Here is a 63,852-nt window from a genome sequence, read left to right on the forward strand (position 1 = left end):
GACAGCATGACAGTATTGTTGTTTGGAGTGGGGGAGGGAGAGTAGTTAGGTGTAAGATGATTGGGGATATAGAAAAGGGCTAGGTTATGGAAGATTTTAAAAGTCAAAAAGAGTTTTATATTTGGTCTTGGAGGAAATAGGGAACCACTGAAATTGACTGTATAAGAGGAGTGACATGGTTTGAATTGAACCTTAGTTTGGCAGTTGAATATAGAATGAACTGGAGAGCAGAAACTTGAGGAAGGGAGATGAACCATCAGGCTTTTGTGATAATCCAGAAATGAGGTGATAAGAGCTTCTGCAAGGCTGACAGCAATGTCAGAGGAGAGAAGTGGACCAATATAAGAGATGTCACCCCAAAAAATAGAAAAGAAAAGCCTTTCCAACTGATTGAATGGGGGCTGGGACCATAAGGAGTGAGGAATGGAGAATGATGAGAGATCTTCAGAAATATTTTAATTTCAAATAGGAACCAGAGTAATTAAACCATAGATAACTCTCCCTGTGGAAGCATATTGACTTAGGAAACCATATATTTGCATTATCTATTTTATGTCATAAATTTTGTTAAGTATTTCCCAGTTAAAATTTAATCTCCCTCTGGCCATACTTAAGAATGCCTCAGGATGTGAAAAGCCATGTGTTTGAAACCTCTGATCTACAATGTAAAATTCTACAGAAATATTAAGAATGATAAGGATTCAGAAATTATCATCAGATTTAGTAATTAGGAGATCAGGGATAATTTTTTTCAAATTAAAATAATTTGTTTTAATCTACCAAGATCTATCTTCTGCCCTTCCCACCCAATCGTTCTCTTCTTCCTCCTCAAGTTAGAACATAAGAAAAACAAAACCCATTAAAACACATATAATCAATCAAAACAAATTTCCATCATGGCAATGTCCAAAAAAATTGTCTAATTCTGCATTCTGAATCCTTCACTTCTTGTTTTTTTTTTTAAAAATTATTTATTTAGAATATTTTTCTGTGGTTACATGATTCAGGATTTTTCCCACCCCTCTTCCCTACCTTCTCCCAGAGCTGACAAGCAATTCCACGGGGTTATGCATGTTACATTTACATATTATTCATATTTGCAATAGAGTGATCTTTTAACACCGATACCCCAATCATATCCCCACCAAACCATGTGATCGATCATACATTTTTCTTCTGCATGTCTATTCCCACAGTTCTTTCTCTGGATGTGGATAGCATTCTTTCCCATAAATTCCTCTGGATTGTCCTGGATCATCTTCTTGTTCTTCTCCTTTTATTCTGCATCTATTCTTGGAGGTCTTTCCAGTTCACATGGAATTGCTCCAGTTCATCATTCCTTTCAGCACAATAGTATTCAATCATCATGAGATATATCTTTCACTTCTTTATCAGGAGAGAGGTAGAATGTTTCAAATCTAGTTATCTGAAATCATAGTTGGTTGTTACACTGATGAGAATTCAATAGTATCCCAACATATTAAGATACCATTACTTGTCCATTCATTCTCCAAATTATGTGAACTCCCTCAAATTCTCATTCTTTGCCCCTTAAAAAAGAGCTATAAATAATTTTGCATATCCTTAGAGTTTGTTTACTTAGAACCAATTCCTTCTTTAATTTTCTCTCCTTCTTATACTCCCTCCCCAATTATCTCCATTCCCTTTTAAGTGAAATGAATCTTAATACTCATGTGTAAGTATTCTTTTATCTTTTTGACCAGTTTATATGAAAATATGATTCAACTATCAACCATTATCTCTGATCTTTTTTGTTTAGATTTCTCTTTATATACCTTGATTATGTGAGATAATTTTCCAATTATTCCTGACTTTCCTATCTCTTCTCCCTTGTATTTTTTATCCTCTTTTCATTTTTCTCTTCCAGACATTAGGACACAACAAAAGTATTGCTAGGTCTTGTCTAATAGGACTCTCTTTATGAACATTCATGAAGATTGATTTAAAAGAAACAAATATATCATTTCATATTTGAATATTAAGCAATTTATTTGTGTTTAATCCTTTAACATTGTTCATTCATTTCCATTTTTAAAAAATGTTCCTCAACTCCAGTGTTTGAACTTCAAAATGTATCCACAGCTCTGGTCTTTTATGAGGAATGGTTGGCAAACCTCTAATTCATTATGATCCATTTCCCCTCCTGTAAGTTTAATACTCAGTTTTCTAAGAGAGTTATTCATGAATATGAGCCAATATTCAATATGGAAAAAATATTTCTTTATAATTAGTTGTTTTCAGCATTTCTAATTATGCATGGTCCTTATTTTATTTCATTTGGGATTTTCTTGACAAAGATGTAGTAGTTTGCCACTTCCTTTTCTGGTTCATTTCACAGATGAGAAACTGAGGCAAAAAGTGTTAAGTGACTTTCCCAAGGTCACACATCTAGTAAGTGAATGAGACCAGACTTAAGCTGAGGTCTTCATTAATCTAGGGCTGGCACTGCACCTCCCAGTGGTTCCTAAATCATAGGTATAGTTCTTTGGTACTTGAATTATCTCTTTATGGATATTTGTGGCATTTGTTTTTTATTCTGGAAGCTTTGGATTTTGTCCTTTATGTTCTTGGTCAATTCGTTTTTATCAGGCAATGGGTGGTTGTCTATTTCAACTTTTCCCTCTTGTTCTAAGAATTCAGGGAAGGTTTATTTTGAGAATTCTTAAAAGAGGGTATTGAGGCTTTTTGTTTGGTTGTTTGTATATCATTCATATAGTCTAATGATTCCTACAGTTTTTTCTCCTCAATTTATATATCAGGTCACTTGTTTTTGGCATGAAAACATTTTCATTTTCTTTGATTTTTTTTCTTTGAATATTCCTCCAGTAGTCTTTGTTTAAGGAACATTTTGTAATTGAATATATTCAAGTTTTTTTTGTGAACTTTGAGAGATTGGCCCCCAGATATTTTACAAATCTGGAACAACAAAAGATCAAGAATATCAAGGGAAGTAATGAAAAGAAATGTGAAGGATGGTGGCCTAGCAGTACCATAATTTAAACTGTACTATAAAGCAGTGGTCATCAAAATAATATGGTACTGTATAAGAGACAGAAGGATGAATCAATGGAATAGACTAGTGGTAAATGATCTCAATCACTAGTGTTCAATAAACCCAAAGATTCCAGGTTTTGGGACAAGAAGTCAATATTTGATAAAATCTGCAGGGAACATTGGAAAACAGTATGGGAAAAATTAGGTTTAGATAAACACCTCATACTCTATTCCAAAATAAATTCAAAATGCGTAAATGACAAATATAAAGAGTGAAATCATAAATAAACTGGTGAACATAGAATCGTTTTCCTTTCAGAGCTATGGGAAAGGAAGTAATTTAAGACCAAGCTAGAGATAGAGAATGTTATAAGATATAAAATGAATAATTATGATTATATTAAATTAAAAGGCTTTTGTACAAACAAAACTGGTCACTTTCTAAGAACAAAAAAAAAAAAAAAAAGGTTCACATACCCAAAGGCCACAAGCACCTTGGGCAGTGCTAGGCAAATTGGGAGTCTGTGATTGGTTCCTGTGAAGTGGAAGAGAGACAGGAAGTGAGGGGGGAAAAGGACTATAAAAGAAAGGCAAGACCTAGGAGAAGACCTTTTTTGGGGGATTCCTTCCTTGGCTCTTTGGTGAGGACTCTCTGTTGGTGCTTTGGTGGGACGTTCTCTTCAGTGTGAGCTTTGGTGATATTCTTAGTGGTTTTAGCCTCATGTGTACTGAAGATTCTCAGTGGATTTTTCAGCATATCCTGGCTCTTTTGATTTTGGCTTCCTAATTAGGACTTTGGATTCTGATGAGATTCACTTTTGGATATGCATTTGTGGTCTTGAGGCATTAGGACTGGATTTACGGTATTTTAGATAGGCAATTTTTTCTACCTCTTTCCTATATTTCCTACTTCAATATCTCTACCTAGCTATAAATAAAAACTGCTTACAGTCATTTTGACTTGAGAAGTTAATTATTTTCATAAACCACAACCACAATAATTTTTCCAATTCTTATATTTGTCAAACCCATGTTTAATTATTATACCAATCATTTCCTGATTGATGTATAACCTTTCAGTTTCTAGATCTTCACCAGCATAAAAAGAGCCAGTATAAATATTTTTAAACAACTAGGTCTTTCCCCCTGATTTTGATCTCTTTGTTTTACAAAATTCTTAGTGGCATGCACAGTTTTATGGCCTTTTGTACATAATTTCAAATTGCTATCCTGAATTATTGTATCAGCTCAGACCTCCACTAACAAGGTATTAGAGTCCCAGTTTTTCCATATCCCTCCAATATTTGTCATTTTTCCTTTTTTTTTTTTGGCTTATTAGTCAATTTGATAGATGTGAGGTTATACATCAGAATTGTTTTAATTTACAGTTCTCTATTTAATATGCTGATTTGGAACATTTTTTAATATGACTAGAGTTAGCTTAAATTTCTTCATCTAAGAATGTGTGTTCATATCCTTTGATCATTTGTCTAATGGGGATTGATTTGTGTTCTTATAAGTTTGACTCTTTTATTTTTACATATGTGAGAAATGAGTCATTTGTCAGAGACATTTGCTATAAATTTACCCCGAGTCTGTTGTTTCTCTTCTAACCTCCCTTGTATTGCTTTTGTTTGTGCAAAACCTTTTTAATTTAATGTAGTGAAAACTATCTATTTTGCAGCTTGTAATGTTATTTATGTCTTGTTTGGAAATAAATTCTTCCCTTATCCATAGATCTGACAAATAAACTATTCCATGCTTCACTAATTTGTTTATCTCTATCACACTTTATCTCTAAATCATGTATCCATTTTGACTTTATTTTAGTATATTCTACATCTTTTAAAAGTGTTTTCTGGGGGCAACTAGATGGCTTAGTTGATTGATAGCCAGAGCTAGAGATAGGAGGTGCTGGGTTCAAATGTGGCTTCAGGCACTTCCATGATCCTGGGCAAGTCACTAAACCCCCATTGTGAGCTCTTACCATTCTTTTGCCTTGGAACCAATTTACAATATTGATTCTAAACTGGAAGATAAGTTTTTTTTTAAAGTGCTTTCCTTATATTACTTCATTTAATCCCTTTAAAAGCCTTAAAGGAGAGGAGTGTGAGCATCATTCATTAAGATTTAGCATTAATTTCCTTGCCTTTGCACAGTAATGTTCTAGCCAAGAATTCTATTTTTCTTTATTAAAATCCATTGTTTCAATTAAGGCTGAGCTCAAGTTGTTTCTATTAAAAGAAGTTTTGGTATTTATTAATTTGTGTACATATTTCATTACTTTTTATGAAATAAATTATTGCTTACTAAGTCTTGCTCCTTCTGATTATTATTTTTTCAAAAAATATTTTTAATATGACATAATGACATAAAACTTTTCTGTCTATATACTTTTTATTTCTCATTCCTTTGTATTAAGCCAAATTCCACCTTTCTTTTAGCATCCTTGCTTTTTCAGATTATTCATTTAAGTGACCATGGAGGAAAATGTGAATGACTAATTTAAAGGGTCTCATCAAAGTTTTACATCAATATTTCTGTAAAAAATTTTGGTGTATAAGCTGCAATTATTTTCATATTCTTATTTGTGATAATATTTATCACTACTTCATTATTTTGCAAGAATTGAATATTCTGGGTTTAAGCTATTTGAAGAAGGAAGAAAATACCAAAGCAATTGGACACATCTTAGACTTATTAAGACAAGTAAGAGAACTTTGACACCAACTTATATGCTTATTTCCCTATTTCCATGCAATTTTAATGAGAATAATTTCGACATGATATCGATAATATAAAGGAGCAGATTATTTTTGGAGTTATATTCCATGATAGTGCTATGATTTTGCACATCTTCACCATGTTCTGATTGAAAGATAAAGAGAATCAGTGTCCCACAGTACTGTTGATTTAGGAGAGCAAAGTATTGCTATACTGCTTTCTTTTAATAAGTTGCTTATTGTTCTCCTTTCAAAATTATATGATTTCTTGAAAGACATACAACAAGCAGCTGGTACTGGCAAGCAGGGCCAAACTGTCAATCACTCTATAGCATAAATCATCTGACAATATGTCTGGGAAACTCACTCCTCTTTAAACTTCTTCCCAACCTCACCCTCATACCATCAAAGATCTGCTTTCCTAGGAAGAAAGATCATTCACTTCTCATGCTATATTATTTAATGTTTTATTTCATCTATTTGTTATCTTTGAATATCGTGCTCTCAGAATCGATGCCAGACATGAGGAATCTAACACTGTCCTCCCCACTTTGCCCTAATTGTTTCAACCCTCAATTTAACATCTGGTAAACAAATTGCTTCCCATGTCAGAACTAGTAATCTACTACCCTGGGTTTCTAGATCTAAGTAATAAGTAAAATACAATAAATACCCATGCTTTATTTTGGCCAATAGATTTATCACTTTTAAAGGTGACACATATGCATATCAAACACCTCTAAAACTTCCCAATCCTGAAGACAAGCAAAGGCTAAAGTAAGTAGTTAACCCATAATAAATTTCATCTTTTTTCCCTTTAGTGAGGGAAGGAGAAAGGGTAAAGGGAAGACTTTGTCACTGGCTCTTTTCTAAGTTGGATCTTGATCTTAGATGTACTAAGTCGTTAAGTAAATTTATTTTTTTTTTATAGAACTGAGCAGTTCCTTTGTGGCAAGGCTACATTCTTTGGAACACAAGCTGTTATATGCATAACAATCCATCATAAAATAATGTCAATTCTTCTTTCCTAATACATTTGGCATCTACTTTTTCTTTCCAGTCCCACCTCTATTTTCTGAGGCCAGGTACTTGTCAGTGTGATATTGTGCACTGGAGTCAAAAATATGAGGTCCCAGGCATGCAATCTCAGTTAAGGTAAGTAAACATTCTGGAACTTTGTAAAATGAGGGGGTCGAACATGAAGAAACCAATGGAAATGCGCATCAGCTACTGGGGAGGGTTGGGGGGATGGAGGAGGGAGTAAGAACATGAATCATGTAACCATGGAAAATTTTTTCTAAACAATAAAATTAAAAAAATTAAAATATACCTACAAAAAATGAGGGAGTCAAACTAAAAAATCTCTAAGGTCCCTTACTCCCTCCAAATCTAAGCTTCCCTGATTATGTCATACTTGGATTATTACAATGGCCCTTATGAAGTCACCCTGCCTTCAGCCTTTTGTGGTTCCTATCTGGCTTAAATGCCATTTTGTTTATTCTAATAATTCAATGATTTATAGTTGCATTACACCTAGGTATAGATTCCACTACCAATGGAGATAAAAACCATTCTATACCTATCTAAATAGGCTTAATGAACTGCCAGCGTCCGGAAAAAACAAAAAAAACAACTAATCCATGATGTAACCTTCTGTTACATATGCCAGACATACAATGAAAAAGGAAGCACACAGAGAAAGAAATCTGTTCTCAGAGTCAAGCAGTTCTAAGATCAAGTTCTTTGTCTGACACATAATGGTTGCTTAACTCTGAGCTTGTCACAGAATTTCTCTCCGTGTTGTAGAGCTTTTGTTGGTCACCTTTGACAGAATTTTACTTTGGGTTCCCTATACCAATAAAATGATAAGTAGGGATTTATGCATGCATATCTTCATGGATCCATCTGTCTATCCATCCATATGTACATACTGTTTTTGGTTAGTCAACTTGCATTTATTAAATGCCTACTATACATTAGGCACTATACTAAACACTGAGAATATAAAGAAAGGCAATAAACAGAATCTGCTTTCAATTATCTCACAATCTAATGGGGATAACATGGAAAATCTCTTGATCCTTCCATCACTGCTAACTATCATCCTATATTGCTTCTTCCCTTTGTGGTTAAAATTCTTGAAAAGGTTATCTACAATAGGTGCCTCCACTTTCCCTCTTCTCACTCTCTTCTCAACCCCTTACAATGTGGACTTTAATCATATCATTCCACCAAATCTGCTCTCTCCAAAGCTACCAATGATTTCTTAGTTTCCAAATTCCATAGCCTTTTATGAATCATTATTCTCTGTAATATTTCACACTATTTATCAACCTCTCTTCCTTGATGTTCTTATTTGTCTAGGTTTTCAGAACATCACTTTCTCTAGTTTCTCCTATAATTCTAATGTTTGAATGTTTTTTCTCTCCTTCTTTGCCTCTCTGTCATTATCTCTCTGACTGTCTCTCTCTGTCTCTGTTTCTCTCTCTCTGTCTCTGCCTCTCTGTCGCTGACTCTGTGTCTGTCTCTGTCTTTCTCTCTGTCTCTCTGTCTCTGTCTCTGTCTCTGCCTCTGCCTCTCTCTCTGTCTCTGTCTCTGCCTCTCTCTCTCTCTGTCTCTGCCCCTCTGTCTCTGTCTCTACCCCACCTCTCTCCTTCCTTTTACAAGGTTTTCTTAATGAAAACCAAGAAGAGATTGTACTTCTCCCACCCTTTATATTTAAACCTTCCACTTGCTTGCTGCCTATGCTAATAAAGATGTGTATACACTTTCTCATTTTTCAAGAGTTGTGGTCATTTAAAGCTGAATAATTCCCTCCTCAGGTTTTCCAAGTATAAAAGGAAAATATCCACATAGAACTTCTTACATGTCACCACCCCCTCTTCTGCAGCTTTTGCCCTATTAGACTTAGCATGAGGCTATATATGTTTTTCTTAGAGCATCATCTGGATGTTCAGCACAGCTTCATATAGTTCTGCCTGGGCTGTAGAGAAACTTCTTTTGGCAAGCCAGGTTCCGGTAATGTTGTTCACATAACCAGATAACTAACTCCCTTCATCCAGCAATACCAATGCCCCATCATTGATATTTTGATTGTTTTTACATAGTGCAAAGTATCAGATTGCTGCCACCACCCATTGTAGGGAAAGCCAAGATGTCTGCATCTCAAACCCAGAACTCAAATTCAAACCGCACAAAGAAATACTTCATCCACTGGAGCTTTTGCTAACGTCCATGGTCTCTACAAAAGCCTGTGGCATAAGCTGCCCAGTGCCCTGTAGGAGCACATCTCCACAGAGGACTTGGTGAGTCTGAGGAGCTGCATCTCGTGTTGGATGCTCCTCCTCATCCTTTTCTTGCTCTTGGCTTTGGTCTCAGTCAGAGAGTACAAGTAGTCAGAATGCAATTGGAGATGAAGGTGGTTTTTCCAGTCACACCAAACTGTACTTGTCTCTGCTTTCAGTTTGAGGAGCAGATGTTTGAATTCCTCCAAAGGAGGAATTCTTCTACACTGGTGAGAATCACAGCTCCATCAGCCCCTAACCTGGCTCCTTCCCAGAGTTCCTGGCCAGCATTCTTCTGGGGGACAAAGAGCATGGCCTTGGGAAATGGTTAGCTCCTTGCCAGGGAAGCTCTGAAAGATCAGAATTCTGTTGGGCTCCTGGAGTCCCTAGAAGTACATGAAGTTGTCCTGGTGGAAGATGGAAGAGATATCATTGCTTTTGTAGAATGTGGGACTGAAAAACAGTATCATTGCTTGGTCTGTCCTACCCTTACCTTTTGGATTAAAGCTCTCAGTTTATACCTGTGGAAAGCATATTCCACTTAGGACACTTTGTGTCCGGTCTGAGAAGGTGTTGGTTATATAAAGGGGTTGGTTGGCCTAGAGACAGGGCAAGGAGGGAATCTTCTTCTCTGGTATGGGTTTTCCTCTTTAAACAGAATATACATTCTTCAAGGCCACAAGTACCAGTGGTGGTGGTGGGTCTGCATAGGACTGAGAGCAGCCAGGGCATCAGGGTATCACCGCCAGCCCCTCATGTGTCTGGGAGAGAAGTGACCACCACCTCTTTGTCTCTTTTTGATGAATTTTCCTCCAGATCATGATTTCTAACTGTAGGTATCCAACAGGGCTCTGCCTTGGCCCTCTTTTCTTCTCCATCTACACAAACTCAAGAATCCTCACTTTGTGATTTCATCAGCTCCCGTGAATTTAGTTATCATTTCTATGCTGATAATCTTTACATCTACCTATCCTTAATTTTTCTGCTGACTTTTAATCTCATATCTTCAACTACTTTTCAGACATTTCAAACTGGATTTTTTCCTTTAAAACTGTTACTATTCTGGTGCAAGCCATCATCAACTTACAGCTGGAACAATTCAATGGCCTGGTGGTGAGTCTGCCATCTTTAAGTCTCTATTCTAATCCATCCTTCATTAAGCTACCAAAGTGATTTTCCTAAGGTGGAAGAGGAGAGAGTGGGTCTTTATCACCTCTGGAATAAAATACAAAATTCTCTGTTCGATACTCAGTCTTTCAAATTCCCTTCCTAATTTTCTAAGCCTCTTAAATATTACTGCCTGCTACGTATTCTTCAAACCAATTTTTCTGGCCTTCTTGATATTGCATAAAAAATACATTCTATTTCCCAGCTTTGGGCACTTTCTCTTATGCTGTGACTAGAATGTATCCCTTCCCAATCTCTGTTTACTGTATACTTTTCATGACTTCAAGTTCCAACTAAAATTCCATACAGGAATCTTTCTTAGCACTTCTCATTCAGTGCCTTTGCCCTGTCAATTGTGCTCTATTTATTCTGTGTTTGTTTGTGTATATTTACTTGTTGTCTCTCTCATATTGTAAGTTTCTTTTTATCCCTCTTTTTTTCATTATTTCCTATATTTGTATTGTATTTTGCCCCAATTACTTACAAAACAATTTTAACATTTTGGATCAAAAGTTTCTCCTTCCCTTCCTCCCTTCCATCCACCCCAAGGCAGCAAGCAATATAGATTATACATGTGCTATCATGTAATATATATTTCTATATTTATCACGTTGTGGAAAAAGACAGTCTCACATTCAAGAATAAGTCATAAAGGAAAGAAAATTAAAATGGTGTGCTTCCATCAGTATTCAGACTCCATCATTTCTTTCTATGGCAGTGGATAGCATTTTTCATCGTGAATTTCTTGGTGTCATCTTGGATCCTTGCATTGTTGATAATAGTTAAGTCATTCACAGTTGACCTCATTCAGTCTTGATGATAATGAGTACAATGCTCTGCTTACTTCCCTTTACATCCATTCATATAAGTATTTCCAGGTTTTCCTGAAATTGTCCTATTTGTTATTTCTTATGGCAAAATAGTGTTCCATTACAATCATACCATAACTTAACTATTCCCCAATTGATAGACATCCCCTCAGTTCCCATCCTTTGCCACCAAAATAAGAACTGCAATAAATATTTTTGTGTATGTAGGTGTTTCCCCCCCATCTTTGATTGGGACATAGATCTAGTCATGAGTCAAAGGGTATGCACAGTTTTATGGCCCTTTGGGTATGATTGCAGATTGCTTTTCAGAATAGTTATATCAGTTCACAGCTCTGCCAATAGTTCACTATTATTCCAATTTTCCCTTAGCCCTTCCAACATTTATTGTTTCCCTTTTTTGTTATATCTGCCAATTTGCTAGATGTGAAGTGGTACCTAGGAGTTGTTTTGCTTAGTATTTCTCTTTTAAAAAATAGTGATTTGGAGCATTTTTTTCATATGGCTATAGATAGTTTTAATTTCTTCATCTGAGCATTGCCTGTTCATATTCTTCAACTATTTATTAATTGGGGAATGTGATTTATTCTTATAAATTGGACTCAGTTTGCTCTATTTCTGAAAAATGAGGCCTTTGTCAAAGAAAGGCTATAATTTCCCCCACCCCAGTTTGTGGTTTCTTTTCTTATCTGCGTTGCATTGGTTTTGTTTGTTCAAAAACCTTTTTACTTTAATGTAATCAAAATTATCTGTTTTACTTCTGGTAATGTTCTCTATTTCTTGTTTGATCTTAAATTCTCCCCATCCATAAATTAGACAGGTAAATTATTACCTTCTCCCCTAATTTGTCATGGTATCATACTTTATTTCTAAAGCATGTATCCATTTTGACTTTATCTTGGTATATGTTATGAGATATTGGTCTGTGATGTGGAAAATTACTATCAAATTGGGAAATATTTTCTTTGCCCTCTCTCCTCCCCCAAAACAGTTTGATTTTAAAGCACAAATAATTTCTCTCCCGGGCTATAGCTAAGTAGGTTACTCTGGTTATTTAATCCTGTGTGTTAAATGCCTAATCTATCTCATTGATACACTACTCTATTTCTTAACCAGTATCACATTATTCTGATGATTATTTCTTTAAAATACACTTTAAGATCCTGTATTGCCAGACCACATTATTTCATATTTTTGCATTAATTCCCTTAATATTATTGATCTTTTGTTCTTCCCAATGAATTTATTATTTTTTCTAGCTCCATGAAGATTTACTTAGAACTTTGATTGTTATGTCACTGAAAAACTAAATTAGTTTAGGTGGAATTGTCTTTTATTTTACTGGCTTGGCCTACACATGGGCAATTAATGTCTTTACAGTTGTTTGGAAATGACCTTATTTCTGTGAAAAAATATTTTGTAATTGTATTCATATTGTTTTTTGGTTTTTCTGTGACAGTAGACCTCTGTGTATTTTATATTGACCAGAATTATTTTTAATGGAATTTCTCTTTATATCTATTCATAGATAGAATTTATGACTGAGTTACAGATTAAGAGAAGAAAAAATGACTTTCCTAAGAAATCCCATTAGAATGTGATCTTTCTATTTTACCTTTTTTTTTTTTTTTTTTTTTTTTTTTTTTTTTTTTGGTATCCTCATTGCTTAGAACAGGGTCTGACACATAGTAGGTACTTAAATATTTGTTGACTTGGTTTGCTTAAATCAAGAGGGCAGTCAATTTCTGTTTTAATGTTATACTTTCAAGATTTTGTGCACTGGACATTGCTTTTGAGAGAGTCAAGGAAAAGCACTCATCTGTTTACTTTTTCTTATCTCTTAGTACTTTTCACATACTAGACATTTAAATGTCTAGTTAATTGCACTGAAAAAGAATGAGGCAGAAGAAACAGGCAAATTAATGGCATCTTTCCTTCCAGGCTCAACTCAGGTATAATCTCCTGTAGACTTTTCTCAATTCATTCAATTATCAGTCATCCCCTTCTTTCTGTATTTATATTGGATTTGCTTCATATCTAGTTATCTCTACAATACTTGTATTACCCTAGAGGACCTAAGTTCCTTTTCTAGAGGGACTATGTCAGTTGTTTTTTTTAAATTTTGTATCCCCAGAGAATAGGTCAGTACTTTTACTTACTAGATGCTTAATATTTGGTTGTTGAATTGAATAGAGATAATTTTGAATCAATGGAAAGTTAAATTCACTGCTAACATAAAACAATCCATAATTCACGTAATTTGCAAAGTTTCTTTGACTCCTTATTTTGAAGTACAATTATTCACTCCATATTCCTGATTTTTCCTGAAATTCAACTTTACTCCATGTAACCTGAAGTTGCTACAACTACCCAAAAGAGGAATGAACCTAGCTTAATTCAAGACCCAGATCTTTTGTCATTCGGCAAAGGGCGGTGGCCACAAATGGAAAAAAAAATCTATTAAACACAGAAAACATCTGTGCTTTTGGTTCTTCCAGGCTTATTTTTCCAATACCTCACATACCTCAAATATTTCAGCATAGCTCCCACTTTTGAGCAGAAGAGAGGAAAAATAACAACATGTAATAATTCATTAAATAGACTATTTACATTGACTTGACAAAGTTGATAAAAAATTGACTAGTCGATTTTTGGAAGCCACATATTCTGACTCCTTTGGACAGACTTCTCCATCTACTATATGCTCCTGCTATGCCGTTTAGCTGATCTTGGGGCCTCATCTGACTCCAGTTAGCTTAGGGGGACTTCTGTTGTGCTATTGAATGTCATGGGGCTAAGACTATGGGAGGGAAGACAGTTAAGCGAAGCAAAAATGTTATTGGATTCTTTAAAAGAAATCCTTTTACAGTGGATATAAATCACATGGCTGGCCATAAGGTTTGGATTTGTGACAGGTGTTTTTTCTTTTTTCTTTCTTCACCCGTTTTCCCTTATAAAAAGTCTCCCTAGTAGGTACATTTTTCATTTTCTTTTCTTCTCAATAATTTTGAGTCATTTTTACTTTGATCCTAGGCATCAAAATTCAACATGAGAAGATTAGCTGGCAAAGTCAGGCCGAACTTTCTGCTTAGTACATTTGTGATCCTTGGGTAGACGGCTTGCCATTGTTGATGTTCACATTAGAATGGGTTGTTCTGAAGAGAATGGTTGACTTTCACAAATCTTCTGAATTTAGTTTTTGAGGTTTGGGGCTTGGATCTCTGAAATGTTTATGAAATTCTCTTTTCTTCTCCCCTTCCATTAATTAAAATTAGTTTTTCAAAAGAGATTTCATTTGAAAACGTTGTCCCAGCTAAGTAGGAGTTTGTACTGTGCAAACAATAATGACCTTCCTTCCCAAGTAATCCTTGACCTTCTTCTAGGATTACCCAAGGAATTAAATAAAATAAACATTGCAACAGCCACACGGCACTTGTGTTTATCTGAAAACAAACAGAACACAGAGACCACAGGTTTCAAGTTTAATTCTACAATTTTAGAAAGCCTTGTCTTTGTAATGGTAGTTTATTTCTTCTCCCATCTTCAACTTCCTTTTAGCCATCACATCACACAAATTCTCACACTAATAAAAAAAGTATTCCCCACACAAAACCATAGAAAAAATGTACAGGAATATATCTTTGGAGTTGGATTCCTTCTTCTTTCTCAGAAATGAAAAATTCTAACCAGTATTGAATTGTCCTTTGCATTCAAAGAGGACATCACTGAGTGAGAGTGTAATGCATTTGGACAACAAGTACTAAAATACAATAAGTGGCAATCAATTATTATGCTTACCATTTGAAAACTCTCCTTTGGGTTGGAGATCTGGCACCTGACCCCCAAGATCTGTTGATTTTGCTTCTTTCTCTCTGCCAGCAAAAGGCAAAAATGAATTATTGTACAGGCTAGGTCGAGCTCATATAGTCTAGAATTTCACATTCTACTCCTACATGTGTCACAGTAAAATAGGTAAAGAGGCAGAAACCTTGAATTCTGAAGTCCGGGCTCTTCCCTTAATTATATATTTATATCTCCTTGAAAGAGTCATTCAGCTTCTCCCTGTGTTAATTTATTCATCTGTAAGGGTTTGGATCTCATCATTACCTTCCAGATCTAAGATTATATGCCACTCTTGGCTACTGGGGCTTCTAATAGTACTTTTAAAAAATCTTGCTTTGAATTTTTTTTAGCAATCTACTATTTAATTCACTCTACAGTAGCTTTTTTGTCATCATGATGCTAGAAGATATATAGATATAGATAGATATAGATATAAACATAGATAGACATATCTCATGGCATGTGACACTGAGAATGGCTTCTAAGTGCTAATTCAGGTGTCATGGTAGCAGAGTCAGACAACTGGAGTGTATCAGCATGAAACTGTGCTCCCAAATACATAGTGTTCTAGAATCCCAAATATCAGCATCTTTAGCCAACCTGAGCTACAGCTATGTGAATCCTATGTGTTCTTTATGCATTTGCCCGTCACGTTAAGCACCTGCCTTACAAAGGTAAACATTTGGACCAATGAGTATAGATGTTATATATTATTAATATTGTCTAAAGATCAGCCTCTTCTAAGGCTGAAGATGCTAATCTCCTGAGAGGAGATGAGGTGATGAAATTCTAATTATGGAAACTTACAACTCTGTAGATCCTTAGCTTATTAGACATTAAGGTGTTTTCACACTATATGAGGTGGGTTTTGACAATAGAAAGAACAACTGAATTTGGACCCAGAGGACCTAGGTTTGAATTTTGGCTCTGAAATTTACTTCTTGTTTGATCTTAGGCAAAGCACATCACCTGAATTTCTCAGCTTCAGCTTATTCATGGTTAAAAGGGAATCTGGACTAAATTATCAACAAAGTCTTTAAGCCTGTGATACTTGTCTACAAAATAGGATAGGAGGGTTTTGTTAAGTGAGAGAAAAGCCTCCTATTTACTCACCCTGAAATCAATAAATAACCTTTGACTATGGGAAGCTTTTCTGTTTGTTTTTTGCTTTCTTCTGCCAAATTTTCTTTACCCAACACTGTTTAACCACTAACACTGTCTTATTTAGAAGGTATGGGCTGCCGGCCTCAGACACTTCCCAGCTGTGTGACCCTGGGCAAGTCACTTGACCCCCATTGCCTACTCTTACCAATCTTCCACCTATAAGTCAATACACAGAAGTTAAAAAAAGAAGGTATGGGCTGAAGGATAAGCCTCTGGAAGTAGAGCATGGTGGCTTTTTGAATGCCAGGTTTTTTTTTAAAGACATGGGAATTTCCCAGCAAGAATTGATATAATTCCTTTGGGATCATTCTGATTCATATTTATCTTTCAATGGCATCACTATCCAATTAGCATGCAAAAGCTATCTCCTCCTTCTGTAAAAAGGGGGTTGCAATCTGTCACTAAGCACTTGGTAGGAGGTGGTGGCAACTGAGGGTTTATAAGGATGATGGTCATTTCTTGTGATGGGAGACTGCCTTTTGCCAAGTTTGGAGTCCCTTTAAACATATTGAGGTTCAAGTGCCATTAACTCTTGGCAAAATACTCTCTCTTAATTCTGAGAACAAAGAACTACTAAGGCCCATAAAAAGGGTCTTCTCAGGTTTCAAATAGCTTTTCAAAAAAAGCTCAAAACATTTTAATGAGTTAAGAGTAAATGAATCAGAAACAGATGGATTAAATTTTCCTTGAAATTCATGGGGTTTAGTATGAAGGAGATGGTCTTTCAACAGAATCCCAAAATATCGGGCTCACATCCCTACCCATTTTTATAGTTTATCAGCACCTTCAAACATCCCTCATCTTAACTCATTCTGGTGGTGGGTTATAACTCTCTTTGATGATGGTGTCTATAACATTGAAACAAATCAATATAACTGTTGTGTGTTATTTTACATCCTACCTGTCTAAATTCAGCTATCTCACAAACTCATATATCTAGAACACAGAGAACTAGAAAATATATTAAGAAAGAAAATTAAAGGCTTCTGTGAAACAAACGTATATACAAAGTATATGAATATAAATTAAATGTCATGGACTTTACTCATTGAAGTGCCTCTTAAGTCCATATTTATTTTTTTTACTTTTTTTTAAAACCCTTAACTTCTGTGTATTGGCTCCTAGGTGGAAGAGTGGTGAGGGTGGGCAATGGGGGTCAAGTGACTTGCCCAGGGTCACACATCTGGGAAGTGTCTGAGGCTGGACTTGAACCTAGGACCTCCTGTCTCTAGGCCTGGCTCTCAATCCACTGAGCTACCCAGCTGCCCCTTAAGTCCATATTTAAAATCTACTGATTCTCATTGTACAAACAATCTAAGAAGTATGAATATCCGGTTTCCAAGGCCTAAAACACATTAGGAGAAAATTAGGAAAGAGAAAGAGAGGGACCACGTAGGCATATTGACAATACTAAGAAATATTTGCTGCCAGATAAAAACAGGTAGGAGAGAGAAAAAACAAATAAAGCCAAAAAATACAAAAAAAATACACTGAATTTGGACCCAGAGGACCTGGGTTTGAATTTTGGCTCTGAAATTTACTTCTTGTTTGATCTTAGGCAAAGCACATCACCTGAATTTCTCAGCTTCAGCTTATTCATGGTTAAAAGGGAATCTGGACTAAATTATCAACAAGGTCTTTAAGCCTGTGGTACTTGTCTTCAAAATAGGATAGGAGGGTTCAATACTTCAAAAACTGAATTGAACAAACATATTTGGTTTGGGGAGGAAATGAACCTACCTTTGAACCCCTATGTGTGAGGACATTATTTTAATAAAAAAAAAATAGTTACCTATTGTCTTATAACTATTTTCTATTGTTGTCTTAGAACTAGTATCTATTCTAAGGCAGAAGAGTGTTAAGGGCTAAGCTACTGGGGTTAACTGACTTATCCTGGGTCACACAGGTAGGAAGTATCTGAGGTCAGATTTGAACCCAATACCTTCCATCTCCAGGCCTGGAGCTTTATCCATTGAGCCACCTCACTGGCCCAGCATCATTGTGTAGAACAGAGGGGGAAATAACAGGAAACAGTGTCAAATTAAATAGAGCTCTGGACATGAAAATAGGAAGAACCTGGTTCAAATATAGCCTAAGAAACTTCTCTGTGACGTTAAAAAAATAAATGCCTCAGTTTTCTTGTCTACAAAATGGGGATAAGAGCACCTCCTTTTGAGGGTTTTTAGGATATAATGAAATATTATTATTTTTGATATATTTTGTTATCACTAAAGTGATATAAAATGCTGCTGTTAAAATAAATATTCAGTCTCAAAACAGACAAAAATTATTAAAATATCATTAAGATTTTCATAATGCAACACATAATATATTTCCATTCCTCAAATACATATTCAGAAAAGAAAAATAAATTAAAAAAACAAAATACAATAAAAACAATAAAGATAACAATGACTTTTTAAATGAGGGTAAGTCATGTTGGATGCCACACTAGTTTAACTGGAATGGTGTGAGTACAAAAGATGTTTGAAATTTCTGCTAAATTTATGTGTATTGAAGGGAAAAACAACTTGTATTTTTTAGTTCTTGACCTAAAGTATTCCTGTCACTAAATTAACTAGCCTTCATTTGTACATACTTAGAGGCCTATATAACAGTAATTGAGACTCTATATTCCCTCTAATCCCTCTCCCCCCCCCCCAGATCATCTATATTCTGACACTATTCTATCTCATTCACAAACTTAACACTTAAGTTAAACATTGACATTTAACACTTAACAAGGTATTGCTTTCCATTCTTGAATACCGTTTTTTTCTTATTATTTTACTATTTACTTCCTGAGGATATTCAATTCTGAGTTAAGAAAAACATCTACCTTTTCTGTACCTATTGCTAAACCAGTAAATGATTAAGGAGAAAGCAAAAAAAAATTAAGATCTTCCTTTTTGCTTTTGCACTTGACTTCAGAATTTTCCTATATAATCATTCAAACCTTCTCCTTTGTTCTAGGTTTTAAAAAATCATATCTTCCTTGCTTCTTTCTTTAAAAGATCCTCACTTGACCCTGCCATATTTTCAAGCTATCAGCACTATATTTTTTATTCTGATAACATCTAAACTCCCAGTATTCTCTTTGATTCTATTATCTCATCTTTAGTCATCTCTCAACCATCTTGAAAAACATCTTGAAACTTGATTGTTCTAGTGAAACTGTCACTCAGTGGTCACCAGAATCATGGTATTTAAGAGTTTGAAGAGACTATTAGTACAATAGACATTGAAAAGGAATCTCCATTATAATGTTCCTTAATAAAGAGTCATATAGCTTTTTAAAAAAATCTCTAAGGAATGGGAACTCATCAGCTCTTGAGGCAAATTGTTATATTTTGGGAGGGAGAGATGAAATCTATCAACTCATTTCTTCCTTCTATACAAAAGTGTGATAAGAGAGTCAAAGGTTTCTTAGCTAACCATGTTTGCTTTCCTATTGATTGGCTGGATATGAAACCAGACAGATCCTTTTCTGTACATGCCTAGAGGATAAAATCATCAATCTATAAGATTTAAAATTAGGTTTGATTAAATAGGAGAGTTATAAAAGTAACAAGTAACATTGTGGTTGCAATTTATAAAATATCAACCCTTAAGTCAGAAAAACTGTTAGCAGCTTCTATTTACAAGGTAGAGACATTAAAGTGGGAAATAAAGGAATGAAGTAGAGAATAGTGGTGTCTTCAGCCAGAAAACCACCAACACAAGCCTCTTCCTTCAACTGGAGTCATTCACCCAGCAAACCTTTCCAGTGCAGAATGCTCCAGCCCAGGATGAGTCCAGGAAAAAGGGTCTGCCTCCAAGAGGCTCCCTTCAGCCTGGCTCACCAATGTAGAATGAATGAATGAATCCTTAGGCTGGCCTTTTTAAAGCAGTTTTCTCCATGTCACTTCCTTTAGCTCCCCCACTTCATGGGAACCAATCACAGCTTCCCAATTTGCCTAGCACTTTTCCCACTCCAAAAAATATTGCTTCTCTTCCCAACTCCCTTATTTCCTTTTCTTTTTTGCTCAGAAACTGAGGATATCATTAATTTTTTCTTCCCTTTACTTCCCCACTTTTAAGTAGCAGATTATGTTAATTTTCCCACCACAACATTTTTTTTTGCTTTCTAGTAACATTCCTTACCAATTTAGCTTAGATTTTTATTACCTCTTCTAAGTCTTTTTCATTGTTTCCTCAAAACTTTCTTTTTCTCTAGTTTAGAAATTCATTCTAATCTGTCCTGTTGTTAGTTGCCAAAGCAATCATCAAATGAACAGGTCACCATTTCACATAGGTTACAATACAAATATTCAGTACAAATACAGTGAATCATAATTGAACATTTCACATCTCATTATTATCACTTCCTCACTCTGGGGTGAAGCTTTTTTATTCGTAAATGAAGGTTTGACTGGATAATCTCTAAGATTTCACCCTTATTTAAAATTCAATTCATTATGAGATGATAAATATTGAAATATCATGCACATCATCTGTTCAAAGTTCCCTAAAATCCCAGTATGAAAATACAAGAGGATGACAAAAAGGACTAAGAATTGGTGAGGAAAATTAAGATGGAGAATGTAAGACATCAAGCCAGAATCTCCTCATTCTTTCACTATAAAAATATAGAATACTGTACAAATAATTGAGTAATATTAATAAAAAATGGGATGATGATAATGACTTAGTGACATGACACTTTACTGCTTACATTTTTCCCCTTTCAGAACAAACTTGTGAGAAAGGAAATGAAAATATTGTTATTCACATTTTATAAAGAAACTGATTTGCCAATAGTCACATAACTGACAAATTAGAATGGAAGGATAAGTCCCAGTTCTAGAATAAGATGTTTCATGAATAACATTGATTATATTCCATTACTGATTCCTTTATTAACAATTCAGAGATGATACATTTTGGCATGACATATTCAGGTGAACCTTTTGAGTCATCACCTAAAATGGTATTGCATTTTAGGAATACAGTTGATGTCTTTTCTTTCTGAATTTTATTTATACTGTTTACTCGGTACAAAACATGACAGAAAGAGGAAAGTAAAACCAGTATATTTACATGGTTTTGTGGTATCTGTATTAATGGGACATTAGAGAACAATTTTTGTTATTTTCAGTCACTCCAGTTGTGTCCAAATCTTCATGAGTCCATTTGGGATTTTCTTTGCAAAGTTACTAGAGTCTTTTGCCATTTCCTTCTCCATGTTATTTTTCAGATGAAGAAACTGAGGCAAACAGAGTTAAGTGACTTGTCTAGAGGTCACATAGCTAGTAAATGATTGAGTACAGATTTGAATTCAGATAGATGGGTCTTCTCGACTCTAGAACTACTACTTTATCCACTGTACTACCTCACTTCCCTAAAGAATGATGCTTCTTCCAATATTAATATGGCAATAGTGAGAAACAGCACTATAGAATAGTGGATAGCATATTAGACTGGGTTCCAGGACACCTGGGTACGAGTGCTGCTTCCAACACTTACTCACATTGAGACTGTGGGCAAATTACTTAGTCTCTCTAAGCCCCACACAAATCCCTAAGAGTGTAACAGGTTTTATTCTTTGATGTATTGGCGCATTACAAGGGCAGTGCTTCCAATGTTCACTTGTAATGTATGGAAATAGACTAGATCCATATTTTTAAAAACCAGGGAATTAACTCTGGAAATGTGGCAGCAATGTGTTAGGCGTGGTCCTGGATGGAGGCCTAAGTAACAGCCAGGGTAACATAGAAAATATGGATACAGAAAAAAATACCAAATTCTCTCAGAAAATGGGTGTATTGCCTTGGCACAGGATCAGATCTAGGTGGGGCCTTCAAAAATTTATGGAAATTACTAACAGTAATATTTTGGACTGGTAGAGATTGAACCTCTGAATCTAATAATACATTCCTACACTCTTATACTCTTTGCCTCCCTTTATAACCCCAGAAGATAGAGCTTCTGTCTGCAAGAATACATTAAAATTATATTTGGAGATTTTTTTTTAGCTCTTGGAAATTAGATTTACAGAACTTTCTAAGGCCCCAAGGCCTCTTTGAAGTGAAGTTCCTTTTGTGGGTGGGTGGAGCAGTACAGAAGATAGAAGTTCTCACTTCTGGCCCTAAAACCATGGAAAGGTCATGCTATTTTTAGCTATGGCCTTGGGCAGGTCACTTCCAATCTTGGGCCTTAAGTTTTTCCATTTCTAAAATATGGAATTTGGAAAAGATGATCTGGGAATTCTCTTCCGGTTTTAACATTCAATGATATGATGGGCCATTTCCCGAATCTGTATGAAATCACAAGTGACCAACATGAATTTTACTGGCAGCAAGTGGTATCATTGGAAACTACAAAACATTTGAAGGGATCTATCTCTGCAGATTGCCAATATGACATTTTACAGCCAATTCAGTTTAAAACAGTAACAACAAAAAATACCAAGAAATATCCTTGTATTTGACACAAAGTACCCATACACAAAATAATGTCTCACATACCTGTCATTTTGAAAAAGGCCAATAAGAAAAAAATGAAGAGTCCTTCCTGAATCAAAAATAGTGTCTGGCCAAAATAAAGGTTGGATGTGTATAGCCAAAGGTTTTGTAATAATTTTTTCTTTTATAAAATTATTGTCACTTTCCCATTCTCTGTTACCATAACACCTATCAAAGAGACCAGTTTCCACCCACACACTCCAAAGGCTTCGCTGTAGCCAAAGCTAAGCCAAAGTCTGATATCCTCACTTCTCCTTATGAATCCGTAATGCTGCCAAATCTCTTGGAGAAGTTGGACCTTCCCACGAATCAATCCTAGCTCCTCCTTGACCATGATCTTGAGTCTTTTTTCCATGGGAGGAACTATATTCTCCCAGTGTGTGCAAGACCATGACCCTCCACCCCTATGAGAGCCCCAGTTTAGGAAATATGTTATTTTGCTATTCTGGACCCTTTAGCCTGGCAACATTAGGGGAAAAGATTTGATATTGATTGAGGAAAGAAAAAGGTTGTATTGTGACTCATATAAGAAAAAAGAAAAACATGTATTTGAAAAAAACAATTTTGAAGACACAATGTACTGACATACGTAATTACCATGGGAAGGGAAGGGTGAGCAAGAAGCTTATAGAACTAAATGAAGAAGAATGGATATCGCTCACTTCTAAATCTGAATAAAATCTAGAATGAAAATCAGCCAAGATTTTCAGAGCAGGAGACATTGTTACATTAAAAAATGCTAATGACAAGGTTATTCTAGGCCTATTCTATATTTTTAAGGGAAAGAGAGCTTCTTAACCTGGGGGAGCCTATGACCTTTAAATGGAATTGGTAAGTATATTTTGAAATATTTAATTTTTTCTACTCGCATGTATTTTATTTTATTCATTTAAAAATATTTTATGAGAAAGAGTTCATAGGTTTCACTGTATTAACAAAGGAGTCCATGACATAATAAGGGTTAAGAACCTTTGATATTCGTAAACTAAGAAAAATTGAATATTGTTGTAACTTATACTTCTAGTTTATTTTAAATTGGCATAATTATTTTATTCAATCTGTGTTAAGGTTACTGAATAATTGTTATGTGGAAAGCAAGAAAAATATTATATTTTGCAAGATGACAATGTCACATAGGTTGAATATGGCAATTTGCTTGTGGTAGACAGTGTTGCTTTCTTTGCCAACAAGAAATGTGAAGAACCAAGAGAAATAGATTAACTATTAGTGAAAGGAATCTAATCTTTTTGGAATTATGTCCATTTACAGACTAGTTACCCAATTTACAAAATGGCCAAATTGCCACTTTCATATTCTGGGAGCCAATTAAGTTCGTTTAGTACCATTTAAAACTATTCAGATTTGGTCTATGTTGAATAACTAAACCAAGCAAGAACTTATTCTGCTGTTCTCTCTGTCTTTTAACATCATGAAAGGGGTCTTCTGAGTCTTCCTCATAAACCCTTGTACTTCCTCATGAGATCTTTGCTCCTGGATTCTGCTCATTTTGAATTAAGGTAACAATATCATTAATAGGCCATTTTCAAAATATGTTAATAGCACAGTTTGTTCTCTGGGTTCTCCAAGCTTAAAGAGTATGCCTAGAAATAAAAGCAAGCCTACAAAAAATGTATGTTGATCACCAACATGTAGGTATACAAAAATAAAACACTATAACAATTTCTGAATAGTTCCTTCTAATTTTTACTTCAGTTTTCATTCTTGAAAGTAATAATATCTATCAGCCATCTTTGATACAATTCCAGTGGTTCAGTGGTCCCTTACAGGCTATGACAGAGCAAAAGCCTCAGATTCTACATGCTCATGTACCAAGAGCTAAGGATTATTCCAAGAACAAATTCTGTAACCAAACTACGGCAAAGAGCCAAGAACCTACTTCTCTGCCCTGTGGACAGAAGCCATCAAAGTATTTATCATTTGAGTCTAAGGAAGAGATAAGCATTTAGACCCATGAACAGATAAGCCAATTAATCACTTATTGAGGAGTAAGAGTTGAGGAAGAAGAGAATGGAAGGAATATTCTATGTCAATTATTTTAAAATTTCCCCATTTTTATTTTTGTTTTTTTGACTTCAGAAATGTTTAATATGGACATTTGAAGATAAAATATTTAGCCTCAATAAAAATAAAGTTGTTATTTGAGTGTATGTGTAGCTAAGAGTTTGAAGAGATGAATCCCAAGCTACATTTTTTTCTGCCTCCTCTCCATTAAAAAGGGGAAGGTAAATAAGTTTTAAATTACATTTAATTTTAATAACAAAATTCACTAATTAAAAAAAACTTAGAGGGAAAGAGTAGATCATTTTCTATTAAACCTTTCATCGTGTATCTCCAATATGAAATGGCAAATAAACACATAAGGAACATAAGGTTTCAAGTTTATACATGTGTGTATGCATCTAATTTAGACATTTCACTGGAGTATGTATATGACATAGCTTACCGAATACTTTGACAACAGAATGCAGAGGCAAAGAGACAAGTATCCAAGATCTTTCCTCTCCTGGTATAATTTTTAAGCTAGAAAACTTTTAGTGTAAAATGAGCAATCACATCACTCCCTATCCCATGCCACATTTATGTTTCGTGGCGGTGGTGGTATTTTCTCCCTCTTCTTTAGTTCACCTGCTATGCTGGTCGTAGAGTAAAACTCGGTTGGCTTGCTCTGATTTACTTGGGATGATGACACGTTAGTAAACCTTTTCTTCACACTTATTATCAACTAAATAATCAAACTAACTAGTCCACATTTCTGCTTCCTATACCACATACACTATGAAGGAAACTGTGCTTAGAGTTCACATGACAGTGTAATTTTGTAAATCAACAATCTTTCCTTATTTTGACCTACAATAATAGCAAAATCTTTCTACCTAATTTTACTCAAACTGCAAGGATTCTTTGGCCCCTTTTCCATTATAATAATGCAAGGTCTGATTGCTTCTATCTGGCTAGAAAAAGTATCATCATGCATTATTGCTATTACTGTGTATAGTGTTCTCCTCGTTCTGCTCACTTCACTTTGCATCACTTCATAGAAGTCTTTTGAGGTTAAGTGCATAATTTTTATCCCAAATCGATTATAAAAACAGTTGCTCAAAATAAAATGTTATAATACAAATTAATAAACATTGTGTTTTGTCCTCTATAGACCTTTTCATCTGATTATCTCTCTGGAGGTGGCCCCTCTTCATCTGAGGGTCTTATAGTTGTACATGTCAGAGGCAAAATCCTATTACATTAGGATAATATGTCATTTCCTTAACCTTGCATTTAAGACCTTTTACAATCTGACTTAAGCAGGATACAGTAAAAAGTTGTGTGTATGTAGATTTATAAATGTATATAAAGTATATACTTTAAATTATTTATTATATACATATTTATAATATATATGCCTCTAGTATTTACGAGACTATGTGCACACCTTTCTAGCAAATGGCCTGGAAAGAGGTACTACCTCTCTATGGTGAGAGACTGAAAGTTGTATTTGAACAAGAAACAAAATGAAATCAGTTTTTTGTACTAGATAGAGTGGGGGTAATTTTTAAAAATTTAAATATTTAGTTCAGAAAATTTGGAAGAGAATATACTTGCCTAGGGTTCAGTAGCCTCAAAATGACAGAGAGAATACTAACTTTTTGAGAAGTTGATGGAATAAACTTATACTTGGATATGATTGGATATATATGTCAATATATGGATAGTGAAAAAATATAGATTTCTAGACAGCAAAGATTGAGAAAGAATTAGATTCAAGTCTGAATACAGATGCTTAGATGTTGCGAGGTACCCAGTATGAACTTTCTTCAAAGTTGTTTCTTTGATTTTCATTTTGTTGCCAAATCTCTATCTTCCCTCCACACTTACCATTGAAAATTATTCATTTATATATGTAATTTTTTGTCTTTCAAATAAGGACAATATATTTTAAATTTTTGTTGAATTATTGTTTTCTTCCTATTTTTTCCAACACCTCTACAACATTTATTATTTCCTTTTTCTATCATATTCGCCAATATTATAAATGTAAAGTGGTATTTTAGTTTTAATTTGTAAAGATAAAGATAAAAAAAGAAATTTACTTATTCTATCTACATAGCATTTCCTAAGGGACACATTTTTTTTAAACCCTTACCTTCTGTGTATTAGCTCCTTGGTGGAAGAGTGGTAAGGGTGGGCGATGGGGGTTAAGTGACTTGCCCAGGGTCACACAGCTGGGAAGTATCTGAGGTCGGATTTGAACCTAGGACCTCCTGTCTCTACGCCTGACTCTCAATCCACTGAGCTACCCAGTTTCCCCCTGAGGGACACATTTTTGAGGTTATCGAATTAACTAACAATCAATGTGAGCTACTATATATTAAAGTGCACGATTTATTCATTTTTTGAGTAAAAACATTATAAAACTTCCTTCTTTAAATGTCTGTGATATTGTTAAACATAATTAGTATTAATCTTACTTTACTCTTCTCTCTCTCAACTTCTCCTTAACTCCCATTGCCCCCTTGTCTACCTCTACTTTGGTAACATTTTAAAAATCAATAGCATGGAAATTTGGCCACAGAAAATTAAAATTTAAATCTTTCTATTTCTGTTCTTCCTTTTGAATTCATATTAATGTTCAGGCTATATTAAGGTACTGCTCTGTTTCAGGGAAATAAAGGATATGAATCTTAAGGTTTTGAGTTTTGCAAAATATTATTTGTTTTGTTGAAACTGTTTTGAAAAGAAGGAAATGAGAGCTATTGGCTTAATTATATTTTTCATACCTTTATGAAAAAACTAAACATATGTATGGAAATAACAGGCATTTATTTCTGTAATGTGAATTCAGGGGAGACCCAGATAGCCTTTTATATTATTTCCCTCTCACCTCTCTGCAGAGTAAAATCTAATATTCTATTATTAAAGTTTCAGTCTTCTGATTTAAAGGTTGCAATCTCTCTTAAAACATAAACACACCAGTTGGCAATCTTCTATACCAAAGTATCAGTGAAACATTGGACAACTTTGGGGACAGGGGAAAAAATTGGTAAAGTGAGACTCCTGAGAATAATTCTTGACTATTATATTTAAAGCCATTTGTTATGAAGTGAAATTATTTTAATTTAAGGTTTAGATTTCATTAAAATAAATAGAAATAATTTAACATATGTCCATATACCAATGGTCTATCGATTTATTTGTTATATATTATACAAATATGTATATATAAAACATCCATCTGTCACATATACATAGACACATATAGTTAACTACCAGGTCTCATAGCCTATTTGATTCTTTTAATTTTATTTAATTTTATCATAGTCACAAATTTTCTTAGGAAGTATTTTTTTAAATATAATGCCTAGTCAGTGAATACAATTTAGGGTGAATTTGAATTATGAGACCTCTTTAGGGATTATAATATTTTTCTGTAGCAGAATAATTTCTTGACTCACTTCAAAGATTTAATATTGTTTAAAATGATTGAGTGATCTAGCACTGATTAAGTTCTTTGTATAAAATATTCTGTGAGGCATTAAAACACAACTCATTTTTTTAAGGACCAAAAGTTTGGTAGGAGACATATAAGTATAAAATATGTTTGTAAACAATGATATCATTGTCCTTAAAAAGATAAGTTTTTAATTCTCTTTGACATTCCAGAATTTTGTCTGGTTGAGAAAATCAAGAAATGTTCCATGGAAGAACTGATATTGTATTGGACTAGAAGACTTTCAATAGTGATATGGGACAAGATTGTTATTTGAAGATTTCATAAACAAATGGAGACAAATAAAATGTAAAACACATTTGTTCAATGATGGGTCCAGTTTGGTGGGGAATTGGGTGCAAAAAATAGGAATTAAAAAATAGTTTTGGACCACCTCACTGAGTATCTTGAATGAAAGCCTAAGTCCTTTAAATGTAATTCTATAAGCAAAAGGAAGTCACTGAGTCTTCTTGAGCAATGGATGCCATTTTCCATAATCACTGGGAAGATAAATATAACAATGGAATATACAGCATTGATTTACAACCTTTTTGAGCATGGGGTCTTTATTAATGTAATGAATTTTGAAGTATTTGTATTATAAGTAATATTAGTATTATTAATAATAAAGATCTAGTTGCTCAAAATCAAATTAATAAATAAAAGAAAATTGAATCAAGGAAAATGTGAATATTGATATAACAAGCATAGAATGAATCTAAAGTTGTTATGGTGGAAAACTTGTATCTCTAAATATTTTCAATAAAAAAATTCTGCTAAGATCCTGCCTAGATAAGTCTTTGCCACCTTGACAGATTGCTAGTCAAGTTCAGAGAGCAGAGAGGAAGCAGTTATCCCTGGAGCATTTTGGCAGATATTTAGAAATAGAAATGTAGGTACCAAGAGAAATGTCGAAATTTATAAATATTCACAACATTAAATGGAAATATGGAGATAAATTGTTTACATATTAGCAGAGGGATAAGAAATAAATGTCTTCTCAGAAATTTAATATTTTTAAGTGTCATAGAAAAAAGTTAAAATGACAAAGAGCTTGTGTCCATGAAAAATTTTGTTATGTTCTACTGATGTTATAAAAAGATAAAAAAAAGAGAAAGGAGACTTGATTGGTGAGGAAAGGTAGAAAAAATGAGGTATATAATTACTGAACAAAAGAGGTGGATAATATGAAGGTTATATGGCATGCATGAAAGAAGAAATGAGTCAGACATCTTATTAATCATAAAGGAAGATTGAATACAATTTTAAACTACAGTTATAAAAACACATACAAGGCAGCTGGGTAGCTCAGTGGAGTGAGAGTCAGGCCTAGAGACAGGAGGTCCTAGGTTCAAACCCAGCCTCAGCCACTTCCCAGCTGTGTGCTGGGCAAGTCACTTGACCCCCATTGCCCACCCTTACCAATCTTCCACCTATGAGATAATACACTGAAGTACAAGGGTTTAAAAAAAAAACACATACACACAACTCTTTGGTCCCTTACACACAGATGTTGGTTTAGAGATACATTAAATTCAAAAGGGAAATAGAATATTGGAAAGATAGAGAGATATATCTGATCATTTAGGTTAATAAATTTAATGAAACAATCTTTAGTGTGGAAGTATGTTAAAAGAGGATTCAAAGTAAAGGAAGAAAGAATGAAGAATCTGGTATCAGGAGTAGGATAGGTAAAAGAACTAAATCAGAGAAGAAAAGATGGTTTCATTTACATTTATGGGTGTATCAGGTAAATTATCTCTCTTCTACTAAATTCTTATTTACAAAAGTGGGAATAAAGGTAAAAATTAGTGGAATAGACAATAAATAATTATGTCACTGAATATGAAGGGTTTAAATTCACCTATAAAATGGAAGAAGATGGCAGAATGAACTAGAAAATACTACCTGGAAATATATTATTTATTAAAAACAATTGAAACAGAAAGATTCACAAAGAATTAAAATGCAAGGTTTAAAAGGAGGAAGAAATAAGATTGTAAAACTATAAGAACAGGAGGCTTCAATGTACTCTTAAGGAACTGCTAAATTGAAGATCATATATTTCTCATAATTACTTTTGACAGAATATGGAGATAGAAAGGAATGTACATACCTTGCAACTATACTTTACACCATTACAAAAAATGACCTTGTATTGGGACAAAAAGGCTCCACCTGAAATGTAATAAAGCAGAAATATTAACCATATGATTTATTGAACATAATGCAATAAAACTGCACTTTATAAGGTGCTCTTATAAAACAATTTTTAACTATTTGAATAAAATAACCAGAATGATAAAGAACAGGTTACTCAATGATAAATTTAAAGAAACAAGAGAAATTTGAATCAAAGAAAATGAGAATAATGATCAAACATCATAAAACTTATAGGATGTTCCTGAAGTACTTGTGGTGGGAAAATATATCTCTAAATATTTTCATTAAAAAATAGAAAAAGTAAAACAATAAATTTTTTCCATGGTTAAAACTGAATTACAATAAATAAAAAATTTTCAATTAATGACAAAAAAGAATTTCTGAAATTCAAAGAAGAGGTAATTGAATTTAAATAAAAAGATTGTTGAAATGATATATAAGACTAGTTTTAAAAAACTAGTAAGTCATAAAATTAGATAATCTGATTTTGAAGAGAACACACCAAAATCGTTATGATAAAAAATGAAAAAAGAGCCTAAATTGATGAGGAAGATAGATTAACAAAAATTATGTTGCTCAGTTATATGTCACCAAATCTCATAATTTAGAGAAATCAACTAATATTTATTAAAATTAAAGTCCCTAGATTAACAAAAGAAAAATAAACTAATATTTAAATAACACATCAGAAAAATAAATTGACCAAATTTATTACTGAAACTACCAATAGAAAAATAAAACAAAACTCCATAACTTTATTTATTCAAATAATAATTAATTGTAATACTATATAAACTTTTAAAGTGAAGAGAAGAAACCCTTCAAACCCCTTTGTATGATACAAATATGGTTTTTAACCTTAAACCAGAGAGAAAGCAGAACACATATACTACAGACCAATAACCTCACTGAAGTTGCTAAAAAAAATTTCACATTTGCAAGAAGGCTAAAGGAACATTAGAAAAAAATTATACATTCTGACCAAGTCATTTTTTGTACCAGGAATGCAATGTGATTCAATAAAAGAAAGACAATAAATATAACAGATTATATTCATAATATTAATAATAAACACATATTTATTGATTTATCTATCAATTTTAGCATCTACCAATGTATGCAAAAATTAATTTTGAAATATTCAATAATTGTTTGTTGGGGTTTTTGTTTGTTTTTTTGGCACAATTTATTTATTTTTTTGAAAATGTTTTTTATTTTGAATATTTTCTTCTAGTTACATATTTTATTGTACATAGAGACTGATACACTGTGGTATAATTGAACATAATGAACTTCTCTACTAGCAGCAATGCAAGAATCTAGAGCAAGGCTGAGGGACCTATAAGAAAGAAAACTAGCCACATTCAGAGGAAGAACTGTGGGAGGAGAAATGCAGAAGAAAAAAAACAACTGCTTGAACACATGGGCTGTTGGGGATATTATTGGGGATGTAGACACTAAATGATAACTCTAGTCCAACTATCAATAATATGGAATTAGGTTGTAATCATTTGTTTTTTGAAGGTATTTTGTTAAGTTTTAAATTAAAAAAATTCAGGTGTATGTAGAAAAAATTCATGACAATTGTTTCCTGACATTTTAGGATTAATATTTTCTCCCTCCTTCCCTTCTTACACCCAACCCCCAGGCAGTAAATAGTATGATATAGGTTATACCATAACTTTTATGCTACTTATATTTTTATATTTTTCATGTCATGATGGAAGTAACATATAATTTTTAAAAAGCTTCATGAAGGAAATAAAGTGGAAGATCATGTGCTTTGATATTCAGTCAGACTCAAATGGTTCATTCTTTGGCTCTGGATAGTATTTTTCATAAGTGGCATCTTGTGGTTATTTTGGAAACTTGCTTTGCTGATAATCATATAGTCCTTCACAGTTGATTATTGTATAATATTTCTGTTTCTGTGTACATTATTTCCCTCATTCTATTCATTTCACTTTACATCGGTTAATATAAGATTTCCCAGGTTTTACTGAACTCATCCTGTTCATCATTTCTTATGGCACTATAGAATACTATATTTATATTACCACTACAACCATATAACACCCAATAATAATGTATCCAACCACTTGAAATGAAAAACTAGACAATTTCAATAGAGTAAATAGTATTTATCTGAATCAAAGAGTAAATATTATATGTAATAAAAATGTTAAAGTCCATTACAGTAATTTCAGGAGGACAAAATAACTACCATTACCATTTCTATGTATCATAGTGCTAAGGATGCTAATGATAGAAATAAGTCAAGAAAAATATTTAGAGGGAAAAAATATAGACAAAAGGGAAAAGTATAATTTGGGAAATAATAGAGATCTCCAGAGAGGCCACTTAAAAAATTGAAACAATCAGATTTGCAATTATGATAGAAGAGGAATATAAAGAAATTTTAGATAATTTGTAGGAAAATATGCACATTAATGAACCATTTATAGAGCTATGAGTTGAACTGGACTTTCAGGAAAGCACACTGGAACCATGTTGAGAATGTTTCCAAACAGAGTTTACCATTTGACCCAGATATATCACAAGTAGGTTGCTACCTCCAAAGAAGGAAAGAGGAAGGGATGTATATGTACAAAAAATATTTTAAAATCTTTCCTGATAGGCATTAGAAATGTTATTAATTAGAAAATTGGAAACTACCTTAGAAAATAATGAAGTGTCCTTTTATCAGATAATGGATAAAATTATGATGCACAAATATTGCTGTTTACCAGAGAAGCGTGAGCTACTCTTACTCTCCCAGAGAAATTGTGCGTAGCCAAATATATGAAATTCTCTGTCAAGAAAGAAGTCCCACTTATTTCAACCAATCTGCTCCAAGATGATCCTGAAGCCTGGGCAGCAGCTTTACCAGAGGCAAAGTCTGCATGTAAGGTCTGCAGTGGCCAATTCGCTTAGCCCCATGTCTCCACAGATGTCATTAGCCCCAACAAGCAGGAGGTCAATGTTTTTGGGAGGGATTGTCCAAAGGATTGTATCTTTGCTATGTAGTATATCATCCATAGGACAAGCCACAGAAATATCCACCATGAGGATATGTATCCCTGCTTGTAGCATGTGCTGGATCTTAGGGCTAAGAAAGTAACTCCTTCAGTCTTCACTTGCTGAATCTCAAAGCACTGAATCTAGCTCACAAAAGCATCCTTCTAATTGTGTCCTGGTTACATCACCAATTCCATCGGCATTGCTTACTAGCATTTTGTCATTTTGAAAGACAATCACTAAATTTGTGGTTGAGTTCACATAAAATGAAATCCTACTGTACTTAGGAATTTTTAAAGGTTGGAATTTTCTCAAACCACTAATGAGATCTAATGATACTCAAGACTATCTTTGAGAGCAAGGCTGGCTGTATCTCCCTGTATCTCTCTTTCAGAGTTCAAGAGGTATCCCCAAGTAGTCAAGAAAAAGTCTTTTTATCGTGCCATTAACTCAAATCCACATTCTAATGTGTCTTCACCACCATCGTTATTGACCACTTGTATTTAGAACCTAGTTCCTTTGAACTTACTCATATCCCTTTTTTAAAAGTAACAGTATTATTCCTAAAAACATATACCAATATGTTTTGGGTTTTGGTTTTATAAGATTATTCACTTACAAAAATGAACAATAATGAAATATGTTTTGCATGATAATATATATATGTATATATATATATATATATATATATATATATATATATATATATATATATATATCCCTAATTGAACTGCTTGCTAGTTCTGGGAGAGGGGTGGAAAAGAGGAAGAGAGACAATTTGGATCAAATAACTTTGGAAAATTTATGTGGAAGTTTGTTATATACATAATTGGTAAAAAACAATGTTTACCAAGCACAAAAGTTATAAACATTCACCTCTTACTCCCTCCTCAAAAACCTGGGGCCATATTTCCTCCTATACTACCTCTAGTTCTGAGGAAGATGAGTTCAAACTGAAGACAATTTCTATATAGAATAACCCAACTAGCTCTTACAAAGATAACATATAGTTGGTGAATGGATCCTCTTCTAAGCTACATCTGGGTTGTATTACTCAAGCTATTCTAAAGGACCCTAGGAATATGCAGAATATTGAAGGTCATTCCTCTGGGCTTAATGCTGAGATGACTGCAAAGGTTGGTATGGATTCTAACTCCTAGACCTCTGCCTGATGGCATACCAATCTGACTTTTGGAAGATCACAAGGTAATAGTTGTCTTTAATAGACCTTCACCTAAAATCATGACAAAACAAATGCAAAAAGGCACAGAACATGTATTTCCAAATCACACACGAGTTCAGACCTCTACCTTTAAGAGGCAGTCTGCTAGATGGAAAAGAGCCAGGGCAAAGCAAGACCTGACAATGACTACTTAGTTTAAAAAAATTTTAATATACCTGAAATGTGGCTATAAAGCCAAATAAGTATGTCTCTTCTTCACGTAGTTAGCAGACCAGTTCCCATCACTGAATATCTGAGCATACTCCTTATCAGAGAATGAGGCACTTCTACGATTTCCACAGGCTGACCTACCCTTTCATAAACTGTCCAGCTTCTTCCACATTGGGATTATATAATCTATTCCTAATCACCAGCTTCCCCCTAACACTATAGATATGAGAAAAGATTTAGATTATCTGTATTGGAAACATCAAAAAATGTATAGACAATATTGTTTAGGTCTTTAAATATTCTATACCTTTGAAAAACATTTACCATGTAAAGTGGATGGTCATACAACCTGTGAATTAATTGATATTGGAAACTTCTAGTGAAGAATTCCTTCTATCAATGCAGATTGACAACCATTTAGCAATTTATAATCTTAGACTGATGACTAGGGATCTGAGGGTTTAAGTGGCTTGCCCAGTATCATACAAATATAAAGCAAAATTTGAAAATAGGTTTTCTTTTGGCTTTCAGATGAAATTTCTATCTACTACAACTACCAGCCTGTCAATGTAACTAATAGCAGCACTTCATAGCTGCATCCTGATTAGTGCTAATAATGAATCCTGATATGGTAAAATAATTATTTAAATTTCAATGCATGTTTCCATTGAGGTGGAACCAAAAACCATAATTTATATTATAAAGCTAGTTATTGTTATTTGGTAATTATTAACTTCAAATAGTAACCACCATATGAGTGATCACCATGGGAAAGAAAGGAAAGGACATTCCTAAGTACTTATTATTGCCAGACTTTGTTCTAAGTGTGTAGCAAATATCTCATTTGATCCTTACAACAATTCTGGGAGGTAGTTAGCATTTTCATCCCCATTTTACATTTGAGAAGAAGAAGATTATGGCAGGCAGAAGTTAAGTGAATTGTGCAAGGATATACCTAGAATGTATCTAAGGCTGAATTTGAATTCAGATCTTCCTGACTCCAAGTCCAGAGCTCTAGCTACTTTTTCAAGGGATTCATTGTTTTCGCTAGGTCCAAGCAACATAAGTAATATGTCTTGTATGACTAGTATTGACCAATCAGGAACTGAAGTATTTCCTAATATGAAATGCAAACTTCCTTCCATTAAACCATCCTTTCTCTAGTTTTCAATGCTATTCTTTTAGTTTGTTTTTCTACAGGCTTTTGTGGAAGATGTTTGGCAAATCCATCTACCATGAAGAGAAATTCTTACTGGACACAACTCCTATTTTCTTGTCCTCCTCTTCAGTGTGTCACTACATAATAGTTTTGCAAACATTCTCTGATCTTTGTTGTCATGTTTCCATGAGAATGAATGCACAGGACAGCTCTTCTACACAGAGCCACATTTTTATACTAATGATTAGGAGCCAAGGAAAAACATAAAGGCCTCAAAGGAATGAATAAAGTGCATATTTGTGGTTTGTTCAGGAGAAGCTGTCTTCCAACCTCTGAAAAATATTTTAATTATGTCTAAAAAATCTCTGACCCTTTTATGTGGATTGGGAAGAATTCTATTGAGGTAGTTTGGTAACAGTTTATAAATACAGGTTTTTTCATCACCATTCCAGCCCTTCTGCACATTTCATTTAGAAAAAAAAGTATTCTATTTCCAAAGTAATGAAGTAATTCTTTAACCTCTTTTGGTCTGGAATCTAATCAAAAGACAAGTTGTTAAAACTCAACAAAATATTTATTAAGGACCTATTGTAGTCAAGCTACTGTGAAGGTATTTTCTAGGAAAGTAACATAATTATAGATTTGGAGCTTCAGAGAACTTAGAGGCAATATAAACCAAATTCTTTTTTGAACAAATAATATTTTATTTATTTCTTCTATTTTTTGGCATCATTATCATTATCTCCAATATGCTTTCCCTTTCCACTTCTTTTTCTAGAGATTGATCTCATTTGTTAAATAATATTTTAAAAGGAAAATACTATTATTAAAGACAAAAGATAAGAAGCCAGGAGCAAAACTGATGAACACATTGGAATGTAGTTCAAAAACATGTGCCATGTACACCTATGGAAATACCACCTCCATGAAGGAGTCACATAAGGGTTTGTTTTCATATATCTTCATTTGAGTCATGTTTGATACTTACAATTTTGTTATACTTTTCATTGTGTGTGTGGTTGTTCTTTGAATTACATCATTATGGTTTTTATGTATATTGTATTTTAGCTATGTTTACTTAACTCGTCAGCACGTCATCTGTTGGGTACTGTTGGCCTCCCTGGCAATAGGCTAAGGTAAAGATTTGGCCTCATGGCAGATTAGCATGGCAAGTTGGTTCAACTTTCTAATCCATTATATGAGCAGAGAAGAAAAAAGACTAAAGATCCCCCTAGGGCAGATCAACTCAAACTCCCTGTTCTAGAAAAACAACAGTTTATAGTCCACAGGGGGGGAAAATGAGTAAAAAAAGAAGGAGGCAATGGATGAAAGCTTTTTCATGGATAAAGACAAAAGAACAGAATCAGCAATTGATGGGATCTGAGGAATTTCAGACAAAACCTCAAAAAATCCAGAAAATTGAACTCAGGCTCCGGAAGAACTCAAAAAGAAATTAAAAAATCAAATAAGACATGTTGAAGAAAAATGGGAAAAGGAAAACAACAGCTTAAAAAGCAAAATAGCTTATTTGGAAACAGAAGCACATGAATTAAAAGCCAGAATTGACCAACTAGAAAATGAGGCAAAAATGTCAAATGATGAAAAAAATGATATGAAAAGAAGAATGGACCAATTGGAAAAGGAGGATAAAAAAGTCATGAAAGAAATTCAGTTTTTAAAATTAGAATTGGGAAATTAGAAGCAAATGACTTCACAACACATCAAGAAATAATAAAACAAAATTGAAAGAATGAAAAGATAGAAGAAAATATGAAGTAACTTATTGAAAAAAACAACTGACCTGGAAAATAGATTGAGAAACAATTTAAGAATTATTGGACTACCCAAAAGCCACGACCCAAAATAAACAAATAAACAAACAAATGAATGAATGAATGAATGAATGAGTGAATAAAATGCCTAGACATTATAATACAGGAAATTACCCAAGAAAACTGTCCTAATATTCTAGAACATGAGAGTAAAATAGGGATTGAAAGAAGTCACAGATCACCTCCTATATTAAATTCCCAAATATCAACTCCCAAGAAAGTTATAGTCAACTTCAAGAGCTCCTAGGCCAAAGAGAAAATATTACAAACAGCAAGAAAAAAACAATTCAGATATTATGGAACTTCAGTCAGGATCACACAGAATCTAGCAGCCTCTACATTGAAGGACCAAAAGACTTGGAATATGATATTTCAGAAGGCAAGGGAACTGGGTTTACAACCAAGAATTAACTACCCAATAAAACTGACTATATTCTTTCATGGGAAAGCATAGTCATTTAATCAAATAGAAGATTTCTAAGCATTCCTGAAAAAAAAGACCAGAATTTAAGAGAAAATTTGATTCCCAAATACAAACTTCAAGAGAAGCATAAAAAGGTAAATAAGAAAGAAAAAATTAAAGGGCTTCAATAATGTGAAATGGCTTCTATTCCTATATGGAAATTTGATATAATTAATTCTTAAAAATTGTTATCATTATAATGGTAGTTATAAGTATATAAGGATGGTGTAGTAGAAAGCTATTTAGGATGATATGTCAAAAACAGAAAACTACTGATGAAAAGAGGATGATACTAAGAGAAATGGGAAAAGAGAAGTAAAATGGAGTAAAATATATTGCATAAAAATGTGTGGGGGTGAGGATAAGACCAATACACTGGAAAGGAGGAAGAGGTTGGTGATGGGTAACTCTTAAATCTTACTCTCATTGAAATTGGCTCTGAGAGGGAAGAACAGTTGATTCATTGGGGTATAGAATTATATCTTACCTAATGAGAAGTTGAAGGGGAATAAGAAACAGGATGGTGGGGAAGGATCAATACAAGGGAGGGAGAATTTGGAAGGTGAGGGGTTGATCAAAAGACACAATAGTAAGAGGGAAATAAGAAGGGAGAGGGTGGGAAGGGTATAATATAAGGGAAGATGAAGAGGGGAGACTGATTAAAAACAAAACACTGGAGGGGAGAGAAAGAATGAAAGGACAAACTCAGGATTAAAGGAGGAATTTAAAATGGAGGGGGAAACATAGATGATAATCACAACTGTGAATATAAATGTAATGAATTCATCCATAAAATGGAAGCAGAAATCAGAATGGATTAAAAACAAGAATTCTACCATATGCTGTTAACAAGAAATACACTTGAGGCAGGTATATAGACACAGGTTAAATGTAAGAGGCTGGAAGAGAATCTATTGGGCTGAAATTGAGATAAAGAAGGCAGGAATAACAATTATGATCTCAGACAAAGCTATAGTAAAAATTGATTTGGTTAAAAGACATAAGGAAGGTAATTACATCTTGATAAAAAGCAGTATAAATAATGAAGAAATATCAGCACTTAACATATATGCACCAAATGGTATAGCTTCTAGATTTTTAAAGGTGAAAATAAAGGAGATTAAGGAGGAAATAGAGTAAAACCATACTAGTGGGGGAACTCAACTTTTCCCTATCAGAACTAGACAAATCAAAGCAAAAAATAAATAAGAAATAAATAAGAGAAATGCATGAAATATAAGAAAAACTTGAGTAATAGATATCTGGAGAAAACTGACTAAAGATAAAAAGGAATATACCTTTTCAGCAGCACATGGTACACAGGCAAAGATTGACCATTTACAAGGGCATAAAAACATCATAAACAAATGCAGAAAAGTAGAAATAATAAATACAACTTTTTCAGATCATAATGTGAGAAAAATTATAATTTGTAAGGGTTAATGGAGAGGCAAATTTAAAATTAATTGTAAACTAAATTATTAAAATTCTTCAAAACTGGTGGGTCAAAGAACGAATCAAAGAAACAACTACTGATTTCATTGAAGAGAATGACAACAAGGAGACAACATTTCAAAATCTATGGGATACAGCTAAAGTAGTGCTTAAGGCAAAATTTTTATCTCTGAGTGCCTATATTAACAAAACAGAAAGGGAGGAGATCAATTAATTGGGTACACAACTTAAAAAACTAGAAAAAACAAATTTTAACCCCCCCCCAAAAAAAAACTAAATTGAAATCCTAATAATCAAAGGAGAAATTAATTAACTTCAAAGTAAAAGAACTATTGAGCTAATCAATGAAGCAAGGAGCTGGTTCTTTGAAAAAACAAATAAAATAGATAAATAATTGGTTAATCTAATTTTAAAAAAGGAAGAAGAGAATCAAATTAACAGTATCAAAAATGAAAAGAGCAAATTAATCTCTAATGAAGAGGAAATTAAAGCAATTATTAAGAGCTATTTTGCCAAATTATATGACATATATGACATTAAATATGACCATGTAGGTGAAATGGATGAATATTAACAAAAATATAAGAAGAATTTTCTAATTTGACATATTCAAAAATTTTGTCTGCTCTTTTAGGTTGATCTCAAATACATTATATATTCAGTATTATTTAGAAAATAATTTCCCTTTGTAGTATTTACCTAACTTGAGAACTAGAAGATGGAATACTAAATTGCTCCCTGAACAATTTTAGAGGGCAGAATTCAGACCTTCATCACATTCTACCATCAGTTACCTATAAACATGCATTAGCAAAAGATAAAAAGATTAAGAACATGAACATGCATTTAAAATTTAGAAAATCAACAAATAAAATAAGCACAAAAGGAAATATAAAAATTAGTGGAGAAATTAATATATTGGAAATTAAAATGACCATAGAAATATTAAATGAAAATAAAAGTTGGTTCTTTTAAAAGTATAACAAAATTAATAAATGTTTAATCATTCTAACTAATAAGAAAATCAAGAAACCAAATCAATAATTATATGTTTATAGGGAGAGGATGCTTCCTTTGAGGACTGCTTCATCAGAATTCCAGAAATTTTATTGTTTCATTATCATTTTCTTTAATACATTATAATTTTTATCATTTGTTTTTTGATCCACTCATTATTTAGAGTTTCAATCTTAATTCTATATTTGGGGAGGTGTCTTTTGTTTGTGGTCCTCAAATCAATTATTATTTTGTTGTATTATGATTTATAAAATATAAGTTTTCTATTTCTGCTTTTTGACATTTTTTGCAATTTCTAAACAAAGTCAGTTTTTGTCAGAGTTCCATGTGGTACAGAAAAATATATGTACTCTTTTGTTTTTCCATTTAGTAGAAACCATAAATCTTTTAGTTCTGTTTTTTCCCATTTTATTTATCTTTCCATTACACAAAATACAGAAGATATTTAATTCTCCTTTCATTATTGCAGTACTTTAAATGTCTGCTTGTAGCTCAGTTAATAGTTCCTTAATGAATTTGGATGCTGTAACATTTGGACTGCATAAATTTAATACTGATGTTAGTTTGTTGTCTACAGTTCCTTTGAATATAATATAGTTTTGTTGATTGTCCCTTTTAATTTTCCTTTTAAACCCTTACCTTCCATCTTAGGATCAATACTATGTATTAGTTCTAAGACAGAAGATCAGTAAGAGCTAGGCAATAGAAATTAAGTGACTTGCCCAGGGTCAAACACCTGGGAAGTATCTGAGGCCATTTTCAACTTCCCATATATAGGCCCAGTTCTCAATCTACTGAACCATTTAGCTTTCCTCTTTTAATATTTTGAATGCTTTTTTTCTCAGATAGTGTGATTGCAACTCTTCCTTTTTAGCATTTACTTGATGCATAATAATTTTCTTTTTTCAGTTCCTTAGTTTTATTTTGTCTCTTTTTAAATGTATTTCTTGAAAATGAGGGTATGTCCTTCAATTGGGGAATGGCTGAACAAATTGTATTATATGCTGGTCATGGAATACTATTGTGTTCAAAGGAATAATAAACTGGAGGAATTCCATGTGAACTGGAAAGACCTCCAGGAATTGAAGCAGAGTGAAAGGAGCAGAGCCAGAAGAACATTGTACACAGAGAATGATACACTGTGGTAAAATTGAATGTAATGGACTTCTGTACTGGCAGCAAAGCAATCAGGACAATTCTGAGGGACTTATGGTAAAGAAAACTACCCACATTCAGAGAAAGAACTGCAGGAGTTGGAACACAGAAGAAAAACAACCTCTTGAACACATGGTAGGGGATATAGACCCAAAACAACCACACCAAAGCAACTATCAATAATATGTAAATAAGTTTTAATTGATGACACATGTTAAAAGCAGTGGAAATGTACATTGGATATAGGAGTGGTGGTGAAGGGGAAAGTAAAACATGAATCACGTAATGTTATATAGAAGTAAGTGAATCTTTGAATCTTTGGTTGAAAGGAAGGGATAAAGGTGAGGTAAGTATTAGGTGGAGGAATGAAAGGGGATGACTGAAAATAGGGAAGGAATGAATGAAGTGGTATATTGGACAGTGAGGGAATAGGTGGGGTATTCAAGAGAGGCAGCTTAAAACAGGCTAGACACTGAAGGCTAGAGACAGAGGATACTGGAGCAATATAGGCTGAACCCTTCAAGGCAGGAAAGGTATCCCTATGGACACAAAGGAGTTGGGCCAGTCAGAAGTGTTTAAATCTGCCTTGAAGGCTTTCTCTTGTTAGTTTCTCAAGTCCCTTGAGGGAGGAGTCGAAGTGCTCCTACCTGTCCATGAAATTGATGGCAGGAGGAAGTCTCCAGTAAGACCTCCTGCCAAGATGGATGCCTGCAGTTCCCTCAAGGAATAAAGAGAAAATAATTCCTTCCCTCTTCAACCCTTGCTTAAATTTTCGACACAATAATTCACCAGAGGGTTTGAGTAGGTAACCAATGGAGTTTTATTGATATTAGGGTTGATCAGAAAGGGGAGAAGGGTTTAGGGTTTGTATTAGCCTCTAGGGAGAAACTGAAGATAGGGGAAGGGTCAGGAGAGGGTTAGACTGAGAGAAAGCCTGCTCTCCCAGTCAGACGATTTGGCTGCCTTAAAGTAAAGTATATACTAGATCAATAAAATAAGGGATAGGTTGATTCAAAGATGTCCTACTTGCCTACAGAAAACTAAAGCCCAGAGTTCCAGGTTAAGATGGTGGTGGAGTAAAAAGCAGCTGGTTAACCTCTCCTAACCGAAACATACAGGACTCCTCAAGGGGACATAAAAACAAATCCAGATGAACCAAGGGACCCCACAACAGGGTGTAGCATGGAAGGTACATGCAATTGGGGCATTTCCATGCTATAAAGGGGTGAAACAACTCTCACTAAATCACTGGCTGAGCAACCCCCTTACCCCCCACACCACCTACATTTCCAAGGCCAGCTCAAAAGAAGTAGATCAAGTTTGGGGCAACCATTGAGTCATTGGCAGCTCCAGGGCCTGCTCATGAGAGCAGCAAGACTTAAGACCCCAAAAGGATAAAGAACACGTGGACTTTGAGTGCTGACCCTGAGCACAGGTGTGGGCAGAGGCTAAAGAAGGCGCAAGCAAAGGCTCTGAAACCTTGAGTGGGGAACCAGTGCAGATGGGTATACGACCATGGAAGCAGCTCTCTGAGACTTCTAAGGAGCCTCTGGCAGAGGATCAAGCAAGGGGGACCACCAGGAGGCTTGACCTTGAGAATAACCAGACCTGAGACATCAGGAACCTAAAGAGTGCAGAGAGACCCTGAGCGTGCGTGAGGATAAAGCTGAGAAGGTGCTGGGCTTAAACTGGCAACCCAGAATCAGAAAGCCCAGAAGAGAAATATTAACAACAAGAAGAAGAAATCTTTAACACTCGAAACTTTTACAAAGAGAAAATCCAGACAACAGTGCAAAGAGAAGAGGAGAACAAACAAGCAATCTCATCTGAAACCCTCACAAAATAATGAAAACTGGTTACAAGCTCTTGAAGAGTTCAAATCTGAGATGACAAGAAAGTTGGAAAAGATTTGGCTAGAGAAATGGGAAATAGCTGAAAAGGAAATTAGGCAAGAAAATAACAGTTTAAAAGGTAGAATTTTACAATTGGAAAGTGAGGCTCAGAAATCAAATGAAATGATAAGCAAATTGAACACCAGAAATGACCAGATTGAAAAGGAAAACCAAAAGATTATAGGCGAAAACCAGTCCCTAAAGGCTAGAATTGAGCAATTAGAAGCCAATGATATCTCAAGACAGCAAGAACAAATAAAACAAAGTCAAAAGACTGATAAAATAGAAGAAAACATGAAATATCTCAACGAGAAAGTGACAGACCAAGAAATCCGGTCTAGAATAGACAATCTGAGAATCATTGGTCTTCCTGAAAAAGCAGAAATTAATAGAAATTTGGACTCCATACTAAAAGAAATTATTCAGCAAAATTGCCCTGAAGTTCTACAACAAGAGAGCAATATAGTAATTGAAAGGATCCGTAGATCACCATCTACATTAGACCCAGAAAAGACAATCCCCAGGAATATAATAGCCAAATTCAAGAGCTTCCAAGTAAAAGAAAAAAATTTTACAGGAAGCCAGAAAGAGACAATTCAGATATCAAGGAGCAACAATCAGGATCACACAGAATCTGGCAGCCTCCATGCTAAAAGACCTCAAAGCTGGGAATATGATATTCAGAAAGGCAAGAGAACTTGGTCTTCAACCATGGATCAACTACCCATCAAAACTGATTATATACTTCCAGGGGAAAGTATGGGCTTTCAGCAACATAGATTTCCAATATTTGCACAGAAAAGACTAGGACTAAGTGGAAAGTTTGATATCCAACCACAAAAATCAAGAGAAACATGAAAAGGTAAATAAGAAACAAAGGGGAAAGAAAGAAAACTCATATTTTTTAAATTTGCCTGTTTAAGGTCTTCAATAAGATCTAATTATCTGTATTCCTAAGTGGAGAAATGCAATGTATAATTCTCTGCAGTGAACTCTATTCACTATTATAGTATTCACTATTATAGTAATCAGAAGAATAATTCATAGGGAAAGATTGGAATACTAAATGGTCTAAGAGGATATGGGGGGTGGGAAATAGGAGGGAGAATAGTAGGGGACACCAAGAGAAACTTGATTGAATAAGAAAAATAGGATATTCTATTACACAGAAAGAGGGCATGGGAAGGGGTGGGGACAAATACTATTATAAGAAGGAGAGGAAGAGTGCATTAAGAGGTAACATTTAAACCTTACTCTCAGTGTAATCAACCTGGAGAGGGAAGAGTAGCTATATTATCCATTGAGATAAAAAACTCTAACTAACCCTACTGAGAAAGTCAGAAGGGATAAACCAAGGGGAGCAGGGGAGTGGAGAGGTCAAAAAAGGGAGGGGAGGAGAAAGGGGAGGGAATTCATTAGGCCTTTAAAAATAAAAAAGAGGGGAATAATAAGGGAGGGGGTAGAAAGGGAAGTTAATCAAGGGAGAGGATAAGGGTTACCGGCTTAAAGCAAACCACTAGTTTAAAAGGATATAGTTTAAGAATAAGGGCTTAGAACTAGGGGAGGATACAAAAATGTCAGCAAATGTACAACTGATAATTATAGCTCTGAATGTGAATGGGATGAACACACTCATAAAACAGAAGCAAATAGTAGAGTGGATTAGAAACCAAAATCCTACCATATGTTGTCTACAAGAAATACATATGAGGCGGGTAGACATACACAAGTTTAAGGTTCAGGGCTTGAGCAAAGTCTTTTGGGCATCAAATGAGAAAAAGAAGGCAGTAGTGGCTATTATGATTTCTGACAAAGCCAAAGTAAAAATAGATATGATTAAAAAAGACAGGGAAGGTAATTATATCCTGATAAAAGGCAGTAGAGACAATGAGGAAATAACAGTGCTCAATATGTATGCACCAAGTGGCATAGCATCCAAATTCATAAAGGAGAAACTGGCAGAGCTCAAGAAGGAAATAGATAGTAAAACCATAATAGTAGGAGATCTAAATATTCCTTTTCGGATCTAGATAAATCAAAACAAAAAATAAATAAGAAAGAGGTAGGAGAGGTGAATCAGGTCCTAGAAAAATTAGATTTAATTGGTATGTGAAGAAAGCCAAATACAGACAAAAAGGAATACACCTTCTTTTGAGCTTCACATGGTACATTCACAAAGATTGACCATGTAATAGGGCATAGAAACATTGCAAACAAATGCAAAAGAGCAGAAATAATAAATGTAACCTTCTCAGATCATAATGCAATAAAAATAAAAATTAGTAAGGGCACCTGGATAGGGAAATCAAAAAACTAATTGGAAATTAAATAATATGATTCTCTATAACCAGTTAGTCAAAGAAGTAATCATAGAAATAATCAACAATTTCATTGAAGAGAATGACAATGATGAGACATCCTACCAAACTCTGTGGGATACTGCCAAGGCAGTACTCAGGGGGAAATTTATATCCTTGAGTGCATATATTAACAAATTAGGGAGGGCAGAGATTAGTGAATTGGGCATGCAACTTAAAAAACTTGAAAGCAAACAAATTAAAAACCCCCAGATGAAAACTAAATTAGAAATACTAAAAATCAAGGGAGAAATTAATAAAATCCAAAGTAAAAGAACTATTGGATTAACAAATAAGACTAGAAGTTGGTATTTTGAAAAAAAACCGACAAAACAGATAAAGTACTGGTCAATCTAATAAAAAAGGAAAGAAGAAAACCAAATTGACAGTATCAAAGATGAGAAGGGAGACCTCACCTCTAATGAAGGGGAAATTAAGGCAATCATTAAAAACAATTTTGACCAATTATATGTCAATAAATATAACAATCTAGGTGATGTGGTTGAATACTTACAGAAATATAAATTGCCTAGATTAACAGCAGAAGAAATAGAATACCTAAATAATTGCATATCAGAAAAAGAAATTGAACAAGCCATCAAAGAACTCCCTAAGAAAAAATCGCCAGAGCCTGATGGATTCACAAGTGAATTCTATCAGGCATTCAAAGAGCAACTAATCCCAATACTATACCAATTATTTGATATAATAAGCAAAGAAGGAGTCCTACCAAATTCCTTTTATGACACAAATATGGTACTGATTCCAAATCCAGGTAGATCAAAAACAGAGAAAGAAAACTACAGACCAATCACCCTAATGAACATAGATGCAAACATCTTAAAGAGAATATTAGCAAAGAGACTCCAGCAAGTAATTAAGAAGATCATCCACCATGATGATGTGGGATTTATACCAAGAATGCAAGGATGGTTCAACATTAGGAAAATATCCACATAATTGACCATATCAACAATCTAACAATCAAATATCACATGATTATCTCAATATATGTTGAAAAAGCCTTTGACAAAATACAGCATGCATTCCTATTGAAAACACTGAAAAGTATAGGAATAGAAGGACCTTTCGTAAAAATAATAAACAGTATATACCTAAAACCATCAACAAGCATCATATGCAATGGGGATAAATTAGAAGCCTTCCCAATAAGATCAGGAGTGAAACAAGGATGCCCATTATCATCTCTATTATTCAACATAGTACTAGAAACACTAGCAGTTGCATTTAGAGAAGAAAAAGAAATGGAAGGTATCAAAATAGGCAACAAGGAGACTAAGCTAAAACTCTTTGGAGATGATATGATGGTCTAATTTAAAAATCCCAGAGAATCAACTAAGAAGCTTGTAGAAATAATTAACAACTTTAGCAGAGTTGCAGGATACAAAATAAATGCACATAAATCATCAGCATTTCTATATATTTCCAACACATTAGAGCAGCAAGAGGTAGAAAGAAAAACACCATTTAAAATCACCCTAGACAATATAAAATACTTAGGAATCTATCTACCAAAACAAACACAGGAATTATATGAAAACAACTACAAAACACTTTCCAAACAATTAGAACTTCATCTAAACAATTAGAAAACCATTGATTGCTCCTGGGTAGGACGAGCTAACATAATAAAAATGACCATTCTACCCAAATAAATTTACCTATTTAGCGCCATACCTATCAAACTACCAAAAAACTTCTTTATTGAATTAGAAAAAACTATAACAAATTTCATCTGGAATAACAAATAATAAAGAATATCAAGGGAAATAATGAAAAAAAATGTGAAGGAAGGGGGCCTAGCAGTACCAGATATTAAACTATACTATAAAGCAGCAGTCATCAAAATAATACGGTACTGGCTAAGAGACAGAAGGGAGGATCAGTGGAATAGACTTTTGGTTAATGACATCAGCAAGACAGTGTATGATAAACCCAAAGACCCCAACTTTTGGGACATGAATCCACTATTTGACAAAAACTGCTGGGAAATTTGGAAAACAATATGGGAGAGATTAGGTTTACATCAACATCTCACACCCTACACCAAGGTAAATTCAGAATGGGTGAATAACTTGAATATAAAGAGGGAAACTATAAATAAGTTAAGTGAACACAGAATAGTATACTTGTCAGATCTCTGGGAAAGGAAAGATTTTAAAACCAAGCAAGAGTTAGAGAAAATTACAAAATGTAAATTAAATGGTTTTGATTATATTAAACTATAAATCTTTTGTACAAACAAAAACAATGCAGCCAAAATCAGAAGGGAAACAACAAATTGGGAAAAATATTTATAACAAAAACTCTGACAGGGGTCTAATTACTCAAATATACAAGGAGTTAAATCAATTGTATAAAAAAAAATCAAGCCATTCCCCAATTGATAAAAGGGCAAGAGACATGAATAGGCAATTTTCAGGTAAATCAAAAGTATCAATAAGCAAGTGAGAAAGTGTTCTAAATATCTAATAATTAGTGGAATGCAAATCAAAACATCTCTCTCCAAAGGCGATCACCAACCACCAGTACTTACTTCTTCCTCTTATTCCTGGCAGATAAAGTTTCATCTGAGAGCACCTGTACATGCGTGAGCCATAGCCTCTCATATTAAGGCTACTTCAGTTGGATCACTTTAAAAATCCAAATGAAAGGATAGAACAAGGGTATAGAAAGGTTCTGTGGGGCTTGGGCTGCTAGAAATGAACTTACAAAATCAATAATACCTGTAAAGCAGATATATTACTTTCTATCTCCTCAATGTATAAGGTATCTATGAAAGAGATGTTTCCTTATTCTCTCCTCTGTTACAAAAATATAGGATTATAGCAAACCAAGATGTGTTCATTATAAATGGAAATGATAGGAACAGGGAGAAATTGCTTTCAAAAGGCACAATCAAATTCATCAAATGGTCTAAGTCAGTTTCTCTCAGGACTCCAGAGCGGTTTGTTGGATGTTATGTTAATTGTCATAGGCACTGGCAGAGGGAGAGGGGTATTTTGATGAATGAAACATTTACCTTTGCTAGGTACTCTACTAAATTCTGAGGATGTAAAGAAAAAACTAACCTAGTTCTTTTCTTTAAGAGTTTACTTTTTAATAGGGGAGACAAAATTTAAATAAGAATATATACAATATGCATAAAGAATAGTGGGAATATAGTTTTCCAGTGGAAAACGTTTGTGTTTGAGAGAACTGGGAAAAGTCTCTTGAAGAAGATAGCATTTGACCAATGAAACCAAGGAATTATGAAAAATAAAGGTGGAGAAGATCATTCCAGGAATGAAGGACAAATAGAGAAAGTATGTAGGGACAGATGAAGGAGCATTCCACATGATAAATAGCAAATAGCTTAATATGACTGGATTGTAATATGTGGGAAGATAGGAAAGATAGGAAAAGTCCAGGTTGAAAAGAGCTCTAAGTCAGAAGAATTTGTATTTGGAGATAATAGCTAATGGAATTGTTACTTGAGTGAAAGGATAGTTAGACCTATGTTTTAGGGTTTGGCTGCTCTTTAAAGGACAGAGTAGAGTTGGAAGAGATTTGAAATAAGAAGTCCAATTAAGAGGCTCAAATCAGTAACTTAATTGGTGAGACAATGAACAGGATGGATCTTCATGACCTGAAGGAGTTGATGCACCAACTAATTTGTCTTATTGTTGAGTAATTTTGATTTTATTTAATTTAATAAAATTTAAGCAATTCAAATAATCTAATTAATCCAAACCTATAGCAACAGTACTATAATAGGACAGTCCATAGTTGTATTTTTCAATTCAAAGATTTTTTATTTTCCCAATTATATGTAATGATAATTTACAACATACATTTTCAAAAATTATAAGATTTAAATCATCTCCTTTGCTTCTTTCCCTCCCCCCACTTGGAGATGACAAGCAATTTGATTTGGACCACACATGCATTATCATGCAAAACACACTTACATATTGGTCATTGTCCTAGGAGCACACATACAAAACCAAAATCCCAAAATAAAATCATAAGTTCACCAATGTGAAAGATAATATGCTTTGATTTACATTCATCTGACTCCATCAATTTGTTCTTTGAAGGTGGATAGCATTCCCCATACTATGTCCTTCAGAATTGTCCCAGATCGTTGCATTAATAAGAGTGGTAAAGTTTTCACAGTTGATAAATATAAAATATCACTTACTATGTACGATATTCTCTATTTTGCTTATTTTGTTCTGTATCAGTTGATGTTGATCTTTCTAACGTTTTTTGAAATCATCTTGATTATCATTTTTATAGCACAATAGTATTCCATCACCAATATATACCATAATTTGTTCAGTCATTCCTTAATTGATGAACAATCCCTCAAATTCCAATTTTTTTTCTACCACAAAAAATGAAATGCTACTATGAATATTTTTGTGCAAGTAGGCCCTTTGTCCTTTTTATTATCTCTTTTGGGATACAGCCCCAATAGTGATATTCAAAAGGTATGCTCCATTTTATGGCCTTTTTGGTATAGTTCCAAATTGCCTTCAAGTTCACAATTCTACCAACAATGCACTAGTGTCCCAATTTGGCCATATCCTCTCCAATATTTATCACTTTCCTTTACTGTTATACTGGCCTATCTGATAGGTGTGAGGTGGTACCTCAATATTGTTTTAATTTGCATTTCTCTAATCAAGAATGACTTTGAACATGTTTTCATATAATCATTGATAGCTTTGACTTCTTCATCTGAAAAATGCTTGTTCATATCCTTCGACCATTTATAAAATTGACTTACTTCTCTATACATTTTAGAAATTAGACCATTATCAAAAATGTTTTCTAAAAATTATTTTCCTTTTTTCCCCTTCTAATCTTGGTTACATTGGTTTTGTTTGTAAAAAAGCTTTTTCATTTGATATAATCAAAATGATTCATTTTACATATAGCACTACCTCTTGTTTGGTCATAAAATCTTCCCTCCTTTAAAGATTTGCCAAGTAAACTAGTCTACGTTCCCCTAATTTACTGATGGTATCACTCTTTTTTAACTAAATCATATTGACTTTATCTTGGTATAAGGTATGAGATATTGATCTATACCAGTGATTCCCAAAGTGGGCTCTACCACCCCCTGGTAGGTGCTATAGTGATCTAGGAGGGAGGTGATAGCCACAGGTGCATTTATCTTTCCTATGAATTGCTATTAAATTCTGGTTTAATGTGAGGTGGGGTGTTTAGTGGGTTGGCCAATTTTAAAAAATTAATTTCCATGGGGCTAAGTAATATTTTTTTCTGGAAAGAGGGTGGTAGGCAAAACAGTTTGGGAACCACTGGTCTATACCAAGTTTCTGCCATACTCTTTCCCAATTTCCCCCAGCAGTGTCTGTTAAATACTGTGTTCTTATCCCCAAAGCTAGGGCCTTTGGGTTTATCAAACACTAGGTAGCTAAGGTCATTTGCCCCTACAAATTGTGTGTCTAATCCATTGATCTACTATTCTATTTCTTAGCCAATATAAGACTGTTTTGATGTACCGCTTTATAGTACATTTTGAGATCTGATACTGCTTGACTATCATATTTTTTCATTAATTCCCTTGATATTCTTGACCTTTTGTTTTTCCATTGAATTTTGTAATTATATTTCTAGTTCTATAAAACAACTATTTGGTAGTTTTATTGGTATGGCACTGAAAAAGTAAATTAATTTAGACAGAATTATCATTTTTATCACATTATGTTGGCATACCCATGAGTGACTAACACGTTTTCAATTGTATAGATCTGAGTTTATGTGAAGAGTGTTTTGTGGTTGTGTTCACATAATTCCCATGTTTGTCTTGGGAAAGAGTAGATTCCCAGATGTTTTATATTGTCTAGATATTTTAAATGGAATTTGTCTTTCTGTCTCTTGCTGTTGAACTTTGCTGATAATATATGGAAATGCTTTAGAATTATGTGGATTTATTTTGTATTCTGCAACTCTACTAAAGTAATTAATTATTTCAACAAGTTAAACCATCATATCTTCTACAAAGAACAATAGTTTAGTTTAGTTTTCTCATTGCTTACTTTAATTCCCTCAATTTATTTTTCTTTTCTTATTGTTAAAGCTAGCACCTCTAGTATAATATTAAATAATAGTAGTGAAAGTGGACATCCTAGCTTCACCTCTGGTCTTATTGGGAAAGATTCTAATAGACCCATTACAGATATTTGCTACTGGTTTTAGGTAGATACTACTTATCATTTTAAGGGAAGACCCATTTATTCCTGTGCTTTCTAGTGTTTTTAATAGGAATAGAAATGGATGTTGTATTTTGTCAAAGGCTTTTTCTGTATATATTGAGGCAATAATGTGATTTCTGTTAGGTTGAGTATTGATATAGTCAATTATTCAAATAGTTTTCCTAATATTAAACCAGTCCTGTATTTTTGATATAAATTCCTTCTGGTCATAGTAAATCTTACCTGTGATATGTTGCTATAGTCTCTCCTTCCTAGTATTTTATTTAAATTTTTGCATTTATATTCATAAATGAAATTGACATAATTTTCTTGCTCTGTTCTTGTTCTTCCTGGCTTAGGTAATAGTATTACATTTGCGTCATGAAAATAATTTGGTAAGATTCTTTCTCTGCCTATTTTTGCTGCCTATTTTATATGATGTCAGTATTAATTGTTCCTTAAATGTTTGATAGAATTCACTTGTGAATCCATATGGCCCTGGGAATTTTTTCTTAGGGAGTTCATTCATGATTTATTCAATTTCTTTTTCTGAGATGGGATTACTTAAGTATTCTGTTTCTTGCATGGAATCTTTATTATCTAAATCAAATTTAAGTGTCATTTCTTAATATCATTCTTATGAAATATCTCACATCTCAATCAACAATTTCCCCTAGAGAAGGCCTGAACTCAAACTCAATACTAGAAAATCCTTTCAGTGTATTTTATCTTTCTTAAGTACACTCTTACAGTGTAGTCTTGCTCTACTTTTTATAAGAATATTTCAGGATCCTTCTAACCTTGTAATATGGCATATGGCAAAACTAGGAATTCCTGGAAGTTATGTATGGAAGGACATGTAAGTTTTAATTTAGGAACATTTCATCATTAGCATTATTAGCATTTTTCTATTTGTCTCTGGAAAAGGACAGGTCTGCCTTTACATAACAGCATAGATTCTTCCTATTTATTTGTATTTTGTCAAAAGCTTCTTCTTCATCTATTGAAACATGGTTGCTATTGATTTTGTTATTGATATGGTCAATTATATTGATAATTTTTCTAATATTGAACCATCACTCTATTTTTCATTTAAAAACTTCTTTATCATAGTGTATGATCCTTGAGATATACTGCTATAATCTCCATTATTGGTATTTTTTTCAAATTTTTTACATCATTAGGGACATAAATAGTTTTCTTCTCTGTTTTTTTCCTCTTCCTAAGTCCCTTCTTATCTTTTCAAGTTCAGTCATACTGGTATACTTGCTATCCTCATACACTGAGCTCCATCTTTTGAGTCAGTGGCTTCTCCCTATTTGTCATCTTATGTCTAGAACAACCTTTCCCTACATCTCTAAAATCCCTTGGTTTTCTTCAAAATTCAAATCAATACCATCTTTTGAAAGAGATATTGTCAGACCTACATCCTGAATCTCCCCAAATCAAAGAAATATTCAGAGGACTTAGAAACTGAGGCTTTGTATGTGATCCACTTCCTTCCAGAAGTGAGCTGAAAGTAGAGAGGAATTCCATCTCCATTTGATGCCTAATGTTTTACTTTCCTCCTTGTTTCCTGTTTTTTTTTTAAACCCTTGTACTTCGGTGTATTGTCTCATAGGTGGAAGATTGGTAAGGGTGGGCAATGGGGGTCAAGTGACTTGCCCAGGGTCACACAGCTGGGAAGTGGCTCAGGCCGGGTTGAACCTAGGACCTCCTGACTCTAGGCCTGACTCTCACTCCACTGAGCTACCCAGCTGCCCCCTGTTTGCTTTTTTTTGACAGCTAATTGATAAGGATGTACACACATACTTTCAGTGTTATTAGAAAATATCCTGGAAGTCATCTAGTCCAAAGATTTTTTTTTAATTTTAGAGTTTTATTGTATTGCTACAGAACAGCAAGGTAGATAACAAAATATTCTCTCATTTTCTGTTCTGAACATTTAAAGTATAACTTGCAAGTCATTAAGAATATCTTATCACTGTTTTATAACAATAATTAGAATACTGTATTACTTACTAAGTGACTTCTATAAATGAAAATTTGTAAATGCATTCCAAGATAATATAGTATATATTCTTAGAAAGTTCACTTATACTTAAGTATGAAAATATATGAATTTTATGGAACTATCATGGGAATTCCTAGTCATGTAATATATAGGGTTAAGTCAAATATTAAGAAAAAAATTCCATCAACCTTATTGTTACAAATATGTCCATGTAATCTTCTACATGATATATGAAGAAATATTATATATATATGTATATATATAAACCACATATACATTTTTCAGTCCTTCAAAAGCATTTGATCTCTATAGAGAATTTATAATTAATATTTCAGTAGAATTAAACTAAGCTATCACAAGTTCTTATAAACAAAAATTTCCAACAGATTAAAGATACTCGATAATTAATACAACTATTCAGAAAATTATGACTTTTAAAAGATACAATTTCAAGTTCAAACCTATCAATACCAGAAGTAATCTTCTTATACTCATTTATACATAATTTCACTTAATTTCTTCATCTAAGCATAATATGTGAGAAGTCTTTCCACAAATAAAAAAATATGGAAAAAATTTTAAAATAAGGAATGTTTTTTAAGTAACTGATTTTATTCCATAAATTAATCTTACTAGAGATTCTTTTAGGATAGAATCTTTTCAACTTCTTGGCTTTTACAGGCTGTTTAACTGGACTGAGTCTGTTGTATATAATCTTAAGAGTTCATAAAAACATAAATCATGCCATATAAATAGTAAAAAATGATAGTAGGTAAAAAGCTAATTTGTACGATCCATTTTTCTGAAAATATGCTAGAATATGTGCTTTCATGATGGTTGTAGGATCATAAAGTCCAAGCCCACTCATCACTGGTCTACTCATAGGCCTTTAAATATGATATATGCAGAGTGGCATTTTGAGACCCAGCATAAGCCACTCCGCTTCACAGAGAAGCTTGATACACAAGAAAGCATGGATGAGATATTCTGGAAGTACAAGAGGATTGAGTGTATTGCAATCGTATGTAAGATTCTTGTAATTATCCTTCAGTTCATCAAATGCTTTAATGTGCCAGATGGCGAAGACAAGTGCCTCAGTGATCAGTAGCACCAGCATGTAGCAGAAGGCAGCAAATATGAATGCCAAGGCCCCACAAAGATCAGAAAAAAGACATCACTGAAGCAGCTGAATTGAAGTCCAACATGAGGCCAGCTTATCCCAAAGATTCTTGACCTAGTTCCAGGGAATCTAAGAATTTTTATTATACTTCATCTTTATTTTTACTAATCTATAACTAAAATTGAACATTTCCTTCATTTATTAAAATAGTCAGCAAACCATGAATATGGGACAGTCCTTGTTAATTTCACAAGACTGACATAGAAAGTTCTAGAACCACTGATTTAGTCTAACCAATTCCTCCAACTATCTTCTTCACATTCCCAGAACCCACAACTTTATGAAAGAGGAAGGAAAGAGTGTACAAACTTTAGGATACTCAGCCCAAATTTTCCTTTTACCCTTCATATTATTAAAAGGAAATAGTAACCGAAAATCAGAATAAGCTATCCAAGGGAACAAGACGTTTTTTTTTTTCCTTTTTTAAAAAATATTCTTTCTTTAAATTATGAAAAATATATTATCTCAATTACACACCGGAAACTAAGATGACAGAGTAATGAATGTTTCTGCTCCCCAATCCCTCCAAATGCACACACATACACATACAAAGAAAAGAAATCACTACTCAAAGCAAAAGCAGGAAGAACACATCTTACAGCAATAAGAAGAGAGAGTAGGCAAGGTAGGATAGCATTCATGCAGATTCAGAGAACTCAGACAAGTTTAACATGCTGCTAGTTGGCCAGAGGCAATGAAGCTGCAGTATGGAAATGATCCTAGTTTGAGTTTCTTGACAATCAAAAGCCAAATATCTGTGAAAAGGGAAAGATTAAAAGGACAGAAAGAAAAAGGGTGAATGGGGATTAAGATCATGGTAAAGATACAATTAGTAATCATATCTGTGAATGTGAACGGGATGAATTTACTCATAAAACAGAAAAGGATAGCACAGTGGATTAAACATCAGTGCTATCAATAAGAAACACATTTAAAGAAGGGAGGTACACACAGAGAAAAAGTAAGGGGCTGAAGCAGACTCTATTATGCCTCAGCTAAAATTAAAAAAGAGCAATCATGATCTCAGACAAAGCAAAAGATAAAAAAGATTTGATCAATAGAAATAAGGAAGGAATTACTTCTAGATAAAAGGTACCATAGGCAATGAAACAATATCAGTATTAAACATATTTGCAACAAAAGGCCAGGCATCTAGATTCCTAAAGGAAAAGGTATAGGAGGAAATAGATAGTAAAATATTATTAGAAGGTGATTAACATTCCCCTCTGAAACAACAGAAATATAAACAAGAAAGAACTTAAGAAAATAAATAAAACTTTTGAAAATGTAGAGGTGAAAGACATTTGGAGAAAACTGAGAATGGAAATGAATATAACTGTTTCTCAGCAATATGTGGCACCTTCACAAAATTGACTATATAATTACACATAAAAACCTATCAACCAAATGTAGAAAAGCAGAAATATTCAATGCCTTCTTTTTAGACAATAATAATTGAAATTACATTAAAGAAAAGGCAGCAGAAAGACTAAAAGTTAATTACAAACTATAAAATCTCTTCCTAAAGAATGAATGGGTCAAAGAATAAATCATAGGAATGATCAACAGTTTCACTAACGAGAATGACAATGAGGAAATGGCATGGCAAAATTTATGGGATGTAGCCAAAATACTACTTAGGAGGAAATTTATATCTTTAAATTCTTATATGTATAAATAGAGATCAATGAATTCAGCATGCAAATAAAAGAAATCTAGAAAAAAGAACAAATTAAAAATTTCCAATTAAATACCAAATTGGAAATCCTGAAAATCAAGGGAGAGATTAATAAAATCGAAAATAAGAAAACAATTAAAATAATGAATGAATTAAGATATTAGTTTTATGAAAAATAAATTAAATAGACAAACCACTGGTTAACTTGATTTAAAAAAAAAAGAAAGAATAAAAAGAAGTTTCAGTATCAAAAATTAAAAAGGCAGAATTGCAACCCATGAAGAACCAATTACAGAAATTATTGGAAGTTTTTTGCCAAGTATAAGGCAATAAATCCAACAATCTAAGTGAAATATATAAAGACTTCAAAAATAATGTACTAAAATTAATAAAAAAGGAAATAGAATACTTAAACAACTCCATCATAGAAAAATAAATTCCCCAATAGGGAATTCCCTAAGAAAAAGGGCCTAAGGCCAGATGGATTCACTACTGAATTTTAGAAAGCATTCAAAGAACAACTAACTCCAACAGAATATAATGTATTTAGGAAGCAGCTGGGTAGTTCAGTGGATTGAGAGACAAGAAGTCCTAGGTTCAAATCTGGCCTCAGACACTTCCCAGCTGTGTGACCCTGGGCAAGTCAGTTAATCCCCGTTGCCTAACCTTTACCACTCTTCTACCTTGGAACCAATACACGGTATTGATTCCAAAATGGAAGGTAAGGGTTTAAAAAAAATAAAAGAACATAACATATTTAGAAAAATAGATGAATAGGTGTGAGGGGGTGAAGGGAATCTAGGTAGAAGGAAGGTTTGATGGGAGAAAGGAGAGAGGAAGGTAGAGAAAGGGAAAGGAAGGTAATTGACTAAAGCCCTTTGGAGGCTCAAATAAAAGATGAGAGAGCAACTTTAGGATTTAGAATAGCTGAGTTTTATTTTAATTAAAAGGGGAAGTTCTAGGAAAAACTAGGAGATAGATAGAAAGGGAAAAAGGCACCGAGAGAGCTTGGGATCCCAGAGCCTCTGGGCTCTAGAGCAGATCCTGCAGGGTAGAGAGAGTCAAGCAGACTCCAGCGTACAGAGAGCTGGGGAGAGCTCAGGATAGAGAGAGAGAAAAGGTGCCAAACTTTCTCTTTTATACTTTCTCTGACATCTCCCACAAAGGAAGTGGGAGGTATCAGGGGAAGTTGTAACAGAGAGAGTCCTGGGAGTTGTAGTCTCCCAGGGCTTATGATAATTCCAAATGACACATAGGGAATCCTTCCAAACTTTTATGACACAAATATGATACTTAAACATAAACCAGGAAGACCGGAAACAGAGAAAGAAAACTAGAAATTAATCTTTCTAATGAACTTTGATGAAAAAAAGTTTAAATAAAATAATAGTAAAGAAATTTCAACATTTTATCACAAGAATAATACAACAGGATCAGGTGTGCTTTATAATTGGAATGAAAGGATGGTTCAATATTAGGAAAACGATCACTTTGACCCAGCAATAACACTACTGGGTCTATAGCCTGAAGACATCATAGGTGAGGGGAAAGGGCCTATCTGTAACCAAAATATTTTAGTAGCTCTTTTTGTAGTGGCAAAGAGTTTGAAACTGAGAGGTTGTCCATCACTTGGGAAATAGATAAGCAAGTTATGGTACATGGTTGTAATATAAGACTATTGTGCCAAGAAAGGATGAACAGCCTGATTTTCTAAGATTTCTGGATATTTCCTTTGCCTTAGGTAGAGTTAGATTCTCGCTCCATCAACAACTGTTATTTATTTATTTATCTATTCATTCCTTTCTTCATTTCTTTATTTGTTGAGTGATTGATTGAATTGGAATGTTTTTTCAAGGGCTACATAATTCATGTTCTTTCCCGGCTCCCTCAAACACTGCCCCCCCATAGCTGACACACAATTCCACTGGGTTTTACATGTATCATTGATCAAGATCTGTTTCCATCTTATTGATAATTGCACTAGGGTGATCATTTAAGGTTTGCATCCCCCAATCATGTCCCCATCTCCCAATGTGTTCAAGCAGTTGTTTTTATTCTGTGTTTCTACTCCCACAGTTCTTTCTCTGGATGTGAATAGCATTCTTTTTCATAAGTTCCTCAGAATTGCCCTGGGTCATTGCATTGCTGCTAGTAGAGAAGTCCATTACATTTGATTGTGCCACAGTGTACAATGTTCTCCTGGTTCTGCTCCTTTCACTCTGCATCACTTCCTGGAGATTGTTCCAGTTCACATGGAATTCCTCCAGTTCATTATTCCTTTTAACACAGTAGTATTCCATCACCAACATATACCACAATTTGTTCAGCCATTCCACAATTGAAGGCCTCCCTTCATTTTCCAAGTTTTTGCCACCTCAAAGAGCATGGCTATAAATATTTTTGTACATGTCTTTTTTCCTTATGATCTCTTTGGGGTATAAACACAGCAATAATTTGGCTGGATCAAAGGGAACTTAGTCTTTTAGCGCTTTTTGGGCATAGTTCCAAATTGCCATCCAGAATGGTCAGATCAATTCATAGCTCCACCAGCAATGCATTAATGCCCCAATTTTGCCACATCCTCTCCAATATTTATTACTTTCCCTTGCTGTCATGCTGTCAACAGTTCTTAAGGAAACCAAGAGATCCTCAAAGATTGAAGGAAAGAGCACTCTAGGCATGGAGGACAGATAGGGAAAATGCATCGAGTCAGGAGACGGAGCACTGTTTATCATTATGACTGGAATTGAAAAGAGAGGAAGCCTCAAGATAGAGATGACAGTAATTAGTATAGATGAAGCCAACCAGCCCAATGAAGTCCAAGAGCCAATCCACTAGACAAGCACCAGCAGGCAGAAGGATTCTGTCCCCTGGAGAATAGTTCACAGGGTCACTGCAAGCAGAGTCCTCTGAGGTATTGAGTTATCAAAATATCAGGTAAGCAGAGGTGGATTCAGCAGGGGTAAATTCAGGTGGTGAGCCTGGCACTAGGCCCAGTGAGTAGGCTGGAGTGCTGCTTATAGTGAAGAGGAAGCTGGATGAGTCATGCTTTGCAGCTGCTTCCTGGCCTTGCTCAACCCTCAGGTGATTGGTAGGTGGTTTCTAGGGCAGAGGCCCTGACTCACAGAGATGCCATTTTAGAGCATGTGCTCTGGCTTGGGGAAGCCAGACAGATTTTGGAGTAAGAAAGTTGACAGTGAAAACCTGAAATTTTCCAAATGGTCAATGTTTGTCTTTAACAATTGACAAAAGAGATGCTTCCCCTTTCCTACCCTTGCTATATTTTTATAACTATAACCACATGGCCACCGACAAAAGACGGTTTAAAAATAATTCCTACATAGAAAACAATATTTATAACTGATGATTTTTGAAATTTTAAATCTTTAATGTTTAATGGCAAGTAAAATCATGAATGAGACCAGGTGTCATATCATTTAATGATAGGTTTTATTGACCAATTTATTTAATTTTTTGTAGTTGTTTTGACTTGATTTTATTGATTTAGAGAATTCCTAGTAAAGAAATGTCTTTCTTGCAATACAGATCAATATCTCTTCTACATTTTGCAGTCTTTGACCAGAAGCAGGACTTCAAGCCAGGCCTTTAACATTAGATACCCAAGAAAACATTCCCAGGAGTCTCTGCTATAAAGTTCTTCTGGAACCTTGTATCTCATCATAGGCAAACCATGCTTTACAGGCTGCCCTGAGAATTTTCATATCTAAGCTTATATTAAATTGTAAACTACCAGTCTTTAGTAAGGATATAGCAGTTTATTTATAGTTTTTGATCTCACCATTCTTATGCTACTACCACAGTAGTCCTGTTGAATAATTATTTTTCCTGGGGAAAGGGTCTTTTTAGGCTAAGGTGTTCTGAAGGATGGGGAGAGGAGGTGGGAAAAGCTGTGAACAGAGTTTACTTAGTCAAGTCTGTTATCCAGTAAGGTCTAAACCAGGGATTCTTAAACTTTTTGTGTGTCATGGAACCTCCTAGATGCTTGGTAAAGGTAATAGGCCTGTTCTCAAAATGATGTTTAAAATGCATAAAATGAAACACATAGGATTATAATGGAAAACAAATATATTAAAATAATTATTAAAATATTTTCTTAAAAACAAGTTAACATATCTCCAAAATCTATGTACAAACTCCTAAGAGGGCTATTGTCCTTAAGTTAAGAAACTCTGGTCTAGAGACTACAGGAGAAAGGAAAGTATTTTCTTTCCACAGTTTTCTCACTGAACCTTTCCATTGATTTCTTCCCTCATTCCATGTAAGCATAAAGAGAATTTTTATTTACTTTTTGTATATTTGATATTTACTTATCTGCACAAATGTCATTCCCTATCCATCCTTCAGTCTCTTGTAGAATTTAAGAATCTTATGTCTCCTCTATCTAGGACAATGCCAGCCATTTACTAGATAATTAATAAATATCTCTTGATGAAACAGCTATAGATATCTGAAAGTGTAAAATCTATATTCCTGTTTATTACCTTATAGCATTATGAGGATTAGCTGCAAATTCACATAAAGTCCTTTTCAAACTTAAAGCATAAATCTGTTTTGTTTTTTGAGTTCCAAATTACATATACCACAGAATATCTAAAGAAGACAAGGTCACATAATCATCTCAGTCCTAATTAGTTCTCATAGTCCTCTGGCAGTTTCTGATCTCTGGCTTTTCAAAGGAAGAATTATACATGGAGGTAATTACATTAGAAGTACTTTTGGAACTTAGTCTAAATTCTAGCAACTTAAAATGCATCTGAAACTCACTCTGTATGTCACCAAATGGTCCATTCAAATGACATCATTCATTTTTTTAAGCCAACCCTATATAATTATTCTACATTCTTTAGCACTTGTGATTTTCTCTTCTACTAGGTGGAAAATGCCAAGGACCCTTTATGAATGTTCACAGATAAGTCATGAATCAAAGGGCTGCTTTAGGAATGGCAGTTTCTGCTATTTTGGAATCCAGTTTGGAACAATGCTCCCAAAGTCATCAAACTGTACATAACCTTTGACTATTATCACTAAAAGGCATATAGCTCAAAGGCATCAAAGAAAGGGGAAAAGGAACCAAAGGAATATAGATAGTTTGTAGCAACTCTTTTCATGGCAAAAAAATGCTTAAAACTATGAGAAATACTCACATATTTCAGAATGGCTAAACAAATTGTATATGAAAAAATTGAAGTATTTCTGCTTCATAAAAAATAATGAAATGGACAGTTTCAGAGAAAGAACCAAAGCAAAGTGAAGTGAGAATGAGAGAACTTGTTGAAAAAATGATGGAAACAGTTAAATGAAAAACAATTTAAACCAACTTCAGGATTCTATTTTCTTTTTGCAATGATAAATTTTGGTTCCTGAGCATCAACCATATACATATATTGCCCATTTCATGCTAGAGACACGATGGTCTTAAAATATAGAATGTAACATGCATTTTTCGATATGGGAGGTTGATTTGTTTAAATATGCGTATTAGGAGAATTTTGTTTTTTTTTTCAATTGTTCAATAGGGGGAAATTTTAAGGGAAGAAAATGCATGTGTATTAATTGGAATAATAATATTAAATTTTGAAAAGGAATGTCTGTGCTTCAGAAGAGTTTGGGAATTTTTCCTTCTTTCCCTGGGCCCACTGCATTGTTTGGGTCTTTGGGATGCATGCATGTGCCTTCCTCTAACTCAAATATAATCTATTTTAGGGTACAGTTGTGTAACCCTGATACCTCAAGGCTCCCTACTCAGCCCTGGTCTCAGGAGATGCTGGGATTGGCTTTCCTTTCTGACACTCACTTAGGCAGTTCCAGGCTACAGAGTTCATTCTGCTCCTCACCCTGGCCTCCCTCCAAACCGAATCTGCATCTCTTTTTAGGGCTGGGCTGCAGCTGCAAACAGAATGTACGTCTGCTGCGCTCTCTCTGAAAATAGTTGTCTTTGTTGTGACTAAGATATTCAGATCTTTTTTCAGGAGCACCCTTATTTGATTGACTGATGAGCCTGGGAGTTATTTTTGAATCTGGGTTATTTCTATTTCTGATGTAGGATGCAAGATGCTGCACAATTGCCCAGCCCACTATTTTTATTTGATAATACTTTTTCATCCCTGTGAAGGCAGCAAACTGTTCTGTTGTGTAAAGTCTGTATTTGTTTCAGAAATATTGATGGTCAGGACTAGACTCTGGGCGTCTCCCCACAAGTATTCAATTACATTGCTTAGAGGCATAACTTGTCAACATCATGGGCTCTTGCATTGTCACCAGGAAGCTTTTTTAGCTTTTTTCCCCCCCTTCTTTCTTTTGAGTTAGAAAAATCTAAGGTCCTTCAGTAGTTCATTCTCTAACAGGTATACAACAATAAAGAGTTGCTGAGTGTCAACAAAAATGCTAACTTGGGCAACTGGTGATAAAAGGTCATGATGAATTTGTTCAGGCTGCTTATCCTAGTAAATCAAAGTTAATGGAATAGATTATTCTCATTGCAGAGAAACTAATTAGATGATGCCATAGTCTTTGAAATTCTTGGAAAAATTTATGTGGTTACACAGGGAAATTCTAGCTAACTTAATAAAGGAAATATGGGGTTTTAATTCATTAACACTAAATTTTACAGAAGTTAGAAAGACTGGGTATTTTCCAGATTTTTAAAAAAGCATAATTATGAAAGTTGTTTTTAGTTTAATTTTTTAAATTTTTCTTCCTTAAAATATGCTTTGTTTTTGTTTTTGTTTTTCAATGAGAAGACATCTTTGTTGGAATAAAACTATATATATATATATATATATATATATATATATATATA

At 34.0% G+C, this 63,852-nt stretch overlaps 2 pseudogenes; both read right to left on the bottom strand.

Annotated features, from left to right (window-relative positions):
* Positions 1–8,671: 8,671 nt before the first annotated feature.
* On the bottom strand, positions 8,672–22,860 carry LOC123241280 (annotated as a pseudogene).
* A 32,030-nt stretch (positions 22,861–54,890) lies between these two features.
* On the bottom strand, positions 54,891–55,339 carry LOC123241281 (annotated as a pseudogene).
* Positions 55,340–63,852: the final 8,513 nt, after the last annotated feature.

This window comes from Gracilinanus agilis, chromosome 3 (assembly GCF_016433145.1).
Source record: "Gracilinanus agilis isolate LMUSP501 chromosome 3, AgileGrace, whole genome shotgun sequence".
NCBI lineage: Eukaryota > Metazoa > Chordata > Mammalia > Didelphimorphia > Didelphidae > Gracilinanus > Gracilinanus agilis.